Here is a 72,089-nt window from a genome sequence, read left to right as displayed (position 1 = left end):
GGGGCTTCCTTGGTGGTCCAGTGGTTGAGAATTCACCTTGCAATGGAGGGGACACTGGTTTGATCCCTGGTCTGAGAAGATCCCACATACTATGGGGCAACTAAATCCACGCACCGCAACTACTGAGCCCATATGCTGCAACTGCTGAAGCACACAATCCTAGAGCCCATCCTCCACAACAAGAGAAGCCAGCACAATAAGAAGCCCATGCATTGCAACTACAGAGTATTCACCACTTGCCCCAACTAGAGAAAGCCCTCGTGCAGTAATGAAGACCCAGCACAGCCAAAAATAAATAAATAAAATTTTAAAAATTAAAAAAAATAACTGCCAGCCCATATCTCTGCAACTAGTCTTGTGGCCACAATTAATATTCATCTTCCACTATACATTCTAGATTCCCTTCATCTTCAACTTACCTCTGATGATGTTAATAGGTTACAAGTGACATTATCCAAACCCTTATCCCTGGTCACTTAACTCTTTCGCTGCTTAAATTTCTCCTTTGTCTTTTTTTTTTTTTTTAACTGTCAAAATTTGGCAGGGGAGTACCAAGAAGCACTCAACAGATCACTTGGGAGCCAAGAATATTTCTCCCTACCCTCAATGTGTAATAATATCTTTATCCTGTGATCAGAATCAATTACCTCTGCCAGAATGATGACTCCTTTTTCTGCATTATGGCTTATAGATACAAGGAGAATAAAGTGCACAAGTGGCATTTGTAGGGTATAATTCAATAGCCCAGAGTTCTAGGGACCAAGCACCCAAATTTCTCCAATGAGAATCGATTGGAATGATGGCAAGTGAGGTCACTCCAGTATATACCCCTTTTTTCCCAGATCAATGTATTATTCCTTTTGAGGACCAGAATCATACAAAAGTCATTTATTCATGGTGTATACCAAGTCCTAGCAGATGATTCCCAATGCTACTAAACTATTGCCTCCAAAAAGAACTTTGGGCCTTCAGTAGGCCTCTATTATGCAGACGCTTCTGAATGGTATAGAATGCTGTATGACTAATGGATTCTCTATTCATGGGTTCATTTCCACACATTGTTGTTGTAAAATGGGTCTCCTCATCTGTTATCATGTTTTCTGGGAATCCCATGACAGACAGTGGATCTAACACTCTGTATGCTCTCAGACAGAGGTGATGGCTGAAACCCTGAAGGCAAACAACAATCTAGAGTATAGATATTTTCCTTTCAAAAGACTCAGTATTCTTTTCAAGGTGAAAAGGCCCAATTTATTCAAACAGTCCCCATATTTGGGGCTCAACATTAGTTTCTATTTTTTTTATTTTATTTTTTAACTTTACAATATTGTATTGGTTTTGCCATATATCAACATGAATCCACCACAGGTATACATGTGTTCCCCATCCTGAACCCTCCTCCCTCCTCACTCCCTGTACCATCCCTCTGGGTCGTCCCAGTGCACCAGCCCCAAGTATCCAGTATCGTGTATCGAACCTGGACTGGTGACTCGTTTCATATATGATATTATACATGTTTCAATGCCATTCTCCCAAATCATCCCACCCTCTCCCTCTCCCACAGAGTCCAAAAGACTGTTCTATACATCAGTGTCTCTTTTGCTGTCTCATATACAGGGCTATTGTTACCATCTTTCTAAATTCCATATATATGTGTTAGTATACTGTATTGGTGTTTTTCTTTCTGGCTTACTTCACTCTGTATAATAGGCTCTAGTTTCATCCACCTCATTAGAACTGATTCAAATGTATTCTTTTTAATGGCTGAGTAATACTCCATTGTGTATATGTACCACAGCTTTCTTATCCATTTCTCTGCTGATGGACATCTAGGTTGCTTCCATGTCCTGGCTATTATAAACAGTGCTGCGATGAACATTGGGGTACATGTGTCTCTTTCCCTTCTGGTTTCCTCAGTGTGTATGCCCAGCAGTGGGATTGCTGGGTCATAAGGCAGAAAGGTTGGACGTCAAACAATAGCAAAGCTATATCCACTTAGGTAAGTTAAGGCCCAGGCTGTTAAGCCCAGGCATAGCCTCCAATGTTCCCACCATGGCCACTTTGGACGTGTTCTCATCAATATGGATAAACATAGTTATTAGACTTTAATTAGCCCTGGACTTTGTGTATATGCCCCACCCCCCACACCAGTTGCTAAGGCTTCCTTCAATACCTAGATGAACTAACTCATGCTCGCCCCCAAAATTCTCATTGTCTCTGGATTAAAAACAAATGTCATATGCTTCCTAATGGGGCTTGCCACCACAAAGTGATTTAAGATATCCTAAAAGCAGGAAAGCTCTCTCTTAAAAGATAAAAAAAACAGAGACGATGAGAGACTATTGTACTTGTTTTGTAGTTCCTTATTTGTCCTAGAGATCACTATCCTCTAATAAGGTGGTAGCCAGAAAATCCTATAAATGACTTCACGTACATATGTTAGTGGAGTGTTGGCTTTCTACATACCCTAAAGACATCTCTCTTGGGAAATTTATGTGCATTTTACTACTCATAATCCAAAGATAATTCTAAATATTTTAAGCCAAAGTAGTGAATAATTATGGGTATTTCAGTTTTGCGAGATATTTTGGGACAAGAAAGTCATGTGGTACCTTAGCCTAACTTCTCCCTTGACCTTCTATGTTGATGGTAAGCCTCTTGCCCCAAATATATTTGCATTATAACCAGGCATTTCCCAGTGGATATTCTCTCCAAAGCTACAACCATTAAGAACTGTTTCAATAATTGAAATTTATCCTTTTCCTTTTCTCCAACTTACATGTATGCGTTTCTTTCTCTCTAAAAACATGATGAGCTTCATGATAGAGCTCTCAAAAGCCTTCATGTCAATGTTCTATATGTTGATTGCAGTGGTTATATATGTGAATGCACATATCTAAATTTATTGAATTATATACCTAAAGTGGATGCATTTGGGAATTCCATAGTGGCCAACTGGTTAGGACTCAGTGATCTCACTGCCAGGAGCCTGGGTTTGATCCCTGGTTAGGGAGCTAAGATTCTGTGAGCCATGCAGCACAACCAAAAACAAATGGATGTATTATGCTGAACATAAATTATAGCTCAGTGAAGTTGATTGTTTTAAATTTATTTCTTTTTAATTGCAGCATAATTGTTTTACAATATTGTGTTGGTTTCTGCCATATAGCAACATGAATCAGCCATAGTGATGTTGGTTTTTAATGTCTTTGTATCCCTTCCCGAATCTAGAGTTGTGTCATGCTCATATATGGAATCGACATGTGTTTTCTGATTGAATTAGAGTGTGAAGCTGTACAGTTGGGTTTTGTGTGTGCTTGCTTGTTTATTTTGTTTTGTGCCATTGCCAAGAATATTCTCAGGGGCTTCCCAGGTGGCTCAGTGGTAAAGAATCCACCTGCCAATGCTGGAGACACAGGAGATGCAAGTTCGATCTCTGTGTTGGGAAGACCCAGTGAAGAAGGAAATGGCAAGCCACTTGACTATTCTTGTCTGGGAGATCCCATGGACGGAGGAGCCTGGTGGGCTCTAGGCCATGAAGTCACAAAGAGTCAGACATGACTGAGTGACGGAGCACACACACATGCAAGAATATTCTCAGGATCTCCTGGCTTATACATCCAACCACATGCCACCCCCACCAGATTTTTCATAGGCTTCACAAATAACATGTACTTCTAAGATATATCTCATTTCAAACCCCTTCTCATCCCTTCCATTGCTAAGACTTTGTCTACAAGACTGTAACCTCTCACTCTGTCTGCAATAGCCTCCTAAACTTGTCTCCTTGATCATACAGTTGCTCTATTTCAGTCTTTTCTCCAAAGAACATTTAGAGTAAGCTTTAATAAAGTAGATTTTAATAATATTATCCCTTCCTTTTAAAAAGCACCCAGTGGCTCCATCATAATAAGAATAAACCCGAAGTCCTTACCATGGCCCACAAGACCTTTTGTTATTGGGCCCCTTCTATCATTCTAACTTCATTTTCTGACACTGTCCTCCCAATACACACTGGCACACAAGCTGTTTCCTAAAAGTGCCAAGCTTGCCTACATCTAAGGGCCTTTCTTCTTGCTCTTCCCCTGCCTCAAGTGGTCAGCTCCTATATATTCCCACTGCTGACTACATCTTGCTATTTGATTAGACCAAAGTCACATCTTCAGAAAATCCTTCCTTGCCTTCCCAACCTTAGTCATTCTCTGTCACATTTCCCCATATTATTTTCTTAATAGCTCTTAATTCTTGAGTGTATCAACCCCTCTAGAACATAAACTCCATGGAAACCATGACCATGTCTGTCAAGCTCTCTGATGTATCTCTAGTACCTTTCACAGAGCCTCTCATATCATTGGTAACCAAAACATATTTATTGAATGAATGAATGAGTGAATGCATGACATAGATTAAACATGCTAAATTGTGATGACTCAGGCATAGTCTGGGGCAGGGGATTTTGGAAGATGGGAGAGTAAGCTCAGGTGTCTTTGAAGCAGCACTTTTGTTTGAACCCATGAAAACTGTGGTTGGAAAATTGAGTAGAAAGGACATGATAATTGAGGCAGTGCTTCTTCCTGCTTTGGGTATAAAAATGGTAGCATATAATCTATATCAATTTTTATATCAAATTATTTCTTAATAAACAAATCCCTAATTTATTTTGTACAGTAATGTTTCTAGGAAAAGACCACATTTATAGCTCCCTTTGCAGCCAAATATGGCCACATGACCAACTTCTACCTAATGATGTGATTGCAGAAGTGTTGTGTAATAGTTCCAGGAAGGTAGCTAAAAGGGAGATGAATTTCTCAGACCATGGTATTTCTCATACCATCTGTTTTGGACTGAACTATGTTCTACCCAAATTCATATACTGAAGCTTTAACCTTTGGTACCTCAGATTGCAACTGTGTTTGAAGATAGGGCTTTTAAAGAGGTGATTAAGTTAAAATGAGGCTGTTAGGGTGGACCCTAACCCAATATTATTTCTTTATAAGAGGAGTTTAGGACACACAGAGAAATACCAGGGTGTTTATGTACAGTGGGACAACCATGTGAAGGAGTAAGGAGACAGCCATTTGCAAGCCAAGGATAGAGGCCTCAGAAGAAACCAAACCTGTGGGCACATGGATCTTGGACTTCCAACCTTTAAAATTAAATTTCTGTTGTTTAAGCTACTCAGTCTGTGGTATCTTGTTATGGCAGCCATAACAAACTAATACATCATCTGATAAAGTTTTCAATTTTCACAGCTCATTAGAATCAACTAAGGAAAACTGATGACTGGACTTACCCCTAGAGATTCTAATTCAGTTGGTTGATTCTAAACATTAGAAAGGATTCTAGTGGATATCCAGAGTTGAAAACCACAGGTCTAGGAGAATAGTTTTTGCATTCCATTGAGCAGGCTAAGAGTGATGAATCATGTAGAAGGCATCCCCCTGTATTTCCCTCCTTCCATTATTTTTCCCTTCCCTGCATCTCCCTTCATTTTTTGCCTTATCCGGATCTCCACAGATGGACCCAGAGATTGCCCCACCTCTTAATCCTGTTCCATATCCAAGTTCACTTCTAATTTGAGGCACATTTGACAGCTTTAGCCCCATTTCTGCTCTCCCTGTCAAGAAAAGTGAGTCTCAAGGAGCCTCACGTTCTCTTATTCTGTCTGTTAGCCTGAGCCAGGGCAGCTCTCTAGAGGTAACTTCATGCCTCTTAATCCAATTATAAAATGGATAAAAGGCATGAACAGAGGACAAATAGGCACAGGAAAAGATATTCAACATCTTCAGCCATCATGGAAATGCAAATTAAAATTTAAAAGCACAATGAAATATTAACTCCACCTATCAGAATGGCTGAAGAAAACAGTGACAAAACCAAATGCAATGACTTCCTGTGTGGTCCAGTGGTTAAAAATCTGCCTTGCAATGGAGAGGATGTGAGTCCTATCCCTGGTATGGGAACTAAGATCTCACATATCACAGAGCAACTAAGTCCATGTGCTGCAACTACTGAGCCCATGTGCTCTGGAGCCTGTGTGCCACAACTAGAGAGCCCGCGTGTCACAACTGCTGAGTCCAAGTGCACAAGTAGATAGTCCATGGGCTTCAATGAAAGAACCCACATGATGCAGTGAAGATCCCGTATGTCATAACTAAGACCCAGTGCAGCCAGATAAATGAAAAACCATGTACATTACCATATGTAAAATAGATGGCCAGTGCAAGTTTGATGCATGGAGCAGGGCATCCAAAGCCAGTGCTCTGGGACCCCCCAGAGGGATAGAGGAGGGAGGTGGTGGTGGCGGAGGAGGGGGACACATGTATGCCTGTGGCCAATTCATATGGATGTGTGGCAAAAACCATCACAATATTGTAATTATCTTCCAATTAAAATAAATTAATTAATTAAAAAAACAAATTCAGGCAAGACTAGATAAACTGAGTCACTCATACATTGCCAATGGGAATACAAAATTGTACAGGCAGTCTGGAAAACAATTTGGCAGTTTTTCAAAACTAAACATGCAATTGCCATATGATAGATACAGCAATTATACTCCAGGCAATTTACCCAGAGAAATGAAAATTTATGTTCACACCAAAACGTTTACAGGAATGTTCATAACAGTTTTACTCATAACAGTTAAAACGTGGAAATAACCCAGATATCCTTCAACAGGGGAATGGCTAAACAAACTGTGGCACTCCTTTCCCAGTTTTGAACCAGTCTGTTATTCCATGTCCTGTCCTAACTGTTGCTTCTTGACCTGCTTACAGGTTTCTCAGGAGACAGGTAAAGTAGTCTGGTATTCCCATCTCTTTAAGAATTTTCTACAGTTCATTGTAATCCACACAGTCAAAGGCTTTAGCATAGTCAATGAAGTAGAAGCAGCTGTTTTTCTGGAAGTCCCTTGCTTTCTCCATGGTCCAATTAATGTTGGCAATTTGATCTCTGATTCCTCTGCCTTTTCAAAATCCAGCTTGTACATCTGAAAGTTCATAGTTCCCATACTGCTGAAGCCTAGCTTGAAGGATTTTGAACGTGACCTTGCTAGCATGTGAAATGAGTGCAACTGTACAGTAGGTTGAACATTCTTTGGCATTGCCTTTCTTTGGGATTGGAATGAAAAATGACCTTTTCCTGTCCTGTGGCCACTGCTGAGTTTTCTAAATTTGCTAACATATTGAGTACAGCACTTTAAGAGCATCATCTTTTAGGATTTGAAATAGCTCAGCTGGAATTCCATCACCTCCACTAGCTTTGTTTGTAGTAAATATTTCCTAAGGCCCACTTGATTTCACACTCAAGGATGTCTGGCTCTAGGTGAGTGGCTACACTATCGTGGTCGTGCAGTCATTAAGACCTTTTTTTTGTCTAGTTCTTCTGTGTATTCTTGTCACTTCTTCTTAATCTTTTCTGCTTCTGTTAAGTCCTTACCTTTTCTGTCCTTCATCGTGCCCATCCTTGCATGAACTATTCCCTTGACATCTGCAATTTTCTTGAAGAATTCTCTAGTCTTTCCCATTCTATTGTTTTCCTCTATTTCATTGCATTGCTTATTTAAGAAGGCTTCTTTCTTCACTGTTCTCTCTAACTCTGTATTCAGTTGGTTATATCTTTCCCTTTCTCCCTTGCCTTCCACTTATCTTCTTTCCTTAGCTATTTGTAAACCTTCCTTACACAACCGCTTTGTCTTGCATTTCTTTTTCTGTGGGATGGTTTTGGCCATCACCTCATGTACAATGTTATGAACTTCCACCCATAGTTCTTTAGCCACTCTGTCTACCAGATCTAATACTTTTAATTTATTCTTGAACTCTACTGCATAGTCATAAGGTATTTGATTTAGGTCATACCTGAATGGCCCAGTGTTTTTCCCTATTTTCTTCAATTTAAGCCTGAATCTTGCAATAAGGAGCTCATGATCTGAGCCACAGTCAGCTCCAGGTCTTATTTTTGCTGACTGTATAGAGCTTCTCCATCTTTGGCTGCAAAGAAGATAATTTGTCTGATTTCAGTATTGACCATGTGGAGATGTCCATGTGTAGAGTCATCAAACTCTACACAGTGTATTAAAAAGCAGAGACATCACTTGCCAACAAAGGTCCATATAGTCAAAGCTGATTTTTCCTGTAATCAAAGCTGATTTTTCCCGTAGTCATGTATGAATGTGAGTGAAGGCTGAGCACCAAAGAACCGATGCATTCACACTCTGGTGCTAGAGAAGACTTTTGAGAGTCCCTTGGACAGCAAGGAGATCAAACCACTCAACCCTAAAGGAAATAAATCCTGAATATCCATTGGAAGGATTGATTCTGAAGCTCCAATACTTTGGGCACCTAATGTGAAGAGCTGACTCATTGGAAAAGACTGATTCTAGGAAAGATTGAAGGCAAAAGGAGAAGGGGATGGCAGAGGTTGAGATGGTTAGATAGCATCACCAACTCAATGGACATAAATTTGAGCAAACTCTGGGAGACAGTGGAGGACAGAGGAGCCTGGTATGCTGCAGTCCATGGAGTCACAAAGAATTGGACATGACTTAGCAGCTGAAAAACAACAACAGCAGTCGATACTTTTACCTTTGAATGTTATATTATTTTACTAGGACTTTCATAGCAAAATACCACAGACTGGGTGGCTTATATAACAGGAATTAAGTTTTTCACAGTTTTGAAAGCTAGAAGTCCAAAATCAAGGTGTCAGCAGGCTTGGTTTCTCCTGAGGCCTGTCTTCTCAGCCTACAGATAGTTCTCTCCTTACTCTGTCCTCACATAGCCTTTTCTCTGTGTGAACATATCCTTGGTGTTTCTTTGTGTGTCCAAATATTGTCTTATAATGATACCAGTCAGATGGGTTTAGGGCCCATCCTAAGTAACACATTTTAACTTAATCACCTCTTTAAAGACCATATGTCCATGTACAGTCACATTCCGAAGCCTGGGATGTTAGGACTTCCACATTTGAATTTTGAGGTGCCACAACTTGGTTCATAACACTCCACCCTTGAGATACCCAAATTTCATGTCCATCTCACATGCATATTACTTTTACCTCTATCTCAACAGCCTAAAGTCTTAACCCATCACAGCTCAACTCTAAGTCCCATGTCTAAATAGTATCTAAATCAAGTATAGGGAAGACTCAAGAGATGCTTGATCTTGAGGCAAAATTCCTTTCCAGCGGTCAAACTGTGAAACAAGATAAGTTAGCTGCTTACCAAATATAATAGTAAGACAGGCATAGCATAGACAGTCCTAGTTCAGATGGAAGAAATTGGAAAGAGGAAAGGTGCCAAGGGTCATTGTTGTTGTTCAGTTGGTCAGTCACGTCCAACTCTTTGTGACCCTATGGACTGTAGCCCACCTGGCTCCTCTGTCCATGGGATTCTCCAGGTAAGAAAGAATACTGGAGTGGGCTGCCATTTCCTACTCCAGAGGATCTCCCCGACCCAGGGATTGAACTGGCATCTCCTGTGCATCTCCTGCATTGGCAGAGAGATTCTTTACCACTGAGCTGTCAAAGGTCATAAGCAAGTCTAAAACCTAGACAAAAAATTCCATTCGATTTCAAAGATTAAGAATAATTCTGTTAGGTTCAATGCTCTGTCCTCCAGGCTCACAGAGATGGAAGCTCTACCATCTGGATCTGTTTGGGGTAGCAGCCCCACTCCTGAGGTCCCAGGCCTGACTCGTTGAAGCCAAGGAGAAGATAGTCCCAGCTTTGGGGTTATTTCTACCTTTTCTTGAAGGATAACATGTGTTCACAGTTGGATATGTCTATTGTCCTGTCCTATAGAATCCCAGACATCTGATAGTCTTTCTTCACTTTGTCTCATCCCTCTTCTCTTCAGTCGAAGCTGGCAACGTTTCTGATGGTATAACCCTATCTCTATTCCTGGATTCTGCTGAGATGGCTGATTAGACCATGAATCATATCCATAGTCTAATGGAGCAACTGTCTAATTATGTACTTGGTGTTCTCTCCAGGGCTCGAACCCAGGTCTTCTGCATTGCAGGCAGATTGTTTACTGTCTAAGCCACCAGGGAATTCAGTGTTTTCTCCAGAGTATGTTTTCTCATTTTTTGTAATATGGATAGACTGAGAATTCCTCAAATCTTACAGTGTGGTGCCTTTCTACTTAACAATTTCTTCTTCAGTTTTTCTTTCTCTCTTTCACATTTTACTATAAGCATCAAGGAGAAACTGGGCAATGCCATCAACATTTTGCTTAAAATCTCCTCTGCTCAATATCCAAATTTGTCCTTACAATGTCTAATTTCCACAAAACATTAGGACACAATTCAGCCAAGTTATCTGCCACTTTGTAAAAAAATCATCTTTCCTTAAGGTTCCTACTACATGATCCTTTTTTCTTTCTGAGTTCTCATCAGAATCTCCTTTAGTTTCATGTTTCTACCAACAGTTTCTTCCTGGCACACTACACTTTTTCTAACATGCACTTCAAAACTCTTCTAGCTTCTATCCATTCTCAGATACAAAGCTACTTCTATATTTTCAGGCATTTGTTAAAGCAGTATCCCATTTCTCAGTGCCAGAATCCATATTAGTCAGGATTCTGCAGAGAAGCAGAACCAACTGCTGCTGCTACTGCTGCTAAGTCACTTCAGTCGTGTCCGACTCTGTGCGACCCCATAGACGGCAGCCCACTAGGCTCCTCTGTCCCTGGGATTCTCCAGGCAAGAATACTGGAGTGGGTTGCCATTTCCTTCTCCAATGCATGAAAGTGAAAAGTGAAAGGGAAGTCGCTCAGTCGTGTCCGACTCCTAGCGACCCCATGGACTGCAGCACACCAGGCCCCTCCGTCCATGGGATTTTCCAGGCAAGAGTACTGGAGTGGGTTGCCATTGCCTTCTCCAAGCAGAACCAACAGGATGTTTATTTATTTTAAGAAATTGAGTCACATAATGGTGGAGGTTTGGTAAGTAAAAAATCTGGAAGGAATTCCCTGGAGGTCCTGGGAGCTTCCGCTGCAGGGGGCATAGTTTTGGCCCCTGGTTGGGGAACTAAGATCCCACAAGCATGGCCAAAAGATAAAAAAGTAAGAGGCCAGCCAGTTCTTCAACTGATTGGATGAGGCTTACCCATTATGAAAGGTTATGTGCCCTACTCAAAGTTCACTGATTTCAATGTTAAATTCATACAAATGATGGAAGAAATGTTCACATATTGAGGTATGGGAAGTCATTCTAGGTTATTCATGATTTAACTTAAACTTTATGCTAACCAGAACATCCTGTTGTGTGGCCTATTAAACATACATTGTACATCTGCTTTAACCATTAAAGAAAAGGATGTGTTGTCCAGAAGTGTGTCATTTGGAATATAGAGGTAAATGCTTCCCTTTCTGGGACATCAGTGCTACTACTCCTTCAATGATAAGGCTCCATTCCCAGGCACCAATGCCATACTGACTCACTGTGTATGTGCTGATCTGTATTTTTTGTAATCTTAAAGAAATGTACCTCCTATTTGATGTTCTTTGTTCTGATAAGACATAAAACTGTTGAAAACTATGCTTTGCTGGAGCAGTTCCTCAGAACTTTCTGAGAGGTTGTCACCTGGGCAATAGTCCTCAGTTTGGCTCAAATAAAATTCTCCTCTATTCTTACTATAGATAGGTTTATTGATTATTTCTACACAAAAAACACCTTCATATAAACATCTAGAATAATGTTTGATCACATGTCTTGGAACAATGATCCAGTCAAGTTCATAAAATTAACCATCACAAATGCTGCAGAGAAGTCTCTCCAGCCCTGGGAACTCTCCAAGTCAAAAAAACAAAGGGAAGTCCCTGAGATGGTCTTTCAGAGAGCTGTCATACTAGTCCAATCATACAACCACTATCTTTGAGAATAAGGTTTGTACTGTTCCCCGTGGCACTTAGCAACCTTCACTAGGAATCTTCATGGTTGCTGCTGGTCCGGGAAATGGGGATGGTAAGAGAGTTATTTTAAGTGCCATAGCTCTCTCTTACTAAAATGCCACAGCTTCTTTCTTCATTAAAGTTTCTTCTGGTTGTTGTGAGATTTTGACTCGATTCCAGAGTTACGTGAAAGTTGAGTCTGAGTTTTTGCCAGTTTAGTTGCTTTTGTATCAATACATGAACAGGAGTTTGCTACACTACCATTTTGAATGACACCGCTTCTGTAAATTCAACCACTTTCATGGACCCCTGAAAGTACCATGGGGCCTAGACATTGTGACTACTGTGCTTAATTGATAAGATGTCCCTATGCCTGCCAAGAATCTTGGTACCTAGAAGCCATTCTGAGCCAGCCCTTCCCTAGGGATAGTGACCTTCCTGTCAGCTTCAGTAGTCACAAAAATGGGAAGTCAATTCCCAGCTCTGCCTTTAACTCTATGATCTTGACTAATGGACTTAACTACTCTGAGATTCACTTTTCCTCTTTTTTCCATTTGGGTCTCAGAATGAATGCAATAAATTAAAAAGATAACAAATGTGTGCTAAGTCCCTCTGTCGTGTCCAACTCTTTGTGACCCTATGGACTGTAGCTCTCCAGGCTCCTCCGTCCATGGGATTTCCCAGCAAAAATACTGGAGTGGGTAGCCGTTTCCTTCTCCAGGGGATCTTCCAGACCCAGAGATCAAACCCACGTCTCTTCCATCTCCTGCATTGGCAGGATTCTTTACCACTAACGCCACCTGGGAAGCCTGCCTAGCCCAATACTGATACTCAAATCTAGTTCCAGTTCCCTCTTCTCACATTCAAATCTTCCACGGGCTGTCTATTTTCTCTCTTGCCACTTTTCCACAGGTGAAATTAGTGGCTGGTAATGGCTGGATAAGGTACTCTTTGAAGAGTATTTGCATTCTCATTAAAGACACTCTTCAGCCCATAGGATTTAAACTTTTCTGATGGAATTAAAAGTCAATTCTTTGGGGAGAAGCACAGTTTAGGAAGAGGGACTAGTCCCCTTTACAGATACTTTGGGTGTTTGCATGTGTTTTTAATTAGGGAAGATCTTTGGTAGATGATGATGTTCCACTCTTGAAGAGGATATGAAACTTGATAAATTAGACACACTATGATGGATATGCAGATATTACATAATAACTGCCTACAGATAGGGAGATGTGTGATTTGGGGCACATCGCAGGAAAACTTACTTTGCTCATCTATGAACTGAGGATAATAAAGGTGACATGAAAATGTTTTACAAACTCAAACTTAATCAATGCAAGGCAGTGTAATTATTCATTTATATAGTCACTGTTATAAAATCTTAGCTAATAGTAAATTTCTACCCATCCATGCACCACAACTAGAGAACCCATGCACTGCAACAAGAGAAGCCCGCATGCTGCAACAAAGACCCAGAGTAGCCAAAAAAAAAGTTTAAAATGTGCCTTCCCACAAAGCAATAGTCTGAAAACTGTCAATGCAAAGAGTTTGTGACTTAAACTCATTTTTTTAGCCTTCTTAAAGGCAGACTTTTCCTATCAAATCTCTTCTAGTACAAAACATGAAGCCACAGAATTTTTAATTCCCAGGTCTAATTCCACATACAATTTTTGTGAAATTTATTTGTTTATATCAGGCTTCATTTCCAAAAAATGTCAAGGCAGCTTACAAAGACAGGGGCTTGATGGTAAAAAAAAATTTTTAAGTGATGAAATTGTAGATAAAGGAAAATAGAAAAAGTAAGAGTGAAGTTAGTGAAATATAAGGGTAAGGTTGGTATTGAACCCTATATTTAAAGCTTCAGAGCACCCTGTAAATCTAGCATAATAATCATCCAGCTGTTGAACACTGCCAGTATTCAGTACTTCTTGATATAACTCAGTTTACTGTTGAACAACTGTGACCACTAGAAAGGGCTTTTTCTTAGTATCACCACCATGTAATTTAGCACTTAGTCATGGTCTCCCTAATGCTCTCTAACTGATATTCTAATTTAATTAACATTCACTGAGAGTTCAATATGCATCAGAAACTATGTTGATACATTATCTCATTTAATCTTTAAATAACCCTGTGAGTTTTTTTTAAATCTTCATTTTACAGATGAGGAAAAGCAAGGTTTCAGAGGTTGAAAGACCTGCCCCTAGTTACATTAAAGCAGTCAGCTTAAAATGTTCTTCCTAACATAGATCTTCTGAATCTGAATCCAATGCCTGCACCACTCCATGTCATCTCCCCATAATGTATGTTTTTTTTTTCTCCCCCTATTGCACTATAAGCTACCTGGGTACTTGATAACAGTGTTGCTACCAATCATTGAATAACCAATATTACACTAAATTCAGAGAAAGCCTCAGGAATCACCTCCTGACTTCACTGGTTATAAGATGCAGTGGGATAGGAATGAGCCCTGTTCCACTAGGGCTCTGTCAGCTTTGGAAAATAAAAACATGTGGAGTATATATATATATATATGCCAAATTAATGATTACTTTCTTGGTTATTTTATGCTTTATCTCCTTCCTTGTATACATATTAGGTGAGGTAAGATTGAAGTACAGCTTATCTTTTGAAAAGAAATACAACACAGATTTTCCTGATCCATTGTTCTACTCTCAGTAAGCCAATTAAAGAGTTTATGAACTCTTCCTCTGGAATCTTGCCACAATATACTTAAAAATTATACAAAAACAAATGGAAGAAAACATAAATGGAGCCAACCTCTGAGATGGTAACAGGCAGGAAGGCCAGGGGTCTCCAAAGGGAGGAAATAGGGTACAAGTGTCAGACATTTTTTATCTCTCTCTTAAGCAGCAGGAATTCCCTGGTGGCTCAGATGGTAAAGCGTCTGCCTACAATGTGGGTAGACCTGGGTTCGATACCTGGGACAGGAAGATCCCCCGGAGAAGGAAATGGGAACCCACTCCAGTATTCTTGCCTGGAAAATCCCATGGATGGAGTAGCCTGGTAGGTTACAGTCCACAGGGTCACAAAGAGTTGGACACGACTGAACGACTTCACTTTCACTTGAAGCAGCAGGAGGAAGTAAGCAAGTGTTAGATTTTTTTTCCCCTTCTCTATACTAATTTAAAAAGAGGTTTCTCTTAAAATTCTGTGTTGCCATGACGACACCTGGCTCCACCTGAACTTTACTTAAACCTTGAGCTAACCAATGTGTTTTTCTTAATGGAATTGTTTGTCTTAAGCTATGTTAATGAGCTATGTATTTATCCTAGACTCTGTCTTCAAGTCTGTTCAGCCTAAGACTCAGAACAGATTTGACAAACCAGTATGTTTTACTCATGCAAATGTTCTCTTAAGCTATGTTGATGAGACTGTATTTGCTTGGAAATCTGCCTTTCTTCAAGATTCATGTCAGTCATTTTATGGCACCGGACAACTCACCTTGTGCCAGTGTTATCTCAAAATGTATGTTGTGGGTGAGGGGCCTGGTGCCAGTCTCTGAGTTTTGAGACATTTCCTTGCTTTAATTAGCAGACTGCTAGTAGCTATATGACATCCAGCTAAAGACTAGCAGGGGGGCACCCTTTCTACTCCCTTCTGATGTCTATGTCAGAAGCTTTCTCTATCTCTTTTACACTTTAATAAAACTTTATTACACTACAGCTCTGAGCAATCAAGCCTTGTGACTGGCCCCGGACTGAATTCTTCTCCAGAGGCCAAGAATCCCAGTATCTTTTGTGGTTCAGCAACGAACTTTCACCTCTAGTGAGGTTATGCTAATAATTTAATTTTGTTTATAGAATAGTAGATCTGTGGGGAATCCTCTTCTATCTTTCCAGAATATGATTTATCATTGCCACTCCCAAACATCTGTTTTCCAAGTGACTATCTTAAACTGAGGTGCAGAGTGAAACTTCACTGACCCCAAGTCTCATGGGTCAATTGTTATATGTTAGTACTTAAAGCTTTTTTTAATATTTTAATTATTTTTAGCCATGGTGGGTCTTTGTTGTTGCATGTGGGCTTTCTCTAGTTGCAGCAAGTGGGGGCTACTCTTCATTGTAGGGTGCTGACCTCTCCTCGCGGTGGCTTTTCTTGTTGTGGAGCACGGGATCTAGGTGCATGGGCTTCAGTGGTTGCAGCTCATGGGCTCTAGAGCATGGACTCAGTAGTTTGGGCACATTGGCTTAGTTGCTCCATGGCATGTGAGATCTTCCTGGACCAGGGATCAAACTTGTGTCCCCTACATTGCAAGGCAGAGTCTTAACCACTGGACCACCTGGTACGTCCTAATATTTAGTTTTTAATTCTCTTTGGACTTGATTAAAAGGTCCCAAGAAACTTCAGTCTGTTTTTAAATTAGTTAAGTTTCTTTTTCAATCTTAAGGCTACCCCTTTTCTCTAATGACATCATGATGCTTCTTTCACTTTCTTGATATCACTGTGAAATTCGCCTGTCCGAAGCTGAGCTTTGCTTTCCCACTTTCTTGCCTCTGAGCTCATATATTTCTCAGAAATCTATGACCCAGCTCTGGCATTTCAGAGTCTTGCCAAGAGAACCTCACAGACTCTCTTCATCTGTCTCTTACTCCCAGTTTCCTCTGATACCACCCTAGTCTCTGATGCCACACATCCTGAGTCTGATCTCCTGTCCTGTTTACCTTTCCAGCTTCACACTGATTTTTAAATGGGAACATTATATTTTATATTCACTTAAGACCATCCAGTCCAACTCCCTCTCATTTCCTTTTTCTGCCCAGAAACTCTCAATGACTCCTTTTACCTAAACAGTTAATGACAATAACCCTCTCTGTCAGTCTTCCAGGTCTAACCCTACTCTTTCCTCAATCTTTCTTAGCATCAGGGTCTTTTCTAATGAGTTGGCTCTTCGTATCAGGTGGTCAAAGTATTGGAGCTTCAGCTTCAGCATCAGTCCTTCCAATGAATATTCAGAACTGATTTCCTTTAGGATTGACTGATTGGATCTCCTTGCAGTCCAAGGGACTCTCAAGAGTCTACTCCAACACCACAGTTCAAAAGCATCAATTCTTTGGCACTCAACCTTCTTTATAGTCCAACTCTCCCAACCATACATGACTATGGGAAAAACCATAGCTTTGACTAGACAGACCTTTGCTGGCAAAGCAATGTCTCTGCTTTTTAATATGCTGTCTAGGTTTGTCAAAGCTTTTCTTCCAAGGAGCAAGGGTCTTTTAATTTCATGGCTGCAGTCACCCTCTGCAGTGATATTGGAGCCCAAGAAAATAAAGTCTCTCACCGTTTCCATTGTTTCCCCATCTATTTGCCATGAAGTCATGAGACCAGATGCCATGATATTCGTTTTTTGAATGTTGAATTTTAAGTCACCTTTTCCACTGTCCTCTTTCACTATCAATGACAGAATCTCATAGCCTGCTCCAAAATAGAGTCAGTTCCTTAAGACTACTCCCAGTACCTCCTGTCTGGGGTAGATTTCTGGGGGAAATTGGCGAGAGAGATTTGTTTGTAGGTAATTTACAGGGGGCATGCTCAGAAGAACACTTCTGAGGGAAGCAGGATTAGCAGAGAAATTGAACTGTAATACAGTCCCAACAAAGGACTCAGCGGATCCAATGGCCTTTCAGAGTTGCCCAAAATTGAAACAAGAAGCCTGACATTTATATACCTACATTATCCCATCAGTGTGGGCTATGCCCAGGAGAGGGCATGACCTAAGCAGAGGCAGTTCCCTTCAGACAAGGCCAATTCCCCAGAAGGGGAGATGAGTGTCTCTATCTTGAAAAGTGTGACAATTCTGGGGAGCACAACACCACACCTATTACAACAAATTTCTTTGTATATCCATTGCTGTTATCTATTCTGTCAATCTATGTAATTTGAAACTTTTATTTTCTATTATTTCCTTTACTATCTTTACCACAGTCTCTTCTCTCTTGTATTCCTTCCAATTTAAGTTTATTTTGCTATCATACTTCCTGGGATCCACTTTCTCTAGTCTCCTCCCCATCTACTACTCTCTGAACTTTTCCTTTACTTTACCCATTATATTTCTGCCTGTTATATTTGATTTCTGAAACTAGGAGTTTTCATTTTATATGTGTGTTGTTTTTTCTGGAGAAAACTTTATGCTGGGTAGTTCTGAAGTCCTTGGGGCTTAGTTCACCAGAGTGCTCTATGATCTCTTGCTGATTCTGTACCATTTTTTCCACTCACTTGCAATTCAGGGCCTGTAATGACTTCTTTCAATGTTTCAGTTACTCTCATACCTATTTTCTCAGTTTGATCAAAAAATAATGATGTCTTAGATGACAGTGGTAACTGAAGATGAAGAGAATTGGACATTAGGAGAGATATCTTGGTGATACTATCAAGAGGGATTGCTTATGGTCTAATGTAGGAGTGAAGAGGTGCTCCAAAGTGGTTTTTGGCTTGGGTAACTGGATGAAGGTTTTATAGAAATGAGGAACACTGGAAGATGAATGACTGATAATAGAACAAGCAGGCACTCTATTTGGCTACGTGAAATTTGAAGTACCTGTTAGACAGCCAAGTGGATATATCAAAGAAGTAGGTCTGAACTGAGAGGAAAAGGTTTGCTTAGATGTCACTTCCTTTGGGAAGCCTTTCCTGAATACCCACTTTCCATCTCATGAAGCATTACCCTTGCTACCCACAGCATCTTTCATCACTCTCATTGTAGCCTTTATCAAATTTACACTATAGTTTCTTCTTTATTAGTCCATTTTCTCTGTTAGAATGTGAGCTCTTTGTGGAGCAGAACTTACGTTCTTCATTTTTTTTTTTCTCAAATTTCTTTCCTGGATATGTGCTATGAGTCAGTTCTTATCATTTGTCCAATGCATGCATATAACTAGGCAGCCAATTACATTTTTCTCCATAGCTACAATCATTGAAAATTATTTTCTAAATTCAGTCAAAATTTGCCTCCTTCTACTTTCTATTCAGTTGAGGATATACCTATGAAGCTAAGTGTTACTAATTTACTTGTCTGAATACTGAGTTCAATAAGTTGCCTTAAATCATATGTGATTTTATATATATATGTGTGTGTGTATATATATGCATATTAGCCTTTCAAGCCAAGCATGTAATAAAAATCCCAATGTTGTTTTCACATGTAATATCTTTTTTTCTCCTCCCACATGTAATATCTTAAAAACAATGTCTCCTCAAACATGTTTTTGTATTGTCTTCCATAGCCAAATGAGGATTTATTGTTTATACTAATAACTTTTATCTTGCTATATTCAGCACTCAACTCCAGAAGTTGAGATCATTTTTGATCCCTGAATATATATTTAAATATCTCAAAATACTGTTACTTCCAAGTGTTCAGCTGCAGAAGCTGGAAGCAAAGCAAATGTGCCAAAGTAGGTAACAGAAAATTTATTTTATGGTGGGGTTAAGATAAAGTTCATTTTTGGCCAAAAAAGCTTTTTTTGGCCAAAAACACCCACCAAAAATATTTCAAAACCATTTACTAGAGCAAGTCAATGATAACTTCTCCAAGAATGCAGTCAACACCACATCCTTATTTCTCATCAAACTTGCCACACCAGCAATTTAAATGATTTACCCAGTATTGACTAAAATTTTAATTTTTAATGTGTGCAGCTAATTTTAATGAATAATTACCTATTTTGGAAATATCAGAGTAATTTGGTATCTTTGTGAATATTCTTATGATATATAGTTTGAATTCCAACCTTGCAGCTTTCCAGATAAGCAAAAGATAAGAGAATTCAGCACACTAAACCAGTTTTACAACAAATGCTAAAAGAACTTCTCTAGACAAGAAACACAAGAGAAGGAAACGATCTGCAAAAAATAAACCCCAAACAATTAACAAAATGGTAATAGGATCATATATATCAATAATTACACATTTTTTCAAGTGCACATGGGACATTCTCTAGGGCTGACCATCCGCTGGGCCATAAGGCAGGCCTTGGTAAATCTAAGAAAGTCGAAATCTTATCAAGCAGCTTTTCTGATCACAACACTATGAGATTAGAAATAAACTTCAAAGAAAACTCTAAGAAACACATGGTGGCTAAACAATATGCTACTAAGCAACCATTTGATTACTGAAGAAATCAAAGAAGAAATAAAAAAAAAACACCTAGACACAAATGAAAATGAAAGTACAATGGTCCAAAACTTACTGGACGCAGCAAAAGCAGTTCTAAAAAAGAAGTTTATAGCTATACAATCTTACCTCCAAAAACAAGAAAAATTTCAAATAAACAAACTAACCTTACACCTAAAGCAACTATAGAAAGAACAAACAAACCCTAAAGTTAGTAGAAGGAAGGAAATCATAAAGATCAGAACAGAAATAAATGAGAGACAAAACAACGGCAAAGATCAATGAAACTAAAAGCTGGTTCTTTGAACAGATAAATGAGATTGAGGACTTAAATCAGTAAAATTAGAAATGAGGAGTTACAACTGACTCCACAGAAATACCAAGAATCATAAGAGACTACTATGAACAACTATACACCAATAAAATGGACAACCTGGAAGAAATGGAAAAGGTACAGTCTTCCTAGACTGAACCAGGAAGAAATAGAAAATATGAACAGACCAATCACAAGACTATAGGGCTTATTTCTGGGTTTTCTATTCTGTTCCATTGACCTATATATTTCCATTTTTGTGCCAGTACCATACTGTTTTGATGACTTCAATGAGATATCACCTCACACTAGTCAGAATGGCAATCATCAAAAACTCCACAAACACTAAATGCTGGAGAGGGTGTGGAGAGAAGGGAACCCTCCTGCGCTATTGGTGGGAATGTAAATTGGTACAGCCACTATGGAGAATAGTATAGAGATTCCTTAAAAAACTAAAAATAGAGCTACCATATGACTCTGCAAAAAAACTGAAAATAGAGCTACCATATGACCTTGCAATCCCACTCCTGGGCATATGTCCAGAGAAAAATATGGCCTGAAATGATACATGCACCCCAATGTTCACTGAAGCATTGTTTGCAATAGCTAAGACATGGAAACAACCTAAATGTCCATCAACAGAGGAATGGATAAAGAAGTGGTACACATATACAATGGAATATTACTCAGCCATTAAAAAGAATGAAATAAGGCCATTTGCATCAATATGGATGGACCTGGAGAGTGTCATACTGAATGAAGTATGTTAGAGAAGGAGAAATATCATATGACATCCTTCAAATGTGGAATCTAAAAAGAAATGATACAATTAACTTACTTATGAAACAGGAAGAGACTCACAGACTTAGAAAAGGAACTCATGGTTGCCAGGGGGAAGGGATAGTTAAAGACTTTTGGAAGGCCATGTATACACTGCTATATTTTAAATGGATAAGCAACAAAAACCAATTGTATACCACATGGAATTCTGCTCAATGTTATATGCCAGCCTGGATGGGAAAGTGGTTTGGGGGAGAATGGATACATGAATATGTACGGCTGAGTCCCTTCACTGTTCACCTGAAACTATCACAACATTGTTAATTGGCTATACCTCAATACAGAATGTTTTTGGTGTTAAAAAAATGAATTAAAAAATAAATAAATAGAAATATCAGTAAGGAAAACAAAACAAAAAACTTTACAGTGTGATCTCCTTAGAGGTGAAAATTGTTTATTTCCCCTCTCACTCCCAAAGTAAAATAATATTCAGCTGGGAAATAATTATTTACATAAAACAATATATAGAAATTAAAACACTTTAATATAAACATTTACAGAATATAGACTGATTTTTTATCAGTACTTTTTGAGAGAACTCTTTAAAACTATATATCATCTACATTTATTATAGACTTTCCCACTTTCAGAACTAGAAAATACAAAAATACACTGTAAAGTATATTTAACAAACGAACAAAAAATCAATCTAAATTGCTTCACATATTTTCCTTGGAGAAAACCAAGAAACATAAACAAACATATAATAGCAATAAAAAATACCACCAACACTAACACAACCCAAACAGAGGATGGATTCTATAATGCCTGCTGATTTTCTCATTTAAAACTAATTTTCTCCCATAGGTAAATAATTCACTATCAGAGCAACTGGATGAACAGAAGCAGAGACAGCCTCATTAAGATAAATTACTTTATACGTAGGAAATATGTAATTTTTCTTCCATGTTAAGAAATGAGAAAAATAACTTAAGGAAAAGGCATATTGAATACTCTTACTTTACTTGGCTTTTGTTAACGGTTAAAGTAACTGTTCACTTAGGGAAATTCAAATAACATGAATTTCATGAAACCAAACACTTCAACTTATTTCTTCAATTCAACCTTAAAGGAACACAACTGAAAAGTTCAAAATCCAAGAGAAGACTCGTCCTAAAGCGCTGACATGTTTGTCTTTTAACTGGCTTCCTTTTCTCTTATGTTCTTATCTGTGTTCTTTTGTTCTTCTTTCTCAGAGGCGAGGTTTAGGCTTGTTTGTCTCTTCTTTCAAGTCAATTTCAATTTTTACACACAAAAAACTAAGCGTTCTTGAACTGACACTGACTGTACTCACCTCTCTTTTTCTTCATTGGATGTTTCTGTCTTTGTCTAAATTCCCCCATTCTATTTCTCCTGGGGTAAACAAGGCTAAAAGTTTAAAATCCAAGAATAGACTCATCCCAAAGCATTTCCTCTTCCGTCTTTTCTTCAACAGGTTTCTTTTTCTCTTTCTTGTGCTTACGTTCTTCCTTCTCAGAGGGTACACCACGGCTTTTTTTCTTTTTTCGATGCTTAAGCTTTCCTGAACTGACACTGAGTTTATCTCTGCCTCTTTTCCCTTCCCCAGTGCCCTTGTCCTTGTCTAGATCTGTATCCCCATAACCCTTTTTTCTTTTATGCTTGGACTGCTCCTTCTCTGGCCTTTCTTCACCTTTCTCCATGTGCCTTCTTCTCTTCTGATGTTTCCGCTTACGACCTGCTTGATGCTCACTGGTATCGTTTCCTGAGGAGAGGTGCTTATAAACGTCAGATTCTACACTGTATGTGCCAGAGTTATTGTCCTGCTGACTAAGGCTCAGGGGTACTGGTTTTTCTGGGAAACAGTCTCTTGTGGGTTGACAGTAGGTCACAGGGTCTAATCTCTGTTTGTTGTCATGAGTTGGTAAAGGATGAGGTAACAGGTTTTCTTCTGCCTGTGAAATACTGTATGATCCTGGGTAAGTCTGGAAAGTCTCAAATGGGAGTTTTTGCTCAAACATTCTAGGTCTGAGTCTGTAATCAACCATTTCTCTGTGCTTATGGGTTTCTACAGAGCTATCACTTATCTTTCTGAAAGAAGTCTTTGGCTCTAGTCCTCTGGCTTTCTGCACTTTGATATAATCCTCAAGTTCATCTTGGAAAGAGTTATATGTCCTCTTTGACTGAGCTGGTAACCAGTGATATAATTGGCTTTCCACTGGTGAAGTAGTGTATGGTCGTTGGTAGGTCTGAGAAGTCGCAAATGAATATCTTTGTTCACACATTCTTGGTCTGGGTCCAGAATCAATTTCTCTGTACCCATGGGTTTCCACAGAGCTCTCTCTTTCCTTTCTGAAACAAGTCTTTGGATCTAGTCCTCTGGCTTTCTGCGCTTTGATATAATCTTCCAGTTCATCTTGAAAAGAGTCATATGTTTTCTTTGATTGAGCTGGTAAGCAATGAGGTAACTGGTTTTCCACTGTTTGTGAAATATTATATGGTCCTGGGTATGTCCAGAAAGTCTCACCTGGGGATCTTTGTTCAAACATTCTATGTCTGGATCTAGAATCAACTGCTTCTCTGTACCCAAAGGCTTCCAAAGAACCTTCTTCCATCTTTCTAAAACAAGTCTTTGGTTCTGATCCTCTGGCTTTCTGTACTTTGATGTAATCTGTATATTCATCTTGGCAAGATTCTGGTGGCTTCCTTGATTTCTTCACTAGATTAATAACAATGGATTCTCTGCAAATAAGACAGTAGAAAGTTCTTGTTACTAGATTATTTTATTTGGAATATTTGCTTTGCTTTCAAAAATACTAGTTTGAAAAAAAAAATACAACAGAGGCCCAAGCAAAATTTTAAAACCTACCTTAATATAAAAGCTATAAATCATGACTTTGTATGCCAAAGAGAAGAAGCAGGAATAGTCACATATCTCCTAGGCACCTCACAATTTTTTATACATAAAAAATTTTCACACTTGGGATGAAAGGGAAGATAGGTATAAAGAAGCAGACATATCTGATACTGTTGTAGTACTTAAAAATGTAAGACATGTTGGGATGTGTGGGAAAGGACCAATAATATTTAATGCCCTAAAGATGGTCTGATCTGCATGTCACATTGCTGTAAAAAGTTCTAATTATCAGTTCCTTGTATAGATCTATAAATGTGACATCTATTTATTCTGGAACTCTGAAATTTTACAGAGTGTAAATGAAGGTTAATTTGGTTAGTTATACAATTTAGCTACCTAGTATTAGACTCAATAATACAAATATTTTCTACCAGAATAATGTAAGTTATACTAAAAGCAACAAAATAAATATACAATACTTAAGTGCCCCCCTGTCCCACTACTTGACTTATCCAGTCCCCAACTGTCCAGTCAATCTTCTCCTTAAAATAACAGAACAAATTGGAATAAATGTGTACTAAGCTCCTACAATGGGACCTTACCCGTATTTTTATACTTCATTATAACCACTTTATGTCAGAGCTGTCCAAAATTACTTGGCAGAAAGATCTGGTATTCCAGTTTGATTCTGTTTAACAGCAAGACCTTTTTTCTTAACCACTATACCTCACTGGAAGGATGACAAATGGATAGCTGAATCTCTGGAACTAGCCAACCTTCCAAGGATTACAGGGATTATTTGAATTATCTGGCTAGCCTGAGAATGATCCTTTAGCATCCTTCCAAAGATGTCTGGTCAGCAGGGTTGCCCGTGAGCCAGCTCTTTCGGCATACTATCATACTATCATGGCTAGAGAACTCCCTAGGAGATGGAACTAGCATATAATATGTTACAAATACTACCAACCATATCCAGGATCAACTCTTAAGGAAATAAATGTCTAGAAAGTTTGTAAAATACATGTAAAGATACTTGACAGAACCCCTGTTTTTTGGTATCATACAAACACTTTGGTAAGAAATTCTTACTTAAGTTGATGTTCACCTCCTTGCATATGAGACCGGAACATTTCTAAAGATGTAAAGGTGATATTACAAATACGACAATCGTAGGTTCTCATACTAAATGCTGGAAAAAACAGAGTTCAAGTTAAAAAGGTCAATAGGAATATACTTAGAATTACATAGATGGACAGGAGTTTACTAGAAACCATCTACTTGAACTTTCCCAATTTAAAGATAAGGCCTAGAGAAGATAAATGATTTGGTTGAAGTTGCAGAGTCAGTTAGTAACAGAGATAGCTTCTCAGAGCCCACGTCTCTTAAAGTCCAAAATTCTTCACACTATACCACACTGAAGCTCCAGCCTTGGTCTCTTTAAGAAACTGCTATCTGCTTGTTTATTTTTGTTATGCGAAAGTACAACAGACACTTCAAATGTAGTGTGCCTAATCTATCTTTGCCTCTTAATCCCTCAATCAACCTCTTTTTGTTTGTCCCCAACTTTCTTTCTACCCAACTAAAACTTGAAACATCCCAAAATATTAAAGATGAATAAAGGCAAATGTTTACTCTCTTACCTGAAATCACTGTAATGCATTAGTTTACCAAAAGTGATTTCCATAGACAGATTTTAGAGCGAGTTTCAGTGAGCCCCACTCTCAAGATAAATGCTGAAAGCAAAATTCTAAGATAAAACTATTAGTTACCACTTCATAAGAGTCAAGAACTATAGAATAGGTATACTAGTTACCTCTCTATTCTGACTGATAGATAGAACTGGAAGCAGGTGATAGGTTAAGTTTTATTTTCTTAATCTTATTATCCCTCCACTTTCTCTTCAGTCAGAAGATGCAAATTAATAAATTTCATTAAGCTAAATATAAAAACAATCTCACTCTAAAGAAGAGGCAATAAATTCATGGCTGCAGAGATTTTAGGGTCCAGCAAGGCTATCTTCTTTGAAATCAAACAGCAAATTGATCATTTAAAGGACACTAAATTAATCATCACTAGGTGTATTGGCCATGTCCAAGCAAAGATTAATCATAGAGACAGGAAACTACTGTCACAGGGAAAGGAAGAGCCTGACTTTGAAGCACATGAGGACTATGCTCACTATTGATGTATTTTCTGCAGTGGGCCCAGGAGAGCTCAGCCGGTTACATCAAAGTCTGAATAAATGATTCTTCAAAACTATCCTCTCTTCCTGTGCTGACTTTTGCACTTGCCAAGTCACTTCTGATTATAATTTGGTTTCCTATATTACTGATACCAATAAGAGGATAATCTAAATGATATTTTTTTTTACAAACCTGGGAACTGAAATATCTATTTATGTTCCTACCATAAACCAATAACAGAAGACAGTGAATTAAACTGCAATGTTTCCCAGACTTCTCTGATAAGAATCAATTGGAGTGTGAGTTAAAAATATAGATCCCCAGACCCCTTCTTCTGGAGAATATGATACATTGGGACAGGGAATTTGTATTTTAACAATATTCCAGCTAATTATTGTCACAGAATCGGTGGAAAAAAAACCTTAAAGGAGTGTCTTTCCAGTTCCTTTGTTATTTATCACCATCTTGCAATTTTGTTTTTGGTTTGGGAAGTCCTTCATTTGAGGCTAATCACCTTTGAAGATTCTGGCAAAGCTGAGAACTGAATCCAGGACTCTGCATGCTTATAAAAACCCTTTACAGACATTATAGCTAACATTATTTACAGGTGGGAAAATTAAGGCTCGGATTCACTTGGATACGTATTCTGAGGGCACCCAAGTTATGAAAGATAAGCAGGACTCCTGGTTTCTAATGTGTTAGTTACATATTAGAACCATGTGGAGAACTCTAAAAATTATTCATGTTACAGCTCAACATAAAACCAATTTAATCAGAATCTCTAGGGGTAGAACTAGGCTTTCTTACTTTCTGCAAGCATTCTAGTTGATTTTTCTGTGCAGAGACTGTTAAGCACCACTGCCTTGATGATCTCCAATGATTATAAACTTAGATTATATTTCAGAGGTTTTACACATTTGTCTAGTGCTTATAGAGTATATATAATGTTCTTTTCAGTTCCTCCTTGGTTTCTTCACAAGTTATATCAGAAGATTATAATACAGGCAATATAGTAGTTTAGAGGAGCTGCAGGTCACATATGAAAGACCTAGAAGCAGTTCTGGAAAAGTATGGTCTGCTTCTATTACCTTGCTGCTGCTAAGTTGCTTCAGTCGTGTCCGACTCTGTGCGACCCCATAGACGGCAGCCCACTAGGCTCCTCTGTCCCTGGGATTCTCCAGGCAAGAATACTGGAGTGGGTTGCCATTTCCTTCTCCAATGCATGAAAGTGAAAAGTGAAAGGGAAGTCACTCAGTCGTGTCTGACTCTTCGAGACCCCATGGACTGCAGCCTACCAGGCTCCTCCGTCCATGGGATTTTCCAGGCAAGAGTACTGGAGTGAGTTGCCGTTGCTTTCTCTATTACCTTAGCCCTTGTCTTTTTAACACGTTGATATTCTTTTTCTAGGATAGTCTTCTGAGAAAATAACATATGAAAATAGTGTAAACCCTTTCTGTGAAGACATGAAGCCTATGTATTTGTCTCAAGATCAAAATTCCTGGTCTAATCCTACTGAAACCTGCCTCTACTGTTTCTCATACTGTCCATTCTCCTGAGTCTGTTCCTTGGGCCTGTCAAATTTTGCTCCCCTCAGCCCTGCTAGGATTCCTTGTTTCTGACTTCACCCAGCAACTCAAGTTTCTTTGTATCTGGTAACTTTCAAAATCATCCATAACCTAACACATGTGGGGCAGACTTTTCTCCTAATCACAGTCCTATCTTATAACTCCCTGGACTAAGGTCTTTGATTTCAAAGGACAGATTAGGGGAATGCATGTCTTTATAGTCTAACATTATGGTTCTCAATCTTGGCTCTATATTGTAATCACTTGGGGAGTTGGAAAAGAAAAAAAAAACACTAATGTGAGTGCCAGGGATTCTAATTTAATTGATTTGAGGGATGGCCTGAACATTAGGATTTCTAAAAGATCCCTGCATGATTTTAGTATGTAGTAGAGAATGAGAATCATTGGTCTAATATCTTAAATGGGGAAAATCAATTGAGAGCTACATGTAAGCAAAAATGCAACTTAACATGGCATTTAGCTTATGAAGAAAAAACAGAAAATGTACAAATTACATGTTTAAAAATTATGACAGGGAAACAATATTTTAAGAAAACTAACATTTGTTGAGGACATATTCTGTGATGGGTATGCTATATACTGCTTCATTTCACCCTTTTTTCAATCCTGTGACGTAGCCTTATTTTCATTTTATACCTGAGGAATTTAAGGTACAACTGGGCAAGTGACTCAAACACCTCTATGTTTATCCCACTGCCTCTCAATAAACAATTATCAAATATTGAGAAAAATATATATTCATTGGAGTATAAAGCACTGAGAAATATATTTCAATATAAAATACAATCCCTATCTTAAGGGGCCAATTAAGTTAAGAGACTATAACACAACTGTCAATGAATAGTAAAGCCTATGAGAAATCAGAGGAAAGGGAGAATACCAAGAGTGAGAGCAGTGAGGGAAGTTGTGAAGGACTTTGGAGGAAAAGGATTTGAATTATAAGGAAAATAGGTAGGGCATTCTAGGGGATGAAAATAATATCAGGTATGGAAGAGACAGAAATGAGCATGGTGTGCTGAATTCAAATAATCTGTTCAACAAACACTAAATACCTCTGTGGCACCAAGTATCATGCTAGATGCTAGGGGTACAAGATGAACAAAATGGGCAGGTTGCTCACAAATTCAAATGAGAAAAAGATACATGAACAGAGGGGTTCAATCTCATTTCATAAAAGATAAGAGAAGTATGCTTAAGACGTATGGGAATTCCAGGAAGCAGATACACTTAGTATAATATGGGAGTCTGAAGAGTGCTACTGAAGGAGATGAGGCCTTAGTTAAATTTGGAAAAGTAGTTAATGGTGAAAGGAGTTGAAAAGAGCATAGAAGTATTTATAGGAACTTTTTGAAATTTGGAATTGTAGAATAAAATATAAGGGGATGGCATGGGAGAGGCAAAAAGGTGTCAGATCAAAGAGACTTCTGTATTATGCTAAGGAGTTTAGCAGGTGGTGCAGTGGTAAAGAACCTGCTTGCCAATGCAGGAGATATAAGAGACATGGGTTTTGGTCCCTGGGTTGGGCTCATCCCCTGGAGTAGGAAATGGCAACCCATTCCAGTATTCTTGCCTGGAAGAGTCCATGGACAGAGAAGCCTGGCGGGCTACAGTCCATTGGGTCACAAAGACTTGGACACGACTGAGCAACTGAGCACACAGAGCACAAGGAGTCTAGACTTTTTATTCTATGGGCTGGGAAACCATCAGGTGGTTTAACCAGTATGTAACATGGTCAATTGTGTGTTTTAGAGAAATCTCTTCTCTAACTGCAATATGGAAGGTAATTTTGAGAGGAGCAAGCCTGGAAGTAAGGAGACCACAGTTACATAAATATACCAGACCAGGCAAGAGATAAGGAGGCATGGGCTAGAAAGGTCACAGTAGGGACTGACAGGAGCAGAGATATTGATGTAATATTTACCATTAAATCCAACAAAATTTAATGACTGATTAAATATGGGAGATAAAGGAGAAGGAGGAATCTAGAGAGGTCTAAAATAACTCAGCATAGTTTGATGACTGAGTGTGTGGTGATCCTAACTGAATTGGAATTTCATAAGGAATACTACTGGACATGGGAGAATAATCAATGGTGAGTTTGAATTTGGATACACAGAGTCTGCTATATCTCTGAGATTTCCATATAAAGGTGTCCAACAGGCAGTTAGATATGGGAATTTGAAAGGGAAACGATAGCTTAGAGTGATTTTGGAGAAATCTGAGGATAAAGGGTAATTAAGACAGAGTGGATGAGATCTCTTGAGGACAATGTATGGGTGGGAACAGGAATAGGAACATAATGATAAAAACCCTGGATAGTGTCACTCTTTAAACTAGACGGTAGAGGAGGAGGGGGTCCATGAAAAGTCAAGAAGGACAGAGTTGCAAGGATGAACAGGAGAAAGTGATGTCAAAGGAGCTAAGGAAGTAGAGATTTTTAAGAGGAATGTTTAGTGAATGGAGCAAAGATGTCTATGGGATTTAAGCATTTAGAAGTCACAACAACCCTGTGAGGAATAGTTTCAGTGAAATAGTAGAGTGGTGGTGTGGAGGGCTGGGGGGATGTGTGGCAACAAATGGCAGTGAGTTGAGGAGTGAATATCAGTGAGGACAGTAAGAGCATATCTGAAAAATAAGAACACAACAACAAAAACCTTGGCTAAGAAAACAAGGGGAAAGTATCATAGTGAAAGGGAAACTCAAGGTTAAAGGATTATTTGGTTAGGGTAAGATGCTTGGTATCCACATGTGATGGTTACATTTTTCTTGATGGCATAAGGAATAAGCTTGTCTGAAGGATGTGAGGAGGTGGGGTGTTGAAGAGTAGAACAAAGTGTTGGAAGGTGGTGTAGATTTAAAAATTACTGCTGAAAGGAAAATGAAGGAAAAGGAAAAGTACTAAGTAGGACTAAAAGGTCACAGAGATTGGATACTAAGACTCTATAGAGGTACCCAATCTCTAGCCTTATATAATTTTCCATAGCACCACTAAGTATTCTGAATGTAAAAGTAGAACAGGTAGACTGTGGAATTGATCCTAGGTTGAAATCTTGCTACTAGGTAGTGAGAGAATAACAATGAGGTATAAGTAAAGCCTTCTAGAAGGTGGTTACAGCATTAAAGTGATGGTATTGAAAATGCAATGGAAGGGTACAGGTAGGAGAAACAGTTCTAAGAAGACTTGATAAGACTGTGGATGGATAGGATATAGGGGAATTTTGTCAAAGATGCCCTCAAAGATTCAAGTGTAGGTGACTAAAAAATAGTGCTACTACTGGCAAAAACAAAAAACTTGATAAATTCAAGATGGTTTCAGGGAAGATTATTAATTCAGTGTTAGGTACGTTGAGTTACAGGTGAAGGTGAGACAATAAATACAACAATGGGGCTATAAATTAATGAAATAAATACAATAAATAAAAAATACATACATACTTTAGCTCTATATCGTTATGGCAGCAATTCCTGTGCTAGTGAGATCTGGGCTGGATGAAGGACATGAAGAGAGCAGTAAGAATGATGAAGAAACAGAGAAAGAGATTAGATAGAGTAGAAACATATATAAACAATAGCAGATAAAAAAGAAGGCAAAGACAGCAAGAAGGGAGAAACTGGGTGAAGAGTAAAAATAATTAAAGTGGCACATGTTAAACTGCTTTTGTCTTACTGCTTGCTCACTTATAATATATGGGCTTCTGCTGTTGCTGTTCTTTGAAATTCTCATTGGCTAATTTAAATTCTCCAGCTAGTTTTTTTTTAATTTTTTAAAAAAAATTGGAATATAATTGCTCTACAGTGTTGTGTTAGTTTCTGCTGTACAACAGTGCTCCAGCTATTTTTTAATCCTCAATGTTTACTGTAATCAAAATGAAATAGTTAAGGCAGGGTTGAAAATCTTTTGAGCTTCCAGCTTCAGAGGCTAATGTAAAACGACTTCAATGACTGGATTAAATTATGCTGATGATCAGCAGCCCGCCTCCCTGGCCAGATGAAAATTTCACCAAAATCCTCTTTCTCTCATTCTAATAATCTTGCAACTTCAGAGTGTAAAATAACCCTCCTTTCAGAAGTGACCAGAGTACACCTCTCTCTCAGAGCTGACACACTTTTCAGTTCCAATTTACCCAATGCCACACAACTAGAAGCCGCTTATTTCAGAGAACGCTCTGTATGGCAACAGGAAAAACAACCTATCAAGTCTGTTGTATCTTCTAACTTCCATGACTTTCAGGAGCCCTACGACTTCTATTTCTGCTGCTGCTGCTGCTGCTAAGTCGTTTCAGTCGTGTCCGACTCTGTGCGACCCCATAGATGGCAGCCCACCAGGCTCCCCCATCCCTGGGATTCTCCAGGCAAGAACACTGGAGTGGGTTGCCATTTCCTTCTCCAATGCATGAAAGTGAAAAGTGAAAGTGAAGTCGCCCAGTCATGTCCGACTCTTAGTGACCCCACGGACTGCAGCCCACCAGGCTCCAGCGTCCATGGGATTCTCCAGGCAAGAGTACTGGAATGCATTGCCATTGCCTTCTCCAACTTCTATTTCTACATTTGTCTAAATCAACATTCTTTAAAATTCTAGATAAAAACACAGATTTCTATGTAACTTTTGGTGAGATGTTGAATCACAATAAGCAGCAAACTTAATAATACAAACACAGGGTTAGCATTCAATAAATAAAGGTTAATAGTTCACTGATTCATATATTAAACTAATGTCTATTGAGGTAGGCCTACTCTGTGCCAGTTTCTATCTCTAGGAATGGAAATACAGATGAGTTAGATGAAATCCCCTTCCTCAAAGACCTTACATTCTAATGGGAGACAAAGACACAGGAAGAGATAATTAGATATGCAGGTTAAGGAAGCAGAGAAGACAAGCCTTGAAGGAAGTAAAAAGACTTACAGGGAAGTAGCATTTTCAAGTATGAGTAAGAGTTGGTCAAGAAAAGAGGGACATGAAGATGTTCCAGGCAAAATGGCAGCATGAAAGGCACAGAAACTAAAAGCATTTTGCAGGTTCATGACTCACAAAGATCACAGCAGGAAGTAGCAGGGAATAAGCCTGGAGGAGGAAGACAGGACAAGATGGTAGAGAACTATGAAGCTTATATTTTTATCCTTAGAAAATAGAAAAATAAGGATTTTTAAGCAGGTAAGTGACATAGAAAGATATGCACTTTAGGTGAAATACTCCAGTGGTTAAATTGAGGGTGGATTTGGGGAGACAAAACTGATGGACGGAGAATAGTTAGGAGGCTGTGTCAATATTCTTGAACAATGCTTCTCAAAATTTATTGTGAGTACAAACCACCCAGGGATCTTGTTAAAATGCATAAAATGCAGATTCAGATTCAGTAGGTCTGCAGTGAAGCCTGAGATTCTTTTTTCTAACAAGCTCTGAAGTGGTGCTGATGATGCTGCCTACAAACAACACTTTGAATAGCAAAGCTCTAGGAAAGATATTGAGGGCTTGAACTAGTATAAGAAAAGCAGAGCAGGAGATAAGGTAACAGTGATATTCAGAAGGTAAAACAGTCATGGCTTGGTACTTCATTAGATACAGAAAGTGAAGTAGATGGTGTTGGGGGATTTAAAGTTAACTACAGGTTTCTACTTGGAATGACTGAGTGGATTTGAAATGGCTATGAGGTGTCCAGGTGAAGAGGTAGCTGCTCTTTGGATATATGAGTCTAAAGTTTTACAGAAAGTTCATAAGCATATAGATGAGATAAGAAATCAAGGGAATGGATTAGATTATTTTACAGATTAAGGTCAAGAATGGAATCATGGGAATGCCTACATTTAGGCAATAATATTTTTAATTAATTTTTAAAATTTTATTTATTTTAATTGGAGGCTAATTACTTCACAATATTATAGTGGTTTTTGCCATACATTGACATGTAGGCAATATATTTTAAAAAGAGCCCCCAAATAAAACGGAAAAGAAAGAGAAACACAAGAAAAGAACACATGCAAAAAGAGTTACATAAAGCAGAATAGAGCTTCAAGGAGGGAGTAATGAACATTTCCGCATGAAGCAGAAAAGTCTAGTAAGGAAGGAACTGAAAAATAATAGTAAGCAGAGGAAAAGAAATGGGTGGAAGAGAGAATATGAAAAGGGAATAAAATACACTAGTAGTGAGAAGGTGCCTGTGGGGGGGAAATGAAAAAAAAAAAATATGGTTAGACAACCAAGTGGATCACTCCAGTCAGGATCAGAATCTTTATTGTGCCGGAATTCTTGCCACTCTTCCTAAATTCCTTTGTTCATCCTCTGTCCTTCCCACTTCTATCAATGCAAATCATACATTTCCTTTAAAAAGATTTTTTGAGTCATTTTATTTCACTCCTCTGGTTATCAAAAATATGTACACAAAAATCCATGGCTGCAGCCTCTTGCAAAGAAGTGCTATTAACCCAAGTAGTTTATACACTTGCCCTTATCAGGTAAAGTGGTGCATCTTCATTTGTATTCCCAAGAATGACTAGCCTAGCACCCAAGAGACACTTAAGCCATACTTAGTGACTGAATGAAATAACTATATAATACTAATTTAAAATACTTTCTGTAAGTACCTATAATATAACATGAAACCATGGTAATTCCCATATTTGATAAATAAGAGTCATTTAAACCTTTCTGGGTCTCATTTTCCAGAAAACCACAGACAAACCTACATGGACTCAAAAGTCCTTACTTACTGAAAATTCTATGATCCCATGAGTATTATCAACCTCCTATTCAGTAAGAGTAAAATGGTATATATATAAGCCAGTATTTTTATAAACTATAAACTTCCTAAGAAAGAAATTTGGGATATTCTTACTGTTTACCATTTGCATCTGATTTTGCAGGAAGAGGTTTCTCTCTTATCTTGTCTATAAACTTCTTTCTAGCTTCATTTCTTTTGTGTTTTTTCCCAGCATAATGTTGTTGGGCCATTAATGGACTATTAAAAGAAGCAGGACAGAGCTTGCAATACTTGTTTGGATTATTCAAATCCAAAGCACTGCTGGAAGAAGGCATAATCTTGTCTTTAATCCCACCTGGAGGAGGCTTGACAGCAAGAGGCTTCAGAAAAGTTGACTCTGCAGAGGTAATAATAGGCACACCTGCTGAAATGGTCATAATGAAAAGTGATCCACATGTTTTCATTATAAAGTATTAGAGAGAGTTCTTTTAAAACCTACTGTCTCTGGACTTTTTCCACACAGCACTGTTGGATAAAGGTATTCAGGCTAAAAATAATTGAATATAAGTCTGTCACCAAGTGTCTCCAACAAAGATACAGGAAGCAATATTCAGCAATCAATGAAGGCATGAGAGCTGTATTAGGATGGCTCTTGAAATAAGTGAGGGTAAAAGAGACAGGTACCAACTTCTAAGTTGATGTCTTTCTTAAGTAGCATAGTAAGTAGATCATCTATTCAGTGGTGTTTGTATCAAAATACAGTTTATGCAGTTGTTCAAGGCTATAAAATTATATGTTCCCACAATTACAGTTATTTCAGAGCTCTTTCATGTAGTCTCCTTTCTGAGCCCAAATTTATGAATTTGGGGGACTAAAGATAAGGCTTTACAAAATGCTTTATTTTGTGTGGTACACTGATTCTGTCCCTCTTGACTGACAGCAGAACAACAAATATACAAAAATCAGGGAGACTAGAATAAATGTAAAAATAATTCATTTCATTTATTAAGAAAACAATGTTTTAATCCTGATGTGGCCTATGCTATGAGTTGGAAATTAATGTAGGTAAAATTGTGATGCCAGGCATGCTTTATTCCTAAAATGTTGAAGTTAGTGAGAATATGGTAAATTATTTACTCCAGAGGATTAATCATTATTTTTTGTTCTAGCACACAACATTTTCAAAACACAGGCTGGAGCATACTCTGCCACTTCAGGCCAAAAGTGAGATCTGTGGGTCAGTTCTCTCATGTGCTGGTGGCCCAAAATCACTGGAAGGACAGATCAACATGTTATATAGTTCTCTGGATCTCTGGATCTAACATAAAGTAAGTTTTCAATAACTGCTGATTGATATAGCTAATGGTACTTTTTCTTTACATTCATAGGAAGAAAGGAATGAGCTATCAGGGTAGAAGAAGATTCCATACCACTTTTTTTTTGTCTACAGTTAAAGTCAGAAAATGCTGCAACATAACTATATTATGGTGAAGACATTGGTCTGAACACACATTATGAGATAATGTTTTGTAAAGTACTAAAGCAAAAAAAAAAAAAAAAAAGAATGAGATAAATGCCAAGGGGAGGAAGTAAGAAGAAACTATGACTTAATAATTTGATTAGAAACCGGAGAGCTCAGGTTGCTTATTGTTGTTTCTTTATAGCAAACATGTTTTTATTTGGATTTAATAAACTGAAAAGGAGAAGTCACAACATTTCTTAAAATTTAGCTAGCAATAATGATCTCTATATTAAATGTCAAGGGCACAGAAAGAGATTAACTGAGCAGAAGAACCAAGTTTTTGTGGCAGAGTAAAATTCTCTCCAATAAAAAATGGATAGCAGAGATGCGAAAAAAATTATAGAGAGACTCTGTATTGAAGCTAAAGAGGTGAATGTCATCTTACCCGTTGCTGGCTGAAATCTTGATGGAGATACCTGACCACGCTCCTCCATTAATTGCTTCAGTTTTTTAGAATGGACTTTCCCCACATAGTGAGACCGAGCAACAACTGAGGAGCTAAAAACCATGTGGCAGAGACCACAAAATTTGTTTCTGTTCACTACTTCACTTCTATGCTCCTGAAATAAGCACAATCTTGTTAGAAAGATTCAATAACTAAGTTTTTAATTACAACATCAACATAAGCCACTCACCTGAAAATTCCTAACATCCATCTTCATTTTCTTACCAGGCACTTCATTTTGTTCCCCATGCATTTGAAAATAAAACCTAACATTTTGAGCATGTTTTTCACTCTGGAAAAAGATACAATATGACTTTGTTTATTCAACAACAGAGGCACGTCAAATTTACACCTCTTTGAATCTGAGGACAGCACCTGTGAGTTGGAATATATTTAGTGTGTACCTAGTTTATGAAAAGGTTTTACATGCTTTCAAGGCTCTAAATCTCAGTTAAAATGAAAATAATACTACAATTTAGAGACCAATAACTTTTAGTTTTTGACAGAAACTCCTGCTGCTGCTAAGTCGCTTCAGTCATGTCCAACTCTGTGCTACCCCACAGACGGCAGCCCACCAGGCTCCCCCATCCCTGGGATTCTCCAGGCAAGAACACTGGAGTGGGTTGCCATTTCCTTCTCCAATGCATGAAAGTGAAAGTGAAGTCACTCAGTCGTGTCTGACTCTTCGTGACCCCATGGACTGCAGCCTACCAGGCTCCTCCGTCCATGGGATTTTCCAGGCAAGAGTACTGGAGTGGGGTGCCATTGCCTTCTCTGCAGAAAGTCCTAGTTTTTGTCTAATATCAAATTTTTCTTCTTCCTTAGTTACACATCTTAGGCAATAAACCCAGCTAAAAGACTGCATATTCCAGCTTCCCTTTCAGCAAGATGTAACCATGTGACTATATTCTAGACAATAAGATGTAATCTGAAATGTTGGGTAGAACTTCTGGAAGTCTCCTAACAGAATGCGGGATGAACTCGTCTCATCTTCTTCTCTCCTGCTTCTGGAATTAAGATATAAAGGTCATCTAGGACAATGGGAGCTCTTGAGGACAGAGGCTAGTTCATCAGAGTAGAAAGACAGAAAATGCCTAGATCTCTGATAGTGTTATGAAGCTGTCACATCAGCCCTGTATTGTTTACCTCTCAAATTCTTTTCTGTGAGGCAATTAACCTTTCTAAGTTAAGCATATAAAAAAAATCTCTCAACACATATTTAACAAAATACACAATAACCAAAATGTTGATGTCAATAGAAGGGACACATTAATATGCCTGAGCACATACTGTGAAGCAATTACTCTATCTACAGCATTTTAAATTGTGAAGTGTGTGCAGGAATATAGCTGAAGTACATACCCACTGCCTAGTTGTAATAGATTTCAACATTTTTCTCTATTTCTTTCAATCTCCTTTTCAAAAGAGGTATAATTTTACACAAGAAGTCCTAGCTCCTCATTTCAACAATCGCTTCCTCCTTGGTCTTTCCCCAGTAGGTAACTACTATCTTAAAGTTGTTTTGTACCATTTCCTCTTACTCTTTTACCAGATATGCATGTACCTATAAACAGTAATATGTACTATTGTCATTTAAAATTTTTTATGAAAATGGAATCAGCCTATTCCTATCCTTTCAACTTTTTATAACTCAATATTATATAAGATTTGCCCATATTGATACATATGGCTCTAGTTCATTATATTACATGCTGCATAACATTCTACTCCATATGCTACCCATCAAATCCCCTAATGAAGGCAGTTATGTTTCTGATTATTTTCTTATTACAAACATCTCTGCACTGAACATATGTAAATGTATCTCCTAATATAATGGCCAAGAGTTTCTTTAAAGTAGATACATAGATATGGACTATCTGGCTTATATGAGGGTTTTCAGCTTTAATAGGTACTATAAAATTTATCTCCAAAGATGCTGAAGCAGTTTACAAGTCCAAATGTAGCACGTACGAGTATTTTTCACTTCCTATATTTTCTTAAGTGTTAAGTGCTATTAGGTTTTAATTTTTGTGAGTATGATGGTGTTGATAAGATAGTTCATTATCATTTTAACTTGAATTTCCCATATGATCAACTCTGAAGTTAAGTATCTGTACTCTAGGCTGTTCATATCATTTTCCCATTTTTCTATTGGGCTGTTCCTTGTTCTGATACATAGTTATTTATGTAGTCCAGATACTAATCCTTTGTTAGTTATTGGAATATAAATGCCATTCAATCTATGGCTTGTCTTTTAACTTTATAATGAGTTTTCTGTCATATAAATTCCCCTATCAAGTATCATGATATATTTTAAAGCTACAGTAATAAGATGAAATTATTTTAGAGACAGGCAAACATAGTAATACAATAAAACAATAAGAGAATAAAGTATATATGAAAAGTAGCTTATGATAGAGATGCCACTACAAATCAGTGGGGCAAAAATGAACTGTTAAATAAATAGTGCTGGAACACCTACTATCTGTATGGAAAACAATGTTATCACCTTGCATATATGAAAATAAATACCAGATGGATCACACACATTAACCCAAGAAATAAAACTTTTAACAGTATTAGAAAAGAATAGAAGGAAATATTTATCTGGCAAAAACACAGAGAATAGTTTCTTAAACATGTATAAACATAAATATAAAAGGAAATATTTATAAGTGCAACCTTATTAAAATTCAAAATTTTTGCCATACTGTCCTATATTACATGCCCAATAAATACTATGCTGAGATAGTCTGACAATATTAACCAAGCTGTATATTAAAGAGGAAAAAAATCACCTTTACAAGCAGGATATTTGTAAAGAAGTGCTTTCAAATATAGTTTGAAAGTCATGTATAGTTTGAGTTGGTTATTTAACAAGCTTAAGCACTAAACTTATAGATGGCACTGGAATTTAAATAAAAAATATGCTATAACATTATATAACATATGCTTTATAGTCATTAAACTATTATAGAAAAGTAAGAAGATGTAATGATAGGACAAAGTGTTCAGAATATGTTCTTATATGAAAAAGCAAGGGCAAAACAACATATACAATTCTCTTTTGTAAAAATGTATATGTGTTTAGAAAGCATACTGGAATCATATAAGCTAAAGAGAAGTTAATTAAATGATGGTTACCCACAAGTGACAGACTTATGATTGATTCACATTTTCTCATAATTTTGTACATTTTCTACACTGAATAGTAAGTACTTCATAAGCCCATAAAAGCTATTTTTCAAATTTAAATTCCAATGGTTCCAACCATGGTTATCAGAGAGCTCCTTGATTATATGTTTCTCTTTATTAACTCTTTGAGCTTTGGGGTGCCAGGATGTGCTAGGCACACTCAAATGTTTGATTTCATTTAATTTTCACAAGAATAGTAAGAGAGATTTTAGCTTCCATTTTGCAGCCTGAAGAAACATGCTCAGAGAGGTAAAGTGACTTGGCCAGGGTTACACAACAATGGCTTGAACCTAGTTGAGGTGGTTTACTCACTAAGTCATGTCTGACTTTTGCAAACCTATGGGCTGTAGCTTGCCATGCTCCTCTGTTCATGGGATTCTCCAGGCAAGAATACTGGAGTGGGTTGCCATTTCTTTCTCCAGGGGATTTTGCCAACCCAGGAATCGAACCCAGGTCTCCTGCATTGCAGGCAGATACTTTACTGACTGAGTGAACCTAGGTCCTCTCAATCCACAGCCAACACAATCTCACCATCTATAATTATAGTATTAATAGTTGAATCCAAATCAACATAAGGACAAAGATATAACTGCCAATAAGATTAGTACTGGGCAAAACAAGATCAGGTGTTTCTAGTTTTTAAAGTAGAATTGGCATTATATTTCTTTTAAGTAAATGTATCTGGTACTTTTTTTAATACAGATACCACATATGAAAAAAATCCAATAGTTGATAACATGATGTAGAAATGGGAGACAACACTAAATGAAAGGAAAGAACACTAGATATGAAATCAGAGGAGATCATCTTTAAGCTTAGTAATGCCAAGATTAGCTATGGTTAATCACTATTCCTCTGGGTTTCTAATCAATAAACTAAAGAAGTAAGAACATTAAATATTCCTTCTTTTAGCTCTAGAATTCTATGGTATTGGGCTTAAAAATATGTAGTTAAATCAAGTGCAAGACTAGTTCATTTTGTTTTTATCCTTCATTTACTGTAAAGGAAAATTCTGGAGTTCAGTGAGATCCCTTGATTCACATTAATAGTTTCCTATTCAAGCCTTATAAAACTTTCCTTATATTTACTACAAGGACATGAATCATACAGTGACTTGATAGAAAGGGAGGCAGAATGATGTGAAGAAAAGAAAATATGCTTTGGAGTCAAAAGAGACTGAGTTTAAACCCAAATTTCCCAAACTTAAGCTGGTAAATTACGTTCCTCACTGAGCCAGGCTCCTCATCTATCAGAGGGAAATAATACACAGGATTCTCATAAGTATCAAAACCAGATAACATATGAAGTTTATCTGCTGCATTAAAAAATCTATTTTATACTCTATTTCCATTGTTTTTAACCTACCTCATAATGTGAAATCCTTTGTGATTCAGACTGAAGCACCACTCCACATACATTACAAAAATTATCTGCAAAAAGTTTAGTCTTTTCCTGTTCATTCCAAGTTATATCTATGAATAAAATAAAGGGAAGTGAGACATATATCACATCAATGAATAGTTAGAATACATATTGTTTCATGAGATGAGATGAGATGAGATGAAGTCGCTCAAGTCGTGTCCAACTCTTTGTGACCCCATGGACTGTAGCCTACCAGGCTCCTCTGACCATGGGATTTTCCAGGCAAGAATACTGGAGTGGGTTGCCATTTCCTACTTCAGGGGATCTTCCTGACCCAGAGATTGAACCCTGTCTTCTGCATCTCCTGCATTGGCAGGCAGATTTTTTTTTTTTTTTTTTTATCACTATGCCACATGTAAAACACAAAATTCCGAGGGTTGGTTTCTTAATCCTGCCTTTCATTATTGGTGCCCCAAATCATTTTATGAAGCTCACAAAGTTACTGGTACCCCCATAACTTCCCTGGTGGCTCAGTGGTAAAGAATCCATTTGTCAATGCAGGAGTGGGGGGTTTGATCCCTGGGTCGGGAAGATCCCCTGGAGAAGGAAATGGCAACCCACTCCAGTATTCTTGTGTGGAAAATCCCATGGACAGAGGAGCCTGGTGGGCTACAGTCCATGGGGTTGCAAAGACTTGAAAAAGTTGGACAAGATTGAGCAACTGAGCACTCACATACATAATCCTTAAAAAGGCATTGTTATAATACTGTCACTTATCTGGAGCTATGGCTCCAGTATTATCATATTTCCCTGGTGGCTCATACAGTAAAGAATCTGCCTACAATGTAGGAGACCCAGGTTTGATCCCTGGGTTGGGAAGATCCCCTGGAGAAGGGAACAGCAACCCACTCCAGTATTCTTGCCTGGAGAATTCCATGGGCAGAGGAGCCTGGTGGGGTAGAGTCCATGGGATGGCAAAGAGTCAGACACAACTGACCAACTAACACAAAAATCACACGGAACCACAAAAAACTTTGTCTATAGTAGGCAAACATTTTCCATTGTTATACAAACATTGGCACGCTCATTTGGCCAAACAAGTCTCACACAAGCCCCTGAAGTATTATTAATAACATCCACAAATTATGCTACATTTTTCACTGTAATAACACAAGTCAAAATATTTCTGAATTTACACTTGAGGTCCACACTTCAAACTAAGCTTTCTAATAGCTACAATGTATTCTGCCAAAATTTATTAGTGTATCTACAAGGTATAAATCACAAAACATCAAAATTTTGCTTGCTGTTTGGCTATTTAAATGAATAAGCTAATACTACACATACTTTCACGGTGAAATGCCCATGACATATCAAATGGACAAAAAATTGTAGAACAATAAATATAATACATTCATTTCCAACACTAAGAAAAATTAAATATACATCACATATAAATATGTGGAAAGATATAAATTAAATTTAAAAATGATTAACTTTGGGAAGGAAGGCCAGAAAAGGATGAAAGGGAAAAAATTTAACATTTTAATTTCTGTACAACTGTTTTAATTTTTGCAAGAAGTATGTAGGACTTTCTATTTAAAAACCTTTAAAAGTATTTATTTTAAAAGTTATGTTGGATATCTTCAACTGAGCTTTAGTTTTCAGTACCACTATATGGACTAAAAAGGCTTACTTAAATTGCATGTTCAAGATAATAATAATTTTAACAAGGAACATGTCAAAAACAAGTTGAACAGTTATAAATTTATGCCTATAATGTATAGTATCCCCTCTGAATTATTTTTAGGTTGTTCTAAAATATATCATTTCTCTAATTTTGACTGTAAAGTCAGCAAGGTAAAGAGTTTAACTAAAATATATTTCAGGACTTCCCTTAACTACTATATGCAATGAGCACAGTGATAAGATCTTGAACTTCTTATTAAAATTTGTAATAATAAGCAAATATTATCATTTGGTGGCAACATAACTTGTTACAGAGGGGAAGTTTCCATTAAGAAGGCAAAAGGAAACTACTAATTTAGAAGTTCAAGAATTCCTAAGATTTAACATTCACTTCTTTCCTAGATCAAACTTTAATTCCAGATTTCCCTACTTCTAATAGTCAAGGTTTGATACTGACAGTCAAGTTGGGAAATATGAAGGCTGAGTTTTTTAAACATAGTCTTTCATTATTGGTGACCCAAACATTTCCACGAAGCCCATGAAATTACTGGTACCCCTACAACTTTTCTTTTAGAATGGTATTGCCTAAACTTACTGCCTTTGACTCATTTTCTCAAACAAGTTCTTGGTCTGTATTTCTTTATTAAATGGTACGATATTCCAGACTCAAAATCTCAGCCATTATTCGCCACAGCAAATCACTGTTTCTTGTCCATTCTAGCTTATAATGTTATTTGATATCCATCTCTTCCTTTAAATTTACCATAACACTACCCGAGTTCAGACCCTCAATGTCTTGGACATCATTAAGATTTATTGTTATTTACTGAGGCTAGTTTCAAAATACTATGGTACACATTTTGGAAAGAGATAAGGCCTTTGTGTGTGTGTAAACAAGATAATAGCTTACTCTTTTAGTCCTTAAAACAAATCTGCGAGGTAAGTGTTATTTCCCAAATTCTGAAGGTTAGGAAATTAGGATTCACTGAAATCAAGAAAACTTATCACATGTGTTATTCCGTGGAGCTGGAACTTAAACTTTTTATCTTGACCTTTTCTATTATACATACAGAACTGTCCCACATGTTGAAAATGATGCAGCAAGTGAATAACTATTAATTTCAAGAAATTTACAATTTATCAGGGAAGATGTGTATAGAAAGAACTATGATCCAAAGATCAAAATGTCATAAGTGATATAAGACATAAGGTACAATGTATTCCTGCTGAGAAGTTTGGGGAAAGCTTTCAAGAGGAAAAGAGGCTTTGAACTTAGCTTTAAACAATGTATAAAATTCAGATAGAAGAGTGGAATAAAGGTACTGGGGGGGGGTCAAGAATATGATTTCATATTTCAAATATTTTGTTGTTCAGTTGCTCAGTCGGGTCCAACTCTGCGACCCCATGGACTTCAGCACACCAGGCTTCCGAGTCCTTCACTATCTCCCAGAGATTGTGCAAACTCATGTCCATTGAGTTGGTGATGCTGTCCAACAATCTCATCCTCTACTGCTCCCTTCTCCTGCCCTCAATCTTTCCCAACATTATCACATCAGGTGGTCAAACTATTGGAGCTTCAGCATCAGTCCTTCCAATGAATATTCAGGGTTGATTTCATTTAGGGTTGACTGGTTTGATCTCCTGGCTGTCCAAGGGACTCTCAGGAGTCTTCTCCAGCACCACAGTTTGAAAGCATCAATTCCTTGGCCTTCAGACTTCTTTATGGTCCAACTCTCACATCCAAACATGACTACAGAAAAAACATAGCTTGGACTAGACGAACCCTTGTTGGCAGAGTGATGTCTCTGCTTTTTAATAAGCTGTCTAGGTTTGTCATAGCTTTTCTTCCAAGGAGCAAGTGTCTTTTACTTTCATGGTTGCAGTCACCATCCACAGTGATTTTGAAGCTCAAGAAAGTAAAATCTGTCACCGTTCCCATTTTTCCCCATCTATTTGCTATTAAGTGATGGGACTGGATGCCATGATCTTTGTTTTTTGAATGCTGAGTTTTAAGCCAGCTTTCTCAGTCTCCTCTTTCACCTTCATCAAGAGGCTCTTCAGTTCCTCTTTGCTTTCTGCCATTAAGGTGGTGTCATTAGCATATCTGAGGTTATTGATATTTCTCCTGGCGATCTTGATTCCAGCTTGAGCTTCATCCAGCCCGGCATTTCACATGATGTACTCTGCATATAAGTTAAATAAGCATGGCGACAAAATACAGCCTTGACATACTCCTTTCCCATTTTGGAACCAGTCCTTTGTTTCATGTCTGGTTCTAACTGTTGCTTCTTGACCTGCATACTGGTTTCTCAGAAGGCAGGTAAGGTGGTCTGGTATGCCCATCTCTTTCAGATTTTCCAGTTTGTTGTGATCCACATAGTCAAAGGCTTTCATGTAGTCAATAAAGCAGATGTTTTTCTGGAATCCCTTTGCTATTTCTATTATCCAACAGATGTCAGCAATTTGATCTCTGGTTGCTCTGCCTTTCTAAATTCAGCTTGAATATCTGGAAGTTCCAGTTCATGTACTATTGAAGCCCACCTTGAAGGATTTTGAGCATTACCTTGCTAGCATGTGAAATGAGTGCAATTGTGTGGTAATTTGGACATTCTCTGAAATATTTTAGGATGTTTCAAATCCTAAAAGATTATGCTACTGAAGTATTGCAATATTCAATATGCCAGCAAATTTGGAAAACTCAGCAGTGGCTACGGGACTGGAAAAGGTCAGTTTTCATTCTAATCTCAAAGAAGGTCAATGCCAAAGAATGTTCAAACTACTGCACAACTGAGCTCATTTCAGATGCTAGCAAGGTAATGCTCAAACTCCTTTAAGCTAGGCTTCAATAGTACATGAATCAAGAAACTGCAGATGTATAAGCTAGATTTAGAAAAAGCAGAGGAACCAGAGATCATATGGCCAACGTCCACTGGATCATAGAAAAAGGAAGGGAATTTCAGAAAAAAATCCACTTCTGCTTCATTGACTACTTGAAAGACTTTGACTGTGTGGATCACAACAAATTGTAGAAAATTCTGAAAGAGATGGGCATACCAGACCACCTTACCTGCCTCCTGTGAAACCTGTATGCAGGTCAAGAAGCAACAGTTAGAACTGGACATGGAACAATGGACTGGTTCCAAATAGGGAAAGGAGTACTTGAAGGTTGTATTTTGTCACCCTGCTTACTTAACTTATATGCAGAGTACACGATGTGAAATTTTGGGCTGGATGAAGCTCAAGCTGGATTCAAGATGGGCAGGAGAAATATTAATAACCTCAGATATGCAGATGACACCATCCTAATGGCAGAAAACAAAGAGGAACTAAAGAGTCTCATGATGAAAGTGAAAGAGGAGACTGAAAAAGTGGCTTAAAACTCAATGTTCAAAAAACAAAGATCATGACATATAGTTTCATGACTTCATGGCAAATAGATGGGGAAAAATGGAAACAGTGACAGATTTTATTTTCTTGATCTCCAAAATCATTGTGGACGGTGACTGCAGCCATGGAAGTAAAAGACACTTGCTCCTTGGAAGAAAAGCTATGACAAATCTAGACAGCTTATTAAAAAGCAGAGATACTTAGTCATGTCCAACTCTTTGCAATTCTATGAACTACACAGTCCATGGAATTCTCAAGGCCAGAATACTTGAGAGTGGGTAGCCTTTCCCTTCTCCAGGGGATCTCCCAAACTCAGGGATTGAGCCCAGTTCTCCCAAATTGCAGGTGGATTCTTTACCAGCTGAGCCACAAGAGATTCATGTTGATGTATGGGAAAACCAATACAATATTGTAAAGTAATTAGCCTCCAATTAAAATAAATAAATTTATATTAAAAAATAATAAATAAAAAGCAAAGACATTACTTTGCCAACAAAGGTCCATATAGTCCAAACTATGGTTTTTCCAGTAGTCATGTATGGATGTGAGAGTCAGACCATAAAGTACACTGAGCGCCAAAGAATTGATGCTTTCGAACTCTGTGCTGGAGAAGAATCTTGAGAGTCCCTTGGACAGTCAGGAGAGCAAACTAGTCAATCCTAAAGGAAATCAACCCTGAATATTCATTGAAAGGACTGATGCTGAAGCTGAAGCTCCACTACTTTGGCCACCTGATGTGAACAGCTGACTCATTGGAAAAGATCCTGATTTGGGGAAAGATTGAAGGCAGGAGGAGATGGGCGCAGCAGAAGATGAGATGGTTGGATGGCATCACCAACTCAATGGACGTGAGTTTGAGCAAACTCTGGGAGACAGTGAAGGATAGGGAAGCCTGGGATGCGCAGTCCATGGAGTCATGAAGAGTCAAATACAACTGAGCAACTGAACAACAACAAGGATATGAAGAACAATAATTGAAAGCTTGGAATGAGGCTAACTCATAAATGGCTTCATTAAGGCATTTAGACTTAATTCTGCATTCAACAAGTGTAAAGAAGTGACTTAAAATAGGGCTATGAGTTAGGAATCAGTCACAGGCAAAAGGTCATGAAGTTAAACCAGAAGTGGGCAGTAGGCATAGAAAGGAAGAAGCGAATATAAGAGATGCATGTAAGCTAAGTCACATACGACTCTTTGCGACCCCATGGACTGTAGCCACAGCCTTGTCTAACTCAATGAAACCATGAGCCATCCCATGTAGGCCACCCATGATGGACGGATCATGGTGGAGAGTTCTGATAAAATGTGGTCTACTGGAGAAGGGAATGGCAAACCACTTCAGTATTCTTGACTTGAGAACCCCATGAACAGTATGAAAAGGCAAAAAGATATGACACTGAAAGATAAACTCCCCAGGTTGGTAGGTGTCCAATATGTTACTGGAGGAGAGTGGAGAAATAACTCCAGAAAGATGGAGTCAAAGCAAAAACAACGCCCAGTTGTGGATGTGACTGGTTATGGAAGTAAAGTCTGATACTGTAAAGAACAATATTGCATAGGAACCTGGAATGTTAGGTCCATGAATCGAGGTAAACTGGAACTGGTCATACAGGAGATGGCAAGAGAGAACATTGACATTTTAGGAATCAGTGAACTAAAATGGACTGGTATTGGTGAATTTAACTCAGATAACCATTATATCTACTACTGTGGGCAAAAATCCCTTAGAAGAAATGGAGTATCCATCACTATCAACAAAGGAGTCCGAAATGCAGTTCTTAGGTGCAATCTCAAAAATGGCAGAATGATCTCTGCTCGTTTCCAAGGCAAACCATCCAATATCACAGTAATCCAAGTCTATGCCTCAACCAGTAATGCTGAAGAAGCTGAAGCTGAACAGTTCTATGAAGACCTACAAGATCTTCTAGAACTAATACCCAAAAGAGATGTCCTTTTCATTATAGGGGACTGGAATGCAGAAGTAAGAACTCAAGAGATACTTGGAGTAACAGGCAAATTTGGCCTTGGAGTACAAAATGAAGCAGGGCAAAGGCCAATAGAGTTTTGCCAAGAGAATACACTGGTCATAGCAAATGCCCTCTTCCAACAACACAAGAGAAGACTCTACACATGGACATCAACAGATGGTCAATACCAAAATCAGATTGATTATATTCTTTGCAGCCAAAGATGGAGAAGCTCTATACAGTCAGCAAAAACAAGACCAGGAGTTGACTGTGGCTCAGATCATGAACTCTCTATTGCCAAATTCAGACTTAAATTGAAGAAAGTAGGGAAAACCACTAGACCATTCAGGTATGACCTAAATCAAATCCCTTACAATTACACAGTGGAAGTGACAGATTCAAGGGATTATCTCTGATAGAGTGCCTGAAGAACTATGCATGGAGGTTCATGACATTGTATAGGAGGCAATGATCAAGACCATCCCCAAGAAAAAGAAATGCAAACAGGCAAAATGGTTGTCTAAGCAGGCCTTGCAAACAGCTCTGAAAAGAAGAGAAGCAAAAAGCAAGGAGAAAAGGAAAGATATACACAGCTGAATGCAGAGTTCCAAAGTTAGCAAGGAGAGATAAGAAAGCCTTTCTCAGTAATCAATGCAAAGAAATAGAGGAAGACAGCCAGTCAGAATGGCTGCGATCCAAAAGTCTACAAGCAATAAATGCTGGAGAGGGTGTGGAGAAAAGGGAACCCTCTTACACTGTTGGTGGGAATGCAAACTAGTACAGCCACTATGGAGAACAGTGTGGAGATTCCTTAAAAAACTGGTAATAGAACTGCTTCATGACCCAGCAATCCCACTGCTGGGCATACACACTGAGGAAACCAGAAGGGAAAGAGACACGTGTACCCCAATGTTCATCGCAGCACTGTTTATAATAGCCAGGACATGGAAGCAACCTAGATGTCCATCAGCAGATGAATGGATAAGAAAGCAGTGGTACATATACACAATGGAGTATTACTCAGCCATTAAAAAGAATACATTTGAATCAGTTCTAATGAGGTGGATGAAACTGGAGCCTATTATACAGAGTGAAGTAAGCCAGATAGAAAAACACCCATACAGTATACTAACACATGTATATGGAATTTAGAAAGATGGTAACAATAACCCTGTGTACAAGACAGCAAAAGAGACACTGATGTATAGAACAGTCTTATGGACTCTGTGGGAGAGGGAGAGGGTGGGAAGATTTGGGAGAATGGCATTGAAACATGTATAATATCATGTATGAAACGAGTCACCAGTCCAGGTTTGATGCATGATACTGGATGCTTGGGGCTGGTGCACTGGGACGACCCAGAGGGATGGTATGGGGAGGGAGGAGGGAGGAGGGTTCAGGATGGGGAACACATGTATACCTGTGGCGGATTCATTTTGATATTTGGCAAAACTGATACAATATTGTAAAGTTTAAAAATAAAATAAAAAAATTAAAAAAAAAGAAATAGAGGAAGACAATAGAATGGGGAAGACTAGAGATCTCTTCAAGAAAATTTGAGACACCAAGGGAAAATTTCATGCAAAGATGGGCAAAATAAAGGACAGAAATGCTATGGACCTAACAGAAGCAGAAGATATTAAGAAGAGGTGGCAAGGATACACAGAAGAACTATACAAAAAAGATATTCATGATCCAGATAACTACGATGGTGTGATCACTCACGTAGAGCCAGACATCCTGAAATGCGAAGTCCAGTGGGCCTTAGGAACCATCACTATGAACAAAGCTAATGAAGGTGATGGAATTCCAGTTGAGCTATTTCAAATCCTAAAAGATGATGCTATGAAAGTGCTGCACTCAATATGCCAGTAAATTTGGAAAACTCAGCAGTGGCCACAGGACTGGAAAAGGTCAGTGTTCATTCCAATCCCAAAGAAAGGCAATGCCAAAGAATGCTCAAACTATCACACAATTGCACTCATCTCACAGGCTAGCAAAGTAATGCTCAAAATTCCAAGCCAGGCTTCAACAGTACGTGAACTGTGAACTTCCAGATGTTCAAGCTGGATTTAGAAAAGGCGGAGGAACCAGAGATCAAATTGCCAACATCCATTGGATTATCGAAAAAGCAAGAGCGTTCCAGTAAACATCTACTTCTGCTTTTCTGACTTCGCCAAATCCTTTCACTGTGTGGGTCACAAAAAACTGTGGAAAATTCTTTGAGATGGGAATCCCAGACCACCTAACCTGCTTCTTGGGAAACATGTGTGCATGTCAAGAAGCAACAGTTAGAACCAGACATGGAACAACAGACTGGTTCCAAATAGGAAAAGGACTACGTCAAGGCTATATATTGTCTCTGTGCTTATTTAACTTATATGCAGTGTACATCATGAGAAATGCTGGGCTGGATGAAGAACAAGCTGGAATCAAGATTGCTGGGAGAAATATCAGTAACCTCAGATACTCAGATGACATCATCCTTATGGCAGAAAGTGAAGAAGAACTAAAGAGCCTCTTGATGAAAGTGAAAGAGGAGAGTGAAAAAGTTGGCTTAAAACTCAACATTCAGAAAACTAAGATCATGGCATCTGGTCCTATCACTTCATGGCAAATAGATGGGGAAACAATGGAAACAGTGACAGACTTTATTTTGGGGGGGCTCCAAAATCACTGCAGATGGGGACTGCAACCACGAAATTAAAATACACTTGTTCCTTGGAAGAAAAGCTATGACCAACCTAGACAGCATATTGAAAAGCAGAGACATTATTTGCTAACAAAGGTCTGTCTAGTCAAAGCTATATTTTTTCCAGTAGTCATGTATGGATGTGAGAGTTGGACTATAAAGAAAGCTGAGTGCCAAATCGATGTTTTTGAACTGTGGTGTTGGAAAAGACTTTTGAGAGTCCCTTGGACTGCAAGGAGATCAAGCCAGTCAACCCTAAAGGAAATCAGCCCTGAATATTCATTGGAAGGACTGATGCTGAAGCTCCAATACTTTGGCCACCTGATGCAAAGAACTGACTCCTTGGAAAAGACCCTGATGCTGGGAAAGACTGAAGGCAGGAGGAGAAGGGGATGGCAGAGAATGAGATGGTTGGATGGCATCACCAACTCGATGGACCTGAGTTTGAGCATGCTCTGGGAGTGTGTTGATGGACAGGGAAGCCTGGTGTTCTGCAGTCCATGGGGTTGCAAAGAGTCAGACACAACTGAGCAACTGAATTGAACTGAACTGGACTGTAGTCTGCCAGGCTCCTCTGTTCATTGGATTCTCCAGGCAAGAGTACTGATGTGGGTTGCCATGTTCTCCAGGGGATCTTCCCGACCCAGGAATCAAACCTGCTTCTCTTATGTCTCCTGCATTGGCAGGTGTGTTCTTTACCACTAGAGCCACCCATATCTATGGAAACTAAAGGGTATTATAGCCTGAGCTTAAAACTTGCCATGAATATGATAAGCCTTTAGATCTATTGCATTTAAGCTTAAGCAATGCTGTTGCTGATGCAGGATGTAGACCTCTGACCTTTTATCCAATTCATTCATCCAAAATTACTTGTCAAAAGCAAATTCTCCTTTTGGGTATAATATAATGAATATGTTAACTTTAGTGAATCAAAAATTAAAACACACAAAAATCTAAAATTCAAAAAGAAGACATCAGAGTGATGTTGCATATTGGAGTGTACTTAAAAGGTGTACTTAAATAGTACACTTTCCTAATTCAAAGATGATTAAATTTACATTCAAAATTTCAGAAACAAACCTTCAGGTAAGAATCATTCTGAATCAGGGTTTCACATCAAATTCACAGGCACAGCTTCAAAATCAAACATGCTGAATCAAAATAAAACTCTCTGTGGGTGGTCCCATCCACCCACAAGTCATTCTCATGATCAACCATGCTTGAGAGGACAGGCTCAGATCCTTACCCATAATGACTGTACAATATCTTTTTAGTAAATAAGATGATTTATACAAAGGTTTGTCATCTAGAATGATACTTATCAAGCTAACAGAGCTTTAGTGTAACATGAAGAGAATTTTTTTTTTATGAAGGAAGGAAGAAGGGAGGGAGGAAATAAAAAGAAAATATTCTTTGGCACTACTTCAAATCTATTTAAATCTCCAGGATTGAGGACCAAGAATCTGTGTTTGTAAATAGGATCCCTAAGTAATATCTTTAAACAGCCAACCTAGTGATCCTTGTTGCATCTTCCACCAAGGTAGTCTCAACCCAGGCTGCACATTATAATCACCTTGCTTGTTTTCAGAACATACTAATGCCCAGGCTCCATTCCAGACCAATTAACTCAAATCTCTGGGAGTGGTTCCCGGCCATAGTTTTGTTTTTTCAAAGCTTTGTGTGTGACTCTGTTGCACAGTGAAGGTTGAGAATCACTGCTATCTTTTTTAGCAGCCAAATTTTTACTTCTTTTTTCAGTTGAACTGAAATCTGTTTTCCTACAGTAGGGGTTCTCAAACTTTAGTATGCATCAGAATCACCTGGAAAGCTTGTTTAAAGAGATTGTTGGACCCCATTCTAGGATTTCTGATTCCATAGTCCCAAGATAGGGCCCCCAAGAATGTACATTTTAAAAAAGTTCCCTAGTGATGCTGATGCTGCTGGTCTGGGGACCACACTTTGAGAATCACTATCTTAGAGTTTCCAGTAGTTCTAGTTCTATTCCTTTAAGTCACTGTAAGCATACACTTTCTTCTTAAATATTTTTAGAGAACCATTACATCTTTATTCCTTCCCTTTCTCTTGAGCCTATTTGTGAGCTGATCCCAGTTCTGTCATGCAGCATGATTTGTAAATCTCTAACTAGTTTGCCTAAATCCATGTCATTCATAAAGTGTAACACAAACACAATCACCCTAATGGGGGTCACAATCAGAACAAACTAATGAAATCACCTTAATCTTTTAAACTGTGGTAACAAAAAACCCATATAACATAAATTTTACCACCTTAACCATTCTTCAGTGTACAATTCACTAATTTTAATTATATTCTGCTCCCTATTTTGAATATTTCTTCTAGTAATGCAGCCTAAGATTGCTTTGCCATCTTTGGGTGGTCACATCATACTGTTAACTCATGCTAATTTTTTACTAAATTACAAACTTCTTTTCCACCTGGAAGTGAATAACCTCTGTACCTCCAAGACATAGTTATATAGATAGGATTTTTTCTGGACCCCCAAACAGATCCCATATACATTCAGATTTATCTCAGGAGGATTGTGGAAGGTGGCTTTTTACTGAGGGCAATTACAAATGATGGGGTATTGTTTTTCAGAGGTCATGCCATACTACCAATTCTCCTCAAGCTGCATTTCCCCTAAATTTGACATGAATGTAATGATATGCGAGGCTTGGAGAAGTCAAGCAATTGTCACAAAGTCACACAGCTAGTTTAAGTGTCAGAGTCAGGATTCAAACCTAAGTCTGCCCAAGATTTCCCTGAGAGCTGGCTCTTAAAAAGACCAAAGTCTTGAATGAGAAACTTCCTCTCTAGGTTTGGCATATATAAGAAACATATGTTTGATTCACACAGGATGCTAAATAAATATTCCTTTAGGCCCTACTTTACCCTGATCCCCACTCCTTGAGACATGATTTTGGGACATCCAGAAAAAAATGGCCTATAGCCAGCTCTGAAAATAGGAGAGAAAACTGGTGATAGTACAGATGTTTTTCAGGGGGAAGGCCAACTTCAGGAAGCAGATGTTAAATTAGGAGTAGGGGTAAGGTGAGTAAATGACATTGGCTGTGAGGAAGATGGCTGAGAGAGGAACTAATGTTTACTGAACAATCACTACATGCCAGGAACTGAAGTGTTCTCTCAAAGAACTAGACTTCAAGAGCTGGTTCTGATAGGAAGCAGGACCAAGGTATAGCTGAAGAAACTTGGAGATTTGTATCTTCCTCTCTTTTCTTTTCTTCATTATACTCTCACCATGTCTTTTTTAAACTGGTTAGAATAGGAAACAAATGTATTTTTGTTGGTTGATTGCTAAAATATGGGCTTATATCAATTTTTAATTCCAAAAGCAGTAAGATTGTAAAAAGCACTAGAAAGAGGGAGACTGTATTACAGACTTTACCCTGCAATTAACTAGCCATATAACTAAGAACATATCACAGACATATCATGTATCAGGTTACCATTTCTGTAGTTTCTTTTGTACTTGACTATATCATGGGTTGATGGTCAAGGGAAAAGACTGTATTTTAGAATACATACAGAAGCAAAATTTTGTTGGGGTACTTACAGACGGACCCAAATATCTTAGCTTTTTCCAAATGATAAGCCTATCAGGAAAGCAAAAAAGATGATTTGAAGTATTAAGCAGCTATTCAGTTCATACACACTTTACGGGTCTAAAACTTCAAAAGGTCCCAGTATTTCTTCCCCTAATCCTCCATTATTAGCATCTCCTTGTCTATGTCCTAACCCAAAAGCTGGTTCTTTCTCAAATATTTCTTGGCAATACACACATATTTCTGAGTATAAGGTTTTAGTCATCATAGCTAATGTCAGAAAGAAAACATCTTCTTAGCAAACTGAAGTATTATTTTAGTTATAATTTAGGTATCAGTGGCTCAGTTTTCAATTACAAAGAATACACCAAATTCATGGGAGATGGTCCTGCATCTTTCAATCTAATTTGGTTGGAGAGCAAGGATTAAAATATATATAAATAGATTACATATTAGAAAATCAAATGAAAAATACTGAATGCTGTGAAATGAGATTTCATCTTTTGTATGCAGCAAATAAGATGCTTTAAACATAGACAGTAAACATCTCCCAGTTAATCTTAAGTATACTGTTTTAATATTCCTAACATAGCACTTCTGAGATGTTCTTCATTCCTTGACATGTTTTGCCTGCTATCATAATCCTGGAAAAAATATGCATCAGTTCAGTCGCTCAGTCACGTCCGACTCTTTGCGACCCCATGGACTGCAGCATACCAGGCTTCCCTATCCATTACCAACTCCCGGGGCCTGCTCAAACTCACGTCCATCGAGTCGGTGATGCCATCCAACCACCTCATCCTCTATCATCCCCTTCTCCTCCTGCCTTCAATCTTTCCCAGTACCAGGGTCTTTTCCAAGGAGTCAGTTCTTCGCATCAGGTGGCCAAAGTATTGGAGCTTCAGCTTCAGCATCAGTCCTTCCAATGAATATTCAGGGTTGATTTCTTTTAGGATTGAATAGTTTGCTCCCCTGGCTGTCCAAGGGACTCTCAAGAGCCTTCTCCAACACCACATTTCAAAAGCATCAATTCTTCAGTACTCAGCTTTCTTTATAGTCCAACTCACACATCCATACATGACTACTGGAAAAACCATAGCTTTGTAAGATTTATACTCTGAATCAAAGCACACCTTAGGGCAGACTGGCAGTGAGATCTTAATGATACATTGGTATACTCTCAAATATGGACTGGGATATAGTGTCTTTGAAGCATACAGGAATTTCTGATGCTGATACCATTTCTTTGTGTTTTAACATAAAACAAAAGCAATGGGTCATAAAGAAGTACTGTCAAAAACTAGGTTCAATATGGGAAGAGAACCTAAGTCTGATAATGGAGCGAGAGCTTAAACTCATAGGATATGGAAAAGATTAAGAATAACTTTTAAATATCTGTTTTTTCCAGAATCAGCAAGTTCTATAGAGTGTAGATATATAGTCATGTAACACAAGTTTCAGTTTGGAGCAATGAAAAAGTTCTGGACATGGATAGTGGTGCAGGTGGCATAAAAACATGAATGTCACTGAATTGCACACTTGAAAACGCTCAAAATGGAAACCTTTATATTATGCATATGACAATAAAAAATAAAATATTGAAAAAAATTCAAAGCACCCTTCTTCTCCCTGAACTAAAGGCAGTTGACAACCTGCAGAGCCAACTTGTCCCTCAAGAAACTGCATGAACAAGTAATAAACCTTTGTTTTGCTAGCAGTAGTGTGCCTGCATGCTAAGTCGCTTCAGTCGTGTCCAACTCTTTGTGACCCTATGGACTGTAGCCTGCCAGGCTCCTCTGTCCATGGGATTCTCCAGGTAAGAATAGTAGAGTGGATTGCCAGGCCCTCCTCCAGGGGAATCTTACTGATCCAGGGATTGAACCCACATCTCTTATGTCTTCTGCATTGGCAGATGGGTTCTTTACCATTAGTGCCACAAGTGTAGTGTAGTGTTAGTCGCTCAGTCGTGTCTGACTCTTTGTGACCTCATGGACTGAAGCCTGCCAGGTTCCTCTGTCCATGGGGTTCTCCAGGCAAAAATACTGGAGTGGGTTCCCATTCTCTTCTCCAGGGGATATTCCCGACCCAGGGACTGAATCTGGGTTTTCTGCACTGCAGGCAGATTCTTGACCCAAATGATCTTCTACTGAATAACATTTATGAAGGCTATTTTAAATGAAAGAGTGATTTTGTGACAAATTATAAATGGGATCTTATAAAAAAGAGTTCATGTATTTGATGCTCTTACAATTTGATTATATTTATGTATAGTTGTAGCCTTTGGTTACAGAATGAATCAACCAATTTTCTATTAATGAATGTGCTTAATCTCTTTACTTCCTTTCTACAAGGAATGTTTACATGACTTGAGAAAATAAAACTTTCATAATAACTTGAAATGGGAGAGAAAACCATGACCTACAGTACTAGGTAGTAGTAAAACAATAAGTAGTAGAGCATTGGGTAGTAGTAAAAAAAAAAAAAAAAAGCAGCTTTTGAGTTGGTCAAACAGATTCAAATCCTATCTCTACCCTTAACTGTATAAACTTGAGAAAATTATTTAGCCACTCTGAGCCAGTTTTTTCATCTAGAAATACATTACCTCTCTCAGGATGTGATGAATATGAAATAAAATAAAAAATTTTTAAATGTTTAACACACAAAGGCACTCAAAGTATGCTTGTTTACTATTTCAGGAGCTTTGAACCTTTTACTTAATATTATATATAATTGTTTTATTTCAGATCAGAGTAATTTGAGAAATAATCTAGTCTAGAGTTTCTCAATCTTGGCACTATTTTCACTTTGGGCCAGATAATTCATTGTTGTGAGAGGCTGTTCTATGCATTGTAGGATATTTAGCAGCATCCCTGGCCTCTACTCTGGAGAAGGAAATGGCAACCCACTCCAGTATTCTTGCCTGGAGAATCCCATGGACAGAGGAGTCTGGTAGGCTACAGTCCACAGGGTCGCAGAGTCAGACACGACTGAGTGACTTCACTTTCTTTCTTTCTTTTCTTTCTGGCCTCTACTAACTATAATAGAATTTGGTAGCACTCCCCAGTTGTCACAACCAAAAATATCTCCAGATATTGCCACATGTCCCTTGTGGGGCAAAATTATCTCTAGTTTATAACTGATTTAGTCTAATGTCCTCATTTCAAAATAATGAAACTAAGGCCCAGGAAGATTACAGGAAATAAAGGACTGGAGAAGTTAATATTTTAAAGACATGATTCTAGATACAGGTGCATTTGGACCATGGACTTGAGCATTACTAAAATTCCCTGTGTTGACACAAATATATGCAATTTAGATTGTACCAGAATATCTGCCTTTGGGGGAAAAAAAAAGCAAAGAGGATTCATTTGCCAGAATCTCATTTTTAAAGGGACTTTGTTAGATTGTGTCTACTCCAAATAGCTGCAATATTATGCTAAAGTTCATGTATACAAAATGCAACTGAGTGTGAAATCCAAATGATCATACTTGAAATTTCCTTCTAGTACTATTAGACAACACCAGACAATTTAGGATGAAATAGATTTTTTTTGTGACAAAAGAATAACATATATGGCTTGAATCAGAAAATAATAATGAAATCTGTGCTTATAATTTGGTTCATTCTCTCTAATGGAATTAAAAACCTTGCAAGATCTCTGAGGAAAAGAACCAGAAGATCATCACATGTCTTTAGTTCTAGGTAAGAAAAACTTTGTTCACTCCAATTAAATTTTCTTTGGTGATGAGGGTGAAAGAGGAGAGTGAAAAAGCTGGCTTAAAACAACATCCAAAAAACTAAGATCATGACATCTAATCTCATCACTTCATGGCAAATAGATGGGAGAAAAGTGGAAACTGACAGATTTTATCTTCCTGGGCTCCAGAAGCACTGTGGATGGTGACTGCAGCCACGAAATTAAACCATGCTTGCTTCCTGGAAGAAAAGCTATGATGAACCTGCTGCTGGTGCTGCTAAGTCGCTTCAGTTGTGTCCGACTCTGTGTAATCTCATAGACAGCAGCCCAGCAGGCTCCCCTGTCCCCGGGATTCTCCAGGCAAGAACACTGGAGTGGGCTGCCACTTCCTTCTCCAATGCATGAAAGTGAAAAGTGAAAGTGAAGTTGCTCAGTCGTTTCCGACTCTTAGTGACCCCATGGACTGCAGCCTACCAGGCTCCTCTGTCCATGGGATTTTCCAGGCAAGAGTACTGGAGTGGGGTGCCATTGCCTTCCCCGATGATGAACCTAGATAGCATATTAAAAAGCAGAGATATCACTTTGCTCACCAAAGTCCGTAGTAACAAAGGTCTGCTGACAAAGGTTTTTCCAGTAGTCATGTATGGATGTGACAGCTAGACCATAAAGAAGGCTGAGCAGTGAAGAACTGATGCTTTCAAACTGTGGTGCTGGAGAACACGCTTCAGAGTCCCTTGGAGAGCAAGGAGATCAAACCAGTTAATCCTAAAGGAAATCAATCCTGAATATTCTTTGGAAGGATGATGCTGAAGCTGAAGCTCCAATACTTTGGCCACCTGATGCCAAGAGCTAATTCATTGGAAAAGAACCTAATTTGGGGAAAAATTGAGGGCAGGAGGAAAGGGGGGCAGCAGAGGATGAGCTGTTTGGATGGCATAACTGACTCAATAGACATGAATTTGAGCAAACTCTGGAAGACACTGAAGGACAGGGAAGCCTGGCATGCTGCAGCCCATTGGGTCACAGAGTCAGACAGGGCTTAGCAACTGAACACCACCACAATGTGATATGAAGTTTATGCTTATTCAAATTATGTGACTCTAATTTATAATTGGCTATATTTACTAAAATGAATCTTACTTGCATTTGTTACATGACAATAGATTTAGTTGTACAAAACATCAATTTTTCTCAAGACAATTTATCAGATATTTATGGTAAGAACTAGCTACTAACTGTTTTAATGCTTTGCTGAAGTAAGAATTTCATAGTCCAATTGATCTTGATGCCAAAAAAAAAAAAAAAAACCAGCATCATAAAGAATGCCTTACATGTTCTATTTTAATAGGGACAAGAATGCAGCAAACCTCAAAAGGGTTGGCTGCAATACTATGAACATATATCTCATTCTTAAGTTACAGATTTTAAATCAGGAGCCATTAAGAAAGCTAAGATGTAAACATTTTAATTCTACCAGAAGTATATGTGCTATATTCTCCATGACTGTACCTTTAGAAATAATCTTTCTCAAACATTCTTGATTAAAATGTATTTTTAAGAAATAGCTGACTTGACCTTTGCAATCTTTAAATACCATCATTATCTTAGGAAAGAATGAGCAGAGCTCAACACTAAGTTGTAGGACACTAGGGAACTGATGTTAACCATGCCAAGGAGTTTTAACTCTTTATTTCTCTAAAGGGCACACTCCATTTAAGGAGTTTTCAGATATAGATTAATTGTGCCAGAAATGCCGATCTGTACCTGTCAGCATTATGAACACTCATAGCTATAATGCTACCTTTACTTTCTCAGATTATAAAATTAGTACCTGACCTATACATTTGGCAAGTTTTATTTACACAGATTATCACAATAAAAAAAACAACGAAGGCTTTCTCAGGGCATATTAACAATTATAAAATGTAATGGAATTAACAAAATAATTGGGAGTACTTGTTATATGTTTAATATTTATTGAATATTGAAACTAAATTCTTGACCTTCAAAATCATAAGCACTCTGTGGCTAGCTAGCTCAGCAGTCATGCTTATGAAGTTAGAAACTGAATTCAAGTCCTGTCTAAATTCATTAATTTACTTAATCCATGAGAACTACATTGCATCAGAAAGTCACCATGTCCCTCATTCCAACAGGTTAGTAAATGTGAATGGATCTGCAAGACTGGTTTCAGGTGGAAAAGAATCAAAGTTCATATCCTAACAGATATATATGATGAATATAATATTAATAGATGTTTATGAATCCAGATGCTTAGTCAATATTTTCACATACTGACACTCAATAAAGCAGAGGATCGGAAACTTAGAAATGGTCATTAACCTCTCTCCAGATATCCCCACCCTGCCAAAAGCAGAGAATTAAAAATTAATTCTAACAGTTGGCTAATTATTCTTCCTTAGTACTAACATTAGATGTATCATATGATTTGCTTTAGTGTGCCTATAATATTTGAGACAACGTGGGCAAAGTACAGATTTACAATGAACAATGGCACAGTCTTGACAGCTTAGAAGTCTGACTAGTTACACTTAAAACTGTCTTTTCCCCAACTATTTTATTTTTACTTTATAATTTTACTATCAAGCACTACTATTGAGCTCTATAATATAGCTACGTCTAGAGCTCTATAATATAGCTACGTCTAGTTTGCCTGTATATTCTGGGCACTGAGCCAAGCGTTTGGTGCAGGCATGCGCGCATGCACACACACACACACACACACACACACACACACACACACACGGCATTCAATAAATTATTCCTGAATGAATGAAAAAAAAGGCTATTAACTAGGTTTTCTCATGCTGGCCTTGAAACTTTTCTTAAGAACATTAAGACAAAGGAAAGCCTTGTTAGGTAATTGCTATGCAAACAGATCATTAAGTAAAATGCCAGGATGTCCTCCAATTTAAAACAGAATCTATGTAATAATTCCTTTTTCTTAAAAGGAAGAAGGAAATAAACAAGAGGGTTTCTGTTTATTTTTGTTTAGATTTTTACTATGATCATATGGTAACATCAATACTGGATGAAAACTCAGTTTTGAGCCATTATACATTTTTGAAAAAACTTCACTGAATGAAATATGAAAGGTCCTAGAAAATCTCATGACTTGCCCCTCTCCATGAATTTGTTTCTTTGTATGTGTTTTTTCATACGTGTTCACTTGGCATTTATTTGTTGATTTGTTTTTAAGCTGATTGTCCAATTTCCCACTTGGAGCCTTTCAAAGCTTCTAATCTTCCCTGCTTAGCAATTTCTAATCTCCACTGACATTTGCTCATTACCAACCCCAAGACAGATGAAAGCCTCAGGAGTATTGACTATAGTTGAAAATGGATCAGCAAATGTTTTAGCAAACAACTTTTAATAGTCCTATCTGTAGTGGATTTGTAATAATCTGCTGCTGCTGCTAAGTCAATCTGAATCTTGACAATTCTTTGCCACTTGTTAGTCATCTTTAAACTAGGACTTAAAAAACAAAACAAGCAAAAGATATTGGCACACCACCAAGAAACATTTTTCTCTCCTCTCCTTTATCCACTATCATAACTGGTGACAATTTATGGCCTCTATAAATATCTAAACAAAAATAACTTGATATCTAAATAGCATTTTGGACAGTGTACTATATCAACTATGTCTCATTTGTTAAGTGAAAAGTCAGGAGTTTTGGTTTGGACTGAACAGTTAATGAAGGATATTTACCCCAAATGAAATGGTAAGACATAATTTTTAGATAGCAATTATATTTGGTTTCTCATATCCTAGTAAACTGTATCAACACTAACAACAAAGATTGTATTACTCACTGAATGTCAGGTCATAAATCTTGGTCAAGGTTTCTATAGTTTATGAACCACTGTTCTAGTGCACAGCCATGGAAATGCTATTGAAAGAATATCAATGCAGAACTGCAAAACCACGGTTCATACTTTCAGATCTGAAATTGATCTAGAGTTTGGCTAGTTCAATACCTGTATTTCATAAATGTCAAGACCCAAATCCAGGAAGCTTGAGATCTGTTCAGGGTCAGAAAAATCTAGCAGATAAACTAACACCAGAACCTAGATTCAGCAGACTCCTATTTTAGGGCTCTCCTCATTTTTACCAGCTAGAAGTAGTATAGACAGGGTATTGCCACTACTTTCTTAATTTGTAACTCTTAAAGTCATTAATACCTGCATATATTCAAAGATACTGCAACCAAGTCAGTCACAGAGCCAGGCAAAAAGCCATCTTTTCCATAAGATGCTGGTCCTAAACCTTACTGTGAAAAGGCCATGTGAGTCAAACTGAACTGTGATCTTGACTCCTGAAAAACTGTTGACTCCTGAAAAACTGTTCTCTCCTTTGTGTTGGTTATAGACAGAAACTTTGGTATAAAAATAAAAATTCCAGAAGGTTTCATACTTTTCATCCCTGAGCAATTGTGTTTAAGTCCAGGATGACTGAAGACACTAAAAAGAAGTCTTTCAAAAGCTGCCTTCAGTAAAAGAGATCATAAATTTTAAAAACATCATGTATAGTGTATTTCTAACTTCTATATTTAGTAAGTGCCATTTATGTAATGTGCCTATGACAAACATTGTAAGGGATTTTCTTCTGCTTTGCCATTCCTCCAAACTGAAAGATGTCATAGGTTACGGGATACATCATTTAAGAATGTGAAAACTATTTTTATGGAATACTTTTATTTCTACTTCTAGGAAAAATTAACTTTGATTATTTTACTCTATTTTGGGGTCCACGATCTTTCACTTTGGAGGCAAATTAGCAGCATAGGGTAACACAGTATACTGGAAATTAATAATGAAATTTACGATGGCAAAATGCTTTACAGAGATTTTCTGCGGTGGACTCGGTCTCACCCAGATAAGAAGCATTTCCAAAATTGCTTTAAAACACATTTCAATGGCAAATTTTACAGTTTGCTATTAGTAGGCTGTTCACAAATATATAGTACTTTGTGTGAACTAAATACCACTTCAGCTGAAATAGTCACGAAATATCTTATGTTAGGAGTAATGTGTGTTGGTATGTACATTATTTATTAAAGCCAAAACCACCTTAAAGATGGGCACAAAAACCTTGCTTTAGAAGGTTACACCCTCAAATAGCCAAAGAAAATTCTGAAATCTGTGCCTCTGCCACTTTTCTTTCCTTGGTACAACCCCCTCCACCAGACCCTACGACTCTAAAATTCAACCGATCCTACCTTAAAGCTCAACATACACTCTAACCTCCCCAAATGTCTAATCCCGGCTCTCCTTAAATACACTACTCTAAGTTTCTACACTGAAGGATGCTGAATTTCCCCAAGGGAAATTTCCTCCCTCTCGTTTCTTTGGCCGTTTCTCTCTCATCTCTTGCCCCTCTCGCCGTCAGTCCCACTTCCCTTTCCCTGACCTTCTAGTTCCAGCGCACTTTTCTACCTTGCTCTCTCTCCTTTCACCAAATCACACCTCGGATTCCTAGAGAGAGCACACTAAAGCGCCCTGGCTGGGAGAGAAATTAAGTGTTTTTTTTTTTTTTTTTTCCTTCCGTTCGAACTCCTGGCTTGTGAGTACCTGCAGTTCCTTTTCCTGGGGGGCCCCATCCTTTTCGGGCAGAAGGAGGTAGGGAAGCCCCTCTCTGCTTCATCCCTCTGGCACACTCGGGGATACAACGGCGGGGCGGGGCGGGGCGAGCTTGGCCTTTACTGCGCCACAGCAGGTGGGGGGTGGGGCGGTGGCGAACCGCGCCCAGTCCGCTCTGGGACAGGCAGAAGAGAGGCAGCAAAGGAGATGGGGCCTCCCCCACACCCCGGGACGGGAACTCACCTTCTCTCAGGCAAGGGCGGGTGTCTACTTTAAAACTACTGCCCCCCCTCCCCGCCGCCGCCATAGTGGAGCCGCCAAAGCCGCCGCCGCCGCCGCCGCCGCCGCCACAGTCACCGGCAGGCGGGCAGGCAGACGTGGAGGTGGCGGAGGAGGCAGGCACAATCGCTGCCGCTGCCGCCGCCGCCGCCGCCGCCGCGGAGGCGGTGGCGGTGGAGGAGGAGGAGGAGAAGGAGGCGACAGAGACGGTAGCTTCCTGAGGGGAAGACTCCGCTGCCAGCTGTGTGACAGCGTTCGGCGCCGCCGCCATCGCAGCGAGGCGCCGACAATTGCTCTTGCGCCTCACTCCTGTTAAGCTCCTCTTGCCCCGCCTCCCGCTTAGCCCCGCCCCTTAGCTCCTCTTTTCCTTGCTTCGGTTCAAGCCTCTTTCTCGCTCCTTCTCTCCACCAATAGGAACGCTTCAGACCCGCGGGTCACCCCCTCCCTTCCCCCCACGGCTTGGCGTAACCAACCTCCCTTTGGAGGGGAAGCGACCGTGGCCAAGGGCAAAGGGCAAAAAGCGCGGGATGTAAAAGCACGTGGTCTTCACACAGTGATGTCTTTTCCGTTGGAGGAGCTAATCTAAAACCAATTTAAGGAAAAGAATGTCTGGAAACCAATTTATTTCATCACCAAAATCGCTCTGAAATATATCTTCTCCCGCCGTTCTTATAGCCCTCAGTGAACAGAAAAATAGCAGAATCCTTGGTCACGATTCATTTTCATCACGAGCCCTAAAGTCCTGCTTAACTATGGATCTACCCATCTAAATTACAATTAAAAAACTGGAAATCCAGGACGCTTAACTATGGATCTACCCATCTAAATTACAATTAAAAAACTGGAAATCCAGGACCCAACCATAAAACTAGAATATTGCTTATTTGAATCTCCTCACCATCTTTCCCCCAAATTCCAAAGAAATAATTATCTTGATTCATATTAGTTATTATTCCCATACTCTTTTTACATATGTTCCAGTACATAGATATATGCCTAAACCATGTTGTTTAGTTTTGTTTTCAAATTTGACAAAAATCTATGTATTTTTCTAGGTAGCATTTTGGGGCTTGTTACTTTCGCTAAAATTTTGTTTCTGAAATTCATCCATGTAGCTGTAGTTCACTCACTGTAAATGCTGTAAAATATCCATTCATTTCTCTGTTGATGGGTATGTGTCATGGTGCATCTGTGCAAAAGTTTCTCTTGGGTATGCTCTCCTTTGCATTTTCACTTCCACAGCCCTATTTCAAATCCTCATTGTCTCTTGTCAGAACTATAGAATTTGCCTCACTGGTCTCCTTTCCTCTGATCTCAAGCCCTCCAATCTATTTTCATATTCCTGCCATTTATCACTGTCTCCCCTTTGCTTGTTAGACAGTCAAAGGACACAGTTTTGCACTATTAGTCTCCCCTTTCACTTCCTATTCTCTTCCCCTTCCACTGTCCCCACCTCCTCACATTGCTTTTACTTTATTTAGCAGTATTAAAATCTTACAGATTCCTATAAAAGCTGTTATTTCATGATGTAATGCTATTGTATATATTGCATCTTCTTCCTGAAATGTCCCCTTCCGCTATAATTAGGCATCTTCCTACTGAATCCCTATACACCCCTTGAAATCCCAATAATATATCACTTCTTCCAGGTAACATGTCCTGTCCCTACTTAGCCTTAATTCCACCCTCTTCTGTGCTACACCTATATCATGTGCATATTTTGAATGTGTGCCTCTCTTCTCCATAGACTGGGACCATTTAGAAACAAAAGATAGTTTATTTATGATTTCTCATGATCCAGCACAGTGAAGTCCTAGGCAAAGGTCAAAAATCAATGGTCCCTAAGCCTAGGTCCCTAAGTCCTTAGGTCTGGCCCACAGATGTGTTTTAACTGCACAGTTATTTATTTACTTCCCTGTCAACATTTGAAACATTTGGCATTTCATGCAAAAGAAAAAAAAATGTCTTAAAAATATTTGAAGATTTGGCAGTATTTGTTGTGCATTCCTAACTGCCAACAACTGGCTGGAGCTGAATAGCAAACTCAGAGACTTGGAGTGCTAGGCTCTTAAGGACATTTTTATGTTGTTTTTGTGGTTCAATAATTTACCCAAGATTACCTGAGTCATTGGGTTTCTCTAATGTTCTTTCCTGTCCTTCTCTAAGTTAGTGCAGCATTTACTCATTGAAGAAAGTACCGGAAAGATCACACACAGGAAATATTCTGCTGAAACAGCCAGTAGGACAAGGCATGCATAAAAGAGTGTAATTTATCCCTCCCAGTATGGGAGGGAGAATCCCTCAAAAGCATTGTTTCTCAAAATATGAATCACAGTTCATATGTAACTATATAACTGTATAAGAACTATTCAATCAGAATCTGGGGAGTGTGCATCCCTCAGGATTAAGTCAGCAAAAGAGAAATTGCACTAGGTATTTCAAACAGAAATTATTTAATATAGAGAATCAGGTATTTTTTAAAAAATCAGGAAGGTTAGAGGAATAAAACTCAGAGGACTTTCCCAGATATTGTCAACTAGTCTTGGACAGTCTTTCCATCCTCTTCTGTGTTCTCCTCTGTGTTGCAGAAGCTGGAAGCCTATGAATTACATTTCCCAGACTTTTTGGTCAGCAGGATTCTGAATATGGTTTAGGATTCTGAATACGGTTTAGGTCTCACCAGTGGTACACATTTTAGAATAGAATGGAGGCCATTCTTTACATGCACTCAAATAGATGTAAAACATGAGTTTTTGTAGTGGTCTCAACATTCTGCTGCACAGCTTATACCCAAAGGCTTTGGAGGACCTGTAAGGTTAGCAGTGATTTACTTGAACCTGCTGACCTCTGTGTGGTGGTTACAATTTCCTGTCTTTGGACTATAGTAGCCAACAAATACTAATTAAGATACAGTTACTTCTTCCTTCTTAGGCACAACAGAAACTTTTGTGTTTTCTGTTCAATCAAACAGTAAAAAGAGGGGAGAGGATATTGCATGACATAAAAGAAAGTAGTTAATTTTCTCCCCATTCCCCAACTCCATTTGGTGACATGCCAGAAAAGAAAAATGCCACCGAATCTGAGTAATACACTATGACAATAAGCACCTACTTTCCTGTCTTCCTCTACACTTCTCATTGTTCTCTATGACTGTAATGCTATTAAGTGAATGGCAAAATAATTTCTTTCACAAGAGAGAGGAGGTGGAATGTAGCAAAGAGTGACAATTAATGAAAGCCTCCTATGGGCTAGACTTTTCCCATAATTTCCCATTCATCTCACAACAGTGATATTGAATTGGGTTCATTAACCTCATTTAAAGAATGCACTCAGATTCATGGATATAACTAACTTTTCGCTGGTTTTCAATTTAGTGATTGAAATGGTCTGCTTATATCACTGGACCACAGGGAGGGGGACAGTATTGGCTGAAATGAGTTTTAACTACTGACTCCTAAAATCACAGAAAGAAGATGGGGGTTGGGGTGTGTGGAAGTGGGTCTAAGGTGTAGGTCAGAGTTGCCAAAAAAAAATAAAGGAGTATATCTTTGAATATTTGAGAAATCAATAAGGAAAAGCATACCAATAGTTATTTCACTATTTCTATGGTGAAACATAATATACATTGTTTGGAATAATATGGGGAAATTAAAAATTCTATTGCCAAACACAATACACTTAAAGATATCAGAAAATGGAAGAAATAATTAGAATATAATTTGGTGGCATATAACTAATGTGATTTACATAAAAATGAACGTGACTCAGAACAGTAATATTCAAATTTATCAACAAATAAATAAAAGGTGAAAAACAATTGCAATCACATATCCAAAGTTGCTCAGTACCAGTAAAATTAAAGAAAAGCAAATAGACACATTGATATTTACACATAAGAAAGACACAAAATAGCATGAATAATGTAACAAAGTTTTAAACAAAAATATATGCATATGAATATACAGATATAACAATTGAATTATATACAAACACACATACAATGTATCTGCAAAATACTAAGAGTATTTTAGATTTCTCCATTGTTGAAGCAGTAATATAGATAAAATTATGACAGGACAAGATGTATCTCATTAAGAATTGATGTTATATGACCCAATCAAAAAATGGGCCAAAGAACTAAACAGACATTTCTCCAAAGAAGACATACAGATGGCTAACAAACACATGAAAAGATGCTCAATGTCACTCATTATCAGAGAAATGCAAATCAAAGCCACAATGTGCTACCATCTCACGCTGGTCAGAATGGCTGCTATCAAAAAGTCTACCAACAATAAATGCTGGAGAGGGTGTGGAGAAAAGGGAACCCTCTTACACTGTTGGTGGGAATGCAAACAAGTACAGCAACTATGGAGAACAGTGTGGAGATTCCTTAAAAAATTGCCATATGACCCAGCAATCCCACTGCTGGGCATACACACTGAGGAAACCAGAATTGAAAGAGACCTGTATGCCCCAATGTTCATTGCAGCACTGTTTACAGTAGCCAGGACATGGAAGCAACCTAGATGTCCATCAGTAGATGAATGGCTAAGAACGCTGTGGTACATATACACAATGGAGTATTACTCAGCTATTAAAAAGAATACATTTGAATCAGTTCTAATGAGATGGATGAAACTGGAGCCTATTATACAGAGTGAAGTAAGTCAGAAAGAAAAACACCAATACAGTATATTAACTCATATATATGGAATTTAGAAAGATGGTAACGACGACCCTATATGTGAGACAGCAAAAGAGAGACAGATGTAAAGAACAGACTTTTGGATTCTGTGCCAGAAGGCGAGGGTGGGATGATTTGAGAGAATAGCATTGAAACATGTATATTACCATATGTGAAATAGATGACCAGTCCAAGTTCAATGCATGAATAGGGCACTCAAAGCCAGTGTACTGGGACAACCCAGAGGGATGGAATGGGGAGGGAGGTGGGAGGGGGATTCGGGTTGGGGGACACATGTAACCCTGTGGCTGATTCATGTCAATGTATGGCAAAAACCACCACAAAATTGTAAAGTAGCCTCCAATTAAAATAAATTAATTAAAAAAAGAATTGATGTTATGGAATTGTATTTTTATTAACATGAAAGTTGTCAAATATCCATACAAGTTAAATGAAAAGGAAATTACACAGAGACTTTACAGAAAATATATCTGTTTATGTCTAATGTCTTGGTCTCACAGTATACACTTTTGTGTATTCTCATTCTTGTTCTCTGCTCCTTACCCCCATCACATAGATGCATACACACACACACACACACACACACACACACACAGAACTTTCTTGTCAGCCTAGAGAGGGTCTGAGAGGACCATCCTACCATGTGACAGCATCCAGATATGTAGCAGAATCACACAATGCTCTTTATGTTACATAAACATCTAGAAAATTTCAGAAGATTCTCACTGTTTGAGAACTATAGGGAAGTGTTTTCCTAAACCTAAGTTTATCTTCTATGATTGGTTAAGGGAGGAGCAGCTTAAGTGTTGGTCGCATAACCACTCAACTGAGTTTGGAATCAGCGACAAATTTCAGCACCCCATCTCCACTTGTTTCCTGTGTTTTCCTGACTTCTGATTTTTACGTTTTATGTTATCCATACTCTTTACGTTACCATGCAGCTCTTGCTTTAAGAGACATCAACTGCCCTCTTAGGTCCTAATTAGAGTTGTTCTTTCAGCCATAGACTTCTCAGGATTAAAATGACAATGGAGTTTTAAAAAAAGTAATTGCATATGTAATATTAATAGTGTATGCTAGCAAATTTTTAAATTTTAATACTAATCTTACCAGCCAGCCAATAGTTGTTTTCTGGATGTAAAGAATGTCAGAATAAATGTCACTGTTAGCCATTTTTTGTTATTACTAAAGGGTGTATTCCATGTGGGCACTTAAAAAAATATTTAGTATTAATACAGAGAGATTTTATGCTGCAGGAAGTGTCTGAGAATCTACTTGATGATACCTGCTATGAGTGTGTGTGTGTCTATGTGTGTGCTGCATAGACCAGATCCAGTCTTTGAATTTCTCTTAAACAGAGCCACTCACCACAAGTCTTTTCTTCAAGAAAGATTTTCTTTTAAAATAGCTGCATTGTATTGGTGTTTTTCTTTCTGGCTTACTTAAAGTGAAACAAAAAAATAAAATAAAATAGCTGCATTGTATAAGTGTTTGGATGAGGGTCTGAGTATCTTTACAGGGTCTTTTAAAACTACTCAAAGCACCATAGGACATTTACTTCACTAAAATATTGAGTTGTCATTTATTGGGTGTTGAACATGACAGAGGATGTGACCTACCTCAGGTCCTACAAAGACTTAAGGGTTTGACTATGGGACACACACCTGCTGACTCTCACTTTAACACTCAATCCAACAGACCTACTCCCCTGAGTATTTTGTCTTGTAAGCCTCTAGGGACAGCACAGATGTGAGGTCCCCAGAAGGAAGGATATTGCAATTCTATAGCAAGTTTATATGGTAATAGTTCATAGAGTCCTTCCCCAAAGGGACCTATAGCCTTGTACTTAGCTAATTGTACATTGGGGAACAATTACCCAGGCATATTTAGCCTCCTGGACACTGAGGTCTAGTTGACATTGATGCCTGAAAACCTAAAGTATATTCATGGCTCTCTGAGAGGGAGCATATAAGTTATCCCAGATCTGACTTACTGTATTTCTAATAAGTCTATCAGACAATCTGCTTGTCATCTCCCTGATCCACAAATACATAACTAGAATAGATATACATGGCAGGTGACAGTATCTCCATATTGGTTCCTTAGCCTGTAAGGAAAAAGCTATTATTCTGGGGTAATCCAAGTGGAAGCCTCTGAAACTGCTACCACTCTGGCCAAGACAGTAAATTTAAAAAGAACATACAAAATCCTGTGGGGAGTGGCAGAAATTTGTCCCATCCTTAAAGACCTAGAGGATGTAGTGGTAATAATGCCTATCATTTTCCCTCTTATCAGTCTGGATCATAAAAAATCCAAAGGGATTAAAGAGGAGGAGAATAAACCACCACAAACTCAAACAAGTATTAGATCTATTTGCAGCTGCCATATTGGTTGTGGTATCTTTGCTAGAACAGATTCGAAGTACAAAGGACATGGTCACTAATCTAACAAATGAATTCTTTCCAACCTTACCATGAAGAACGCCCAGGCACAGTTCACATTCACATGATTTGGACAACTGAATTAATGTGTGGCTTTGTCCCAGAGATATGTTAACTTTCCAATTCTGTTATAGTTTGAAGAGATATGAAACATGTGGACATTCTGCAAAATATTGCTTTGGGCCACTATATAGATGATATCATGTTAACTGGATCAGATGAGAAAGATACATTTGAGTCCTTAGTAAAACACATAGTGGGAGATAAAACCATCACAGATTCACATCAGTGAAGTGTTTAGGGATCTAGTCATCTTGGACATACACAGACAATCTTATGAATATACCGGATGCATTATAGCATTTTTGGCCATCCACCAATCAAGTAGGATGGATGAGACACCTGATAGGCCTCTCCAGGCTATGGAGGCAGCACATTCCAACTTAGAAATACTGTTCTGACCCATTTACCAAGAATGGTAAATGCAATGCAAGAATACCAACTTTGAGTGGGGTTTAATTAAGAAAAGGCTCTGTAACAGGTCCAAGCTTGTGTGTATGCAGCCTTGCTGCTTGGCCCATATGACCCAATAGATCCTATTGTATTAAAGGTAGGTACATGTAGAGGGAATAGATGACATGTGTAATTTATGGCGAGCCTTGGCAGGAGATTTACAACATAATCTCAATGTCCTGAAGCAAAGCCATGCCACCTGCAATGAAGAATTAGATACCATTCAAAAAAGACCCCAAGCATTTTATTGAGCCTTGATAGATACATAGCACCTGGTCCTTTGACACCAAGTGAATATACAGTAGAATAATGGCTCCGCCTTTAAAGCTGCTGTAACTCGGAGGGTATCTAAAGCTCTAAAAATAAAATATCACTTACACTGTTCTTAGAGACCCCAATCCTCAAAAAAGGTTAAAAAAGCTAATGATATTATCAAAAGACATTTACACAAATTAACTCAAGAGACAAAAGACAATTAAAGTCCTACCCATAGCTTTAATGAGGGCTCGAACTGCCCCAAAAAAGGAGGGACTGTCCCCCTT

At 38.3% G+C, this 72,089-nt stretch overlaps 1 protein-coding gene across 1 annotated transcript; it reads right to left on the bottom strand.

The window, feature by feature from the left end:
* Positions 1–21,726: 21,726 nt before the first annotated feature.
* On the bottom strand, positions 21,727–64,156 carry ZMAT1 (zinc finger matrin-type 1). Its single transcript, XM_055563898.1, has 6 exons — positions 63,850–64,156; positions 40,990–41,096; positions 36,617–36,718; positions 36,367–36,541; positions 25,085–25,184; positions 21,727–23,880 (listed from the first exon to the last, which is right to left on the bottom strand). The coding sequence occupies exons 1-6, from the start codon at positions 64,154–64,156 to the stop codon at positions 22,557–22,559; spliced, it is 2,115 nt and encodes a 704-aa protein (XP_055419873.1). The 3' UTR covers positions 21,727–22,556.
* Between the last annotated feature and the right edge of the window lie 7,933 nt (positions 64,157–72,089).

This window comes from Bubalus kerabau, chromosome X (genome assembly GCF_029407905.1).
Source record: "Bubalus kerabau isolate K-KA32 ecotype Philippines breed swamp buffalo chromosome X, PCC_UOA_SB_1v2, whole genome shotgun sequence".
In the NCBI taxonomy this organism is placed as follows: domain Eukaryota; kingdom Metazoa; phylum Chordata; class Mammalia; order Artiodactyla; family Bovidae; genus Bubalus; species Bubalus kerabau.
Note: the sequence above shows the minus strand (reverse complement) of the source record. Positions and strands in the feature narration are given on the sequence as shown.

Excerpts from the sequence above, each read along its gene's own strand:
- ZMAT1 (XM_055563898.1), bottom strand. The coding sequence starts at position 64,156 with ATGGCGGCGGCGCCGAACGCTGTCACACAGCTGGCAGCGGAGTCTTCC. Across the intron at positions 36,719-40,989 it reads AAAGGATTTCACATTATGAG|AGTGAAAAACATGCTCAAAA; the intron begins GTAGGTTAAAAA and ends ATCTTTTTCCAG. Across the intron at positions 36,542-36,616 it reads TGGATGTTAGGAATTTTCAG|GAGCATAGAAGTGAAGTAGT; the intron begins GTGAGTGGCTTA and ends TGCTTATTTCAG.